The following is a 60,948-nucleotide window of genomic DNA, read 5'->3' as shown; positions in this document are numbered from 1 at the left end:
ATCTGGGTCCGCAGCTGTCCCGACCGTGAGAATCTTCGTCTCAGTGGTGATGAGTATCTCTGCTTTCTTATTCTCTCTCTCATCTTCTTTCTTTCTCTCTCATTGTCTTTTGATGCTCAAGTATGATGGGCATTTCGATTGCAGTGGAAGAAAGAGATGACCCATGATCGGAACATTCCAGCAGAGGCCATCGCCGTCGTACCAGACACTCCTATACGCAATTCGACTTACAGAGCTCCCTCCAAAACCGAGAACAACTACCCAACGCGCACAGATCCCACACCGGTAACAAGAAAGCAATTTGGAGGGTAATATCGTCCGGAACGTGGAGAGGAAGAAAAGAGCCCATCGGGCTTTGGGTCCTGCGAGTTGAGTTTAGTGAGGTGGTCTTCTACCAACCTTGGATTTGGAGGGCTTTGGTTTCCTTAACAACGAACTGAAGCAGAGAACCAGAAAACAATGGAACCGTTTTCTCGTCTTCCGCTGGAGATTTCAAAAGGAAGTTTGCTCTCTGAATCAGCTTGCAAATTATGGTGTTCGCATCTTTCACTTTCTCAAGCGTCAAAGTATCGCTCTTGGGGTTCGTATCGGCTTTGAATGAAGCATCTTCCCTGTAACTCGCGAGTTGGGATATTAGATTGGCTTCCAGTGAAATGACTTCTTGTGTTGCTACTTGTTCAAAAACAGATTGAAAGTTCCCAAGCCATGAAGTGAAACTTGGAGGCATGACATAGGAGTCGAGATTCACCACCTCTGATACAATTGATCATGCTGCCCGTATATTTAAGGGAAGAAATGAGAGAAATGGACCTCCCACCGCTCTCTGACCTGTGCCAAAATTGAGGAGAGAGAAACGGGGTTGCGGGGGAGAGAGAGAAAGAGAGAACTTTAGGGTTCTCTGGGGGCGTGATCTGGTGAGGTTGGGCTCAGATCTGGTGAATTAGGTGGTTCCCATCTCGCCATGGCTGAGAGACATGGGAGAAGAGGGAGCAGAGGGAGCAGAGGGAGTCGGCGACATGGTGATGCCGGTGCCGAACGTGCACAGCGCGGAGCTCGTGAACATCATCGATTTCTGTACCAAAAACCCAACCTCTGCATCGGAAAGTAGAGCACGATGAGGCGTGAAGGAAGGAGCTGAGGAAAATCAGCACTGATTTCGTTAGGGAGTTAACAACTGACCGCGTGATGGAGCTGATCCTGGCTGCCGACTTCTTGCACGTCGATCTATTGCTGGAAGTGCTGAACCAGACCGTGGCGGATCAAATCAAGAACAAGAACGTCGAGCATATGAGGAAGTTGTTCGGCGTCGAGAGTGATTACACGCCTGAGGAAGAACAGAAGCTTTGCGAGGAGTATGCTTGGGCTTTTGAAAGACATGTCGTTTTCTGATGGATTCACGAATGTGGGTTTGGAAAATGATTAGTGGTGTTTGGGTTTTGGGGAGATTTTGTTGTGATTTTTTTTTTCTTCTGGGTTTTGTCAAATTTTGCAGATCCACGGAGGAGGAGGTGAAAGATTGAGAGATCCGACATAACTTTTTGTGTCTTTTCCCACAGACGGCGCCAAATGTTGATGCACAAAATCAGCGAGGACTTTGGTACAACAGAAAGTGTCAGGTTTGTGACCTTCGCTTGGTTGCTTCGATCACTAGTGAAGATAAGTACGTAAATGAATAGGGACAGGGAAGCAAACACAAGATGTACATGGTTCACCCAGATCGGCTACGTCGACGGAGTAGAGGAGTTCTCATTAATTGTGAAGGGTTTACATAAATACATAGGTTCAAGCTCTCATTTTGTGAGTTTTAGTGAATAGTTTAGTACAAAATGACATTAGAGATTATTGTGGGAGAATGATCCCTATTTATAGAAGAAAGTTTCTAGTTTTGTTCTAACATTGACACGTGTCGTGTTGTGATTGGCTTCTGATGTTGACACGTGTCGCGCTGTGATTGGCTTCTGATGTCGACACGTGTCGCATTATGATTGGCCTCCTAGTTGAAGGGAAGCTCTTCTGGGTCATTGACGGTATAACGTTAACCAGTTATTTTCTAAATGGTCCGCTGTGAACTCAGAGCGAAATATGGGTATGGCGTCACAAACAACCCCCTCACCCACTAGCATAGAGGAAGAACCAATATTGGCTAAGGTTTGACAATTGTGAGGATCAGAACGAAATATGGGTATGGCGTCACAAACAACCCCCTCACTCACTAGCATGGAGGAAGAACCAATATTGGCTAAGGTTTGACAATTATGAGGATCATCCAACGTTTCTTTCATACCAGACTCTAACAAAGGCCATGAAGACCATGACATGGCAAGCTCAAACCTAGAGCTAGAGCTAGGGGAGCCCTCATCACTAAGACTTCCAGACTCCGACATCTACAACAAACAGAAACAAACTCTATCACTACATGAAGGATCAAAACATAAGGAAGCTCATAGGGCATGCAGAAAAGCTCAACCAGTTCCTTATGTTCTTAACAGAATACATGAACACTCAAACAATTCAACAAGAATGAAAACATCCGATCTAGTGGAGAAGACTACCAACCTGAAGATGGTGCAGCAAAGCAATGTCAGAATCCCTCTCAAGTAAAGAGCACTATGTCTTCAAAAATCACTACAAGATGAGCAAATGAAGTTAAGGTAAAGAATGGAAACTTATCCTTCTTATATATAGTTAAACATGGCTATTGATATTCAAAATTCAAATTCAAACCGTGAAAAAGCCCCACATGGAAAATCTTCAAACTTATAACACTAGGGAGTTTCAAATTTCAAATGTTTCAGTTCCCCCTTCAAAAAAAAAAAAAAATCCAAAAAAAAAACAAAACAAAAACAAAAAAGCCGAAAAAAAAAAAAATCCGAAGGGGGAACACAGTAGCTTCATCAATGGAGGAAAAATATCAATCTCAAAAGCTTCGCACTATCTTCATCAAGATAGTGTGAAGCAAAATCAATTTATGGTGCCAACAAAAGCTTCATCAATGGAGGACACATATCAATCTCAAAAGCTTCGCACTATCTTCATCAAGATAGTGTAAAGCAAAATCAATTTCTGGTGCCAACAAAAGCTTCATCAATTGAGGACAAATATCAATCTCAAAAGCTTCGCACTATCTTCATCAAGATAGTGTGAAACAAAATCAATTTATGGTGCCAACAAAAGCTTCACCTATAAAGCTTCAACACCAAAGCTTCACCTATAAAGCTTCAACACCAAAGCTTCACCTATAAAGCTTCAACCCCAAAGCTTCAACACCAAAGCTTCACCTATCAAGCTTCAACCCCAAAGCTTCACCTATAAAGCTTCAAACACAAAGCTTCACCTATAAAGCTTCAACACCAAAGCTTCACCTATCAAGCTTCAACCCCAATGCTTCATCTACAATACAAAATTTCAACACCAAAACATATAAAAGCTTCGCACACTCTTCATCAAGATAGTGCGAAGCTAATTCAAGTTTTGTATCCTAAAAATAGCTTCAACTAGTCACGCTATATACCCAAGCAAAAATCTATAGTCAATAACCTTACCTATTAAACTATTTCCCAAACACAAAACCTTGTGACAAATAAACAAATTTTGTTCACAAAACCAAGATTCCCTTGAACCTGTACAAAAACACGGGTCAACATAAACATTTGTTTTGTTCTACACCCACAACATCCCTGTCATAACCAAACAAGCAATTATGTATATGTTTCCAAACATATTATAATAAATCAAACAACAAGCCAAAATCCCAAGTTTAACTAGAAATCCAACCCAAGCAACCTCTTTCCCTCTCTTCCTCTTCCGCCTCCTTTCATCTATCAAATTTCTGCAACCTTTGCTCTTCTCCAGTGAAGCTGAATTTTGGACACCCTATAGTTCTTGAGCAGATGAACAACTTTCAAGAAGGAATCGTTTCTGTTTGAGCGACGGAAATTAAAAGTGTTGAGGCTCCAAACACGACAGTCGGATTCCCGCAAATTTAAAGACTGCTGTGATGTTTCGAAGATCTGGAAATATTTAACCGTTAGTTCATTCTGAATTTTTGATATGTCATGAAAGAGATGATAAGGAACAACTTCGATGAAGAAAGTATGTTGATCTGAACAAGAGAAAATGGAGTTTCGAAGCTTACAACAAGTCTGACAGGTTGACAGAAAAATGATGAACAGTCACTCATCATACCTGAATTTCTGGATTTGTACTGCTCTGATGGATCTCAAATTTGGATATTTTGTAGCTGACAAGGTGAGGAACAACTTCGATGAAGAAAGTATGTTGAGCTGAACAAGAAAAAATGGAGTTTAGAAGCTCACAACAAGTCTGACGGGTTAACCGAAAATTGATGAACAGTTACTCATCATACCTGAATTTCTGGAGTTGTACTACTCCGATGGATCTCAAATTTGGATATATTGTAGTTCACAAGATAAAGAACAACTTTCATGAAAACGACTTTGCTATCTGAGCTATAGAGAATGGTGTTCTATTGCATCCACTCAGGCTGATTAGTGGAAACGAAAAGCAATTCCATCAAAAAAAAGATGAAAAAGAGAGAAAAGCTACTAATTGCACCTGATCTTGTCTAGTCAATAGCATGCAACATCAAACACACAAAAGTTGGAAATATTTTTAGATAAGGCATATACGAATGTGTGACATCGAAACAAGGATTCGTTACTTTGACAAATTAGTAACAAGCGAGACACCTCATTCGGCAACTCTCTTCACCTGCAGACTTGGGGGACTCCCACCATATGCTACTGCACCTTGATACTCGGCAGTCTCACAACCACTCAGTGACTTGGATTTTTTAAGTCTCCAACCGAGAAGTTTTCCTCACTCGGGAAATTAAGGGAAGACTACCTCAAACTACATGCTTCACTCACAAAGCTTCAACAATACAAGTTTCAACAAAAGAAAAAATTCAAAGAACTTTCTGAAGAAGGCTTTGGTGTATTTAACACAATATGTTGAAATGAAGGAAAGCTTATTTATTAATATTTTCGATAAGCCACAAATATGTACATATACATGAGTCAAAATAAACAAACAAAAGGGAGCCTTCACAAAGGTTGCTTAGGGGAAGTCTCAGCAGTCGGTAGAGCCCCAGAAAGAGAAAGCACCGGAGGGTGGTTATCCGGAGCCTCAGTACTGGACAGAACCCCAAAAAGAGAAGGCATTGGAGGTTGATCATTTGGAGCTTCATTATGCGGTACAGCCCCAGAAGACGAAGGCAATAAATGCCTTTGGAACAAACCCACAAACCTTTTATGATCAAGTAAAGCCTGACCATCAGATTCCTGCATCTGGTCAAGTTTCCTCTTCATGTTTGTAGCATAGTCATGCGCGAGCCTGTGCAACTGTTTATTCTCATCTTTGAGCCCTCTAATCTCCTGTTTGAGACTTATCACTTCAACAGCCAATGATTCAACTTGGCGGGTTCTAGCAAATAGGCGTTGGGCCATATTAGACACAGAAGCTGCACACTGAACACTAAGAGCCAGAGAATCCTTAACAGCCAACTCATCAGACCGTTTGGAAAGTAGTCTGTTATCTCTGGGAGTGAGAAGGTTCCTGGCCACCACCGCAGCAGTCATATCATTCTTCATCACAGAATCCCCAACGGTAAGATGACCAGTAGAGGATATGAAGGATGGGCGCCATATGTTGTCTGGAGAAGGTGTGGTTGCCTCTTCTCCAAGGTTCAAGTCAAAACGACGGTCGGAGGGGCCAGACATTTTCAAAGGTGTTGAAGAGAGAAGAGGTCAGACAAATCAAGATCTTAGAAGTGCAAGAAGGGAGTTTCTACTGGTGGAGATTCAGGTGTGCTGTGGAACTTAATGCCAGCCTCTATAAAAATCTGCACTCGACGGAGCTTCAGAAATCGAAGAGTCGTTTGTTTTCTCAAAAGCTGGGCTGCTCAGAGACCACGAGGGCTGATCTCAAAAATCGAAGAGGCGCTTCCTTTCTCAAAAGCTGGGCTGCTCAGAGACCACGAGGGCCGATCTCAGAAATCGAAGAAGCACCTGCTTTTTCAGCCTCATCAGCACCTGTCACATGCACACTCAGCTTTGCGGAAATTACGGGCAATCTGTCGAATATTTCTGGTGAAGTAGAAAGCACGTGAATCTTACTGTTCAATCACCACTCTCCACACGCACCATCAACTCCTCGGGTACCACATATAACTTTGCCAAAGATCTCTGACAAAGTTTAGGCACGAGAATTTCGAAGTTCCAGCTACCCTACTATTACCCATAAGGGTAAAGGAACAGCACCACTGCTTGACAACTGGAAAGTCCCTATGTGTGTCGACCTCCGTGTTCTGCGGCAAGACAGGCTGGCAAGAACGTCCAACCTTTACTCACATTCGAGAAAAGACTCCCAACATAATTACTTTCTCAAAAACCAAAGCAGCACCGCTTTCCGAATCTCGAGAGCCAGATCCTCGACGGGATTGCTTGTTCGAAAACCGAAGAGGCACAACTTTCAGAACTTCGAGAGCCAGATTTCCTTAGATAAAGCTTGTCTGTAATCTTCACACGTAACATCAGCTTTCCAGATACCACATACCATTTTTTCAAAGTGCTCTGACAAAGTTAAAACACGTGAAGTTGGCAGCTCCCACTACATTGCTGTGACCAAGAACGGTAAAGGAATAACATTACTACTTGTTATTGGGAAATCCCTATATACATCGACCTCCCTCCTCAACGGACAGGCAAACCTGCAAAAATGCTCAACCCTTTCTCGCATTCGAAAAGGCACCCTCAACATAACCTCTCGAAATACTCAGCTTTATTTCCCCCCGATAATACCTCAGCAAATAAGTCACACCAAGAACAAGAGTATCTCATATCATCAGGGTCGAAAGCAAGAGTATCCCATATCAGGCTTTCTCCCTGTCCTTGTCTTCATCCTTGTCCACACCTGCAGGACAAAGAGAAAGAGAGCAGTCAGTCGGAACCTGAAATCAAACCTCCAATCTGGAACTGACTGCCTGAGACCTTTGCCTGGTTGCTTACTTAGCATTGCTCTCGAGAACTCATCCTCAATTGCTGTCAAGGTCATGAATTCCACCGGCACATACCTCATGACAGTTGATCAGATATTGGCTCTTTACACTGAAGCTACCAAGCGTGGATGAATCACTATGAAGGAATGTTCTGAATGACCATTTAAATGCAAAGGTTGCACACCACTTCTGCCATGCAAAAGATTGAAGCAGAAGGTTCAACGGTGAGCTGAAACAGATCACTACAGCACGACACCTTTCCATACCACATTCATTATTCCGTCAACAGCAAAAGTATCCCATATCATCAAGGTCGAACGTACTCTAGATTTGATGGACTTGTTTTGACCCTTAAATTCTTAAGTCGGCCTTATACTCTGAAGGGAACTAGAAAACCCTCCAGCACAGTTCAAGAATAAGCCTGTGGAAAGTTACTTCTTCAAAAGCAAAAGTATCTCATATCATCTCTTCTCCATTTGCTTCTCCTTATCCTGACAGCTGAATAAGAGACAAGGAGAAGGAGAACAATCAACCGGAAGCCGAAGTCGAACCTCCGATCCTGGGTTGCTTGCTTGGAAGTTTGACTGCTTGCCTTGTCTGTCACCTCTTTCGGCAGATCTCCTAGCTCGGCGACTTGGGGGACTCCTACTATAGGGTTTGTATCGCACTTGACCAAGCCCGAAACTACAAGTAAGCTTCAAGTGAAATTGATACATTACCTTGTGCATCTTTATCGGTTAAAGATACCACCCATGGATGGAGGAAAAGTACTTCTAGAGAAGATGCCACATCTACATATGAGACAGATAAGGCACGTGAAAATGATACCACACTTCAGTACTTAGAAGTTTCGTGATTACTCAATGGCTTGGATCTTGCAAGTCCCCAACCGATGAGCTTCCCTCACTCGGGAACTTAGGGGAGCACTGTTTGTACCATACTTGACCAATCCCGAAACTACTGAGCACTGGTCAACGTTATACCGTCAAGGACCCAGAAGAGCTTCCCTTCAACTAGGAAGCAAATCACAATGCGACACGTGTCGACATCAGAAGCCAATCACAGCGCGACACGTGTCAACATCAGAAGCCAATCACAACACGACACGTGTCAATGTTAGAACAAAACTAGAAACTTTCTTCTATAAATAGGGATCATTCTCCCACAATAATCTCTAATGTCATTTTGTACTAAACTATTCACTAGAACTCACAAAATGAGAGTTTGAACCTATGTATTTGTGTAAACCCTTCACAATTAATGAGAACTCCTCTACTCCGTGGACGTAGCCGATCTGGGTGAACCACGTAAATCTTGTGTTTGCTTCCCTGTCCCTATTCATTTACGTACTTATCTTCACTAGTGATCGAAGCAACCAAGCGAAGGTCACAAACCTGACACTTTCTGTTGTACCAAAGTCCTCGCTGATTTTGTGCATCAACACAATTGATTCAAATTTAATTTTTAAATTTCTACGAATTGTATGATTACAATTGTTATTAAGTGTTGTAATTTTGAAGCAGTAAGGACTGGTTTGAGATTGTGGTGTTTTTTAAAAAAAAAAAAAACTTAAAATAAAATTTGGAACATCAAATGTCTTTGGTAAAATAAAAAAAATACTTTAAAAAAAACTGCTGTTTTTTTTTTCAAAGCATAGTAATCAGTGTCATTTTAATGAAATTTTCAAATGGTAAGTATATCTCCACATATTATATTTCTCTTTTACAATCATCATATCACATTAAATTCTATATCTTTTTAGTCATTTAATATATTCATAACAATTTATATAATAGTTTACTAAACATTTATACACTTTTTTTTTGTTAAAAGCACTTTTACCCAAAAAAAAAAAGATTTACCAAACATTCATTTTACGACTATTTATTCTTAAATCATAACATAATCATTTAAGACACAGCAATACCAAACTAGGAGAGGATCCTTTCCAACCCAATCCCTCCGGATCCTCCTTCTTCCTCTGTTTTCTCTGCAGTTTTTCTTCTGCTTCCTCGTCTCCTTCAATTCTTCTTCTTCAATAATCATTTCTTCTTCTTCACCATTTTTGTTTGTTTTTAGGAAAACTTCATAACCATGAGTCGTTGATGACTATTATGACGTTGTCGATAACTAGCTTTGAGGAGATAACAAAAAGATTTTTCAATGTGACTGGTACACGGAATGATACACTACGTGTCACTACACAAATGATAGGATATGTGTGTTAAAAAGTTAATAACTTAAAAAATAAAATTTGTCATCACTTTTATTAAAACACGTGGTATGCCATTTGTGTTCTTGTTATAATTAAATTTTTTTTGAGACCACAACGCCAACTCCAGACTGACGCTGACTCCCAGGAAGCACAATGCCGACTCTGGAGAAAGCCACGACGCCGGCTCGACCCTTAATGAAGAAGGGTCTGGATCCAGTGAGATTGGGTCCGGCGAGGATCCAGTCAGATTGGGTCCCGAGAGGATCCTTTCCCTACCAAACTAGCCCTGAAAATGTCCCGTTTCTAAAAAAAAAATATCAAGCAACCAATTGACATATTTACCCCCAAAGCAATAATATCCAGTAAATAAATACAGGGCAGCGTGCTCCAAATTTAATTTAGTGAATCGATCACCCTTGCACAACCATCTAGAAGCGCCCTAACCCCAAACTTGTAATTTCACCAATAATTACGCACGTCCCACGCACACATCGTCCACGTGTCCCCCTACTTCCACCGATTTCTAGCGTACCGGCAGCGGAAATAGAACAAAGAAACACAAGGAAGCACAAACGGGATCCCAAGCGAACCTCCCAACCAATCGACCCTCATCACGCGGATCGCCAACGTGGCACCCATATTTTGAAATCCCGCCCAAACCCGGACTTCAATCCTTTCAATAAATCAAAATTTAATTGTCCGCCATTTTTATTTTTTATTTTTGCGCCACGGGCCTTCCCTTCTTGTCCCTTCACACAACCAAGGGCAAATTTTACACACGCACACCGCACCAAAACTAAGCAAACGACCCAAAGGCATATCTCTCTCATTATTCTCCATCTCTGTCTCTGCGTCGTCGCCTTATCCTCTCCCTTCACCAAAGGTAAACTCGCCCGCCGACTCGGACCGAGTCGCTTCGTTTTCCGCCGTTTTCGAACGATTCTCGTCGTTTTTCGCTGTGTCCGAGCGATTCTCGCTCTTTGGGAGGCGTTCTCGTCATTTTTCGCCGTTTCCGAACGGTTTTTATCGATTTTGTGCCGTTTCTGAACGATTCTCATCGTTTAATTGCGGTTTTCTGTTCAGGTTTAGCTGAATATGGGGAAATCAAGAGCTGCTGCTCCCAAAAAAGCCGATGCAAAGTGAGCTTCCGGTTTTGTTTTCCGTTTTGCTGTGAATTTTCTTCGATTTTATAGATTTAATCCGAGATCTCGATATGAAACGGCTATTCCGAATTTATGTATATATATTTTTTAAATTTTGATAGGTTGAAGACCAAAAGCGCTGGCGCGAGCAAGAAGGCAGCGAAGGATCCGAACAAGCCTAAGAGGCCTGCAAGCGCCTTCTTCGTTTTCATGTACGGTCAACGCACTCTCTCTCTCTCTCTCTCTCTCTCCTTTTTGTTCAGATCGAACGATTTTATTGTCGTTTATTTTGTAATTATATTTTTGTATGAATTTTATACAGGGAGGATTTCAGAGTGAAATACAAGAAGGATCATCCTAATAACAAATCCGTCGCCGCTGTAAGTGAATCTCATATTCTCAGATCTGCGCTCTTATTTTCGTTTTTTTTTTTTGGATATTTTTTGTTTAACTTTGCAAAATTAAATTATATTTATTCTTAGTTTCCATATATTTGAATAGGTCGGTAAAGCTGGTGGTGATAAATGGAAATCGCTTTCAGAGGCTGTGAGTATTTAGCCCAATCAATTTTGTTAATCGATTTGTTAATTAAATGGATATTCTGAAAACTTTTTACTAATTTGTTGGTTAATTTAATTAAATTATTCAGGAGAAAGCTCCCTACGTTGCCAAGGCAGAGAAAAGGAAGACCGAGTACACCAAGACCATGAATGCGTATAACAAGCGCATAGTGAGTGCTCTCTGTTCGATTTACAGTTTTTTCGGTTTAATTGGTTTGAGTGGTGTTGTGAGAATTGTTGCTTCATTGCGATATTAGGCTGAGGGAGGCAATGGAGCGGAGGACGAAGAGTCTGATAAGTCCAAGTCCGAGGTGCAAAACGAAGACGAAGATGATGACGAGAGCGGAGAGGTTTTTTTCTAATTGGCTCTTGCTATTGTGTTAATCACGTTTTCCCTGCTTAGTTCTGTGATTAGTGTGATTGAACCATGTTGGTTTTGTTTAATTGTAGGAAGAAGATGATGATGAGTAAAGAAGGAAAGCCGGAAATCGAATGAAGGAGAGGAGCAATTCGTGGTTAGGGTTATTGGTTAGAACATATCGAATGACCTGCATTTTCTGATTAAAGCTTTGTGTCTGATGATAAGATAGCTACATTTTTAGGATTAGGGAAGGAAAGGGAAAAACACAAGGGGTTATGTTTCGGGACTCATCCACCTGATTCCCCATATCGTTTCTGTACTTAATGATCGTTTTTATGTTCAAATTACTTCTGTTTTGCTCTAATTAGTATCCCTTTTATTATATGCTTGGGATTGATTTGCTTTGTGCATTTTCTTATGGTTGTGGCATTTGACTTTGTATAATATGGATGTCACGGTGTCGGTATTCCAAATGAGTCGCAATGTGCGTTGTGATGTATGATAACTTTTTTTACAAGAGTTTGTGATTCGCTTGGAATACCGGCAACTAGTCTTGGAGTGAGGATGTGGTTTGTCTGCATTTCGGTTTAAGATTTTGCGTCATTGTTCTCTATTCGCCATCTTGTTTTATGTGATTGTGGTTGTTTGGCTTCAATCTGCGTCTCTCTCTCTCTTTTGACTTTCTACTGGTTCCTTTGGATTGCTTTGGGGATTCTTCGTTGGTTGTCGACACCGATTGGATGACAAACCTGTCAGTGTATTTTTAGCATGGCATGAATGTCTACTCTTCCAGTATGCTCGTGTATTTTAGAGCTTGTTTGAAAAGTGCTTTTAAATTACTGAAAGTGTTTTTTTTTTTTTTTAAATTTTTGGATTTCGAAAGTATTTGAAATGTCTTATGCTAAAAGCACTTGTTATGTGGTTTATGATAGAAGTATTTTTGGTGTTTTTTCTAGAATTAACTTTCATTTTTATCAAGTTTAGTTTTCAAAATTTTTATTTAGAAGCATGTTTCAATCGTTTAAAAGCAACTTTTACACGAGCACTTATATATGAGACTCGAGATTCTTAAATTCTAGGTTAAGGAGTCAATATCTAACGGCCAAATTTCTCAAGTGCATCGGGGGATAGTATAATTTTCGTTTTTGAAGGTTGAACTAGATTTTGTTTCATTTTTGGGACCTGGTGTTGAATACTGCCGGTGCTTTTGATTTGGCGGACTTGCTTCAGTATTTGTGATGTTATCAGATGTATTCAATAAAGCATAGGAGCGTGCTATTTATCTATATTTTTTTACTTCTCACTCTTAATTTGTGGCTGTTTGATCAAATGAATCAAATAAGATCAATGAATAAAAGATAACTCTCCTTATTATTCAACTAGTTAATTGAAGCCTCCAAATCACTTTTAACCTACAACGACAAGAATTTTGTCTCCATTGCGGGTTTCTACTACCCCTCTCTCCATATCGGAAGATTTTTTGGGCAGCACGTGCAAAGCGATGAAATACAAGGGCTTGTTCGAATTGCTTTTGGAAGAGCTAAAAGCATATTTCGTATTCTGTAAGGTATTCCCACTAATAAGTGATACAACAAGTATTAAGGGCGTATTCTAGACTGATTATAAAAGGGCCTAATTGCTTATTCGAGAAATGTATTACTAGGGAGACTAAATTAAACAAAATTTGTAAACTAAATGATGTGTCATCAATAAGAATGTGTATGTTTATTAATGCTTATGTAATAACTCAATCATTAACTTTCATGTCATTTAATTTACAAAATTTTATCTATAAATTTAGTCTCCTTAGCATTACTTGTTGGATAAGTACATATAAAAAATTCTTTCTTAGTTTTGTGTTTTGTTTCAAGCTATCACTATACTAAATCCAGGGGGTGACGTTGTAATTAGGAATGTAGTGGGTTGAAGATTAGTGCTTATCTATAGACAAAAAGGAGCGACAAAGGAAAAAAAAAAGCGAATGGGGAAATCACTTTCCATTGTACATTATCTAAAATTACATTAATGAAATTCTATTTGTCAATCAAAGAAGGGTAAAAAGATATAGTTGTCTTTTATCATAACAAAAAAGTTAAGGATAGTAACGTAATTTCACACGATAAAATTTTTCTGTTTTTTTAAGCCTTACCTACATATAATTTTGTCGTTTCTAGTTAGAAAAAAATGAAGAAACAACCTCTCTTCCTTTCTCCTCGCTTCTACGTTCTCTTTCACTTTCTTCCCCTCTCCTTCAATTTTAACAACAAAAGTAAAAAAATTTCACAGAATTTGTGTGTGGGTATATATACTATATTGTATTAGAACATGCTCCACTTGTCGCGAGGCTCGTGTGAGGCCACTGGATACAGTGTGAGGGGTACAAATTGGGGTCGGGTGAACCCGGCACTTTCCGAATCTTGAACCGTAGGGATACGTGGTTGGGTCCGAACATGGAAGAATTCTCCCTACTTACTTGTCACCTTTTTTTTCCGTACCAAGTGCAACGGGGTTCAGTTTAACCAAGTTTTTGCTTCTCTGCAACCCAACAGCCCACTTACAAATATCTCCAACTTTTCCATCCGTCAAAACCCTAATTAGAAAAATAATCCAAAAAGCCCAAAATATCAAACCACCACATTTACTTATTTACCCCCGCTTCAATAATATCCCACGCCAATACAGCTGTTGCGTACTACGCGTTTTATTCTATCGATTCGATCGCTCTCAACCACCAGACCCCAACCCACAAAACCAAACCCCAAATCCGTCATTTCGCCCCTACCCCTATCTCGTGCATCCCCACGTGCCCTCCTCGCTAGCGAAGAAGCACACAAGGAAGCACATAAGGGAGAGCCCAGCAGCAAATGAAGGCGTAGCGCACGGATAGCTGACGCGGCAAAACATTTTCGTAATCCCGCCGAAACCCAAAACTTCAATTTTTTGGGTTAGTCGAAATTCGGTTTTGCCCCTTCTTAATTCCTTCTTATCCCCCCCCCTTCGGCCCTTTCGCCAATTTCACATCCACGCACCGCAACAACAAAAACAAGGGCGTAGTTTACTCTCTCTCTCCGCGTCTTCGTCTTGTTCTCGAAAACCCTAGGTAACCTTGCGCCTCCGCCGCTCTGACTCGGTCCGAATCGAGCAGTTTTTGACCGTTTCCGAACGATTCTCGCCGGTTCCCACCGATTTTTGACCTTTTTTGTGTGGTTGCAGGTTCGCCATGGGTAAAGCCAGGGCTGCTGCCCCCAAACGCGATACGAAGTGAGTTTTGTGCTCTATTATGCTATGATTGCTCTCCGATTGCATCGGTTCGATCGGAGAACTGTGATTTGTTCTCCCGTGTTTTGATTTCTGCTGTGCTTTGTGTGTTTGAATTTTTGCTGATTTTTTTTTTGAAATTTGAATTTTGAAAGGTTGAAGAGCAAGAGTGCCGGAGCGAGCAAGAAGCCGGCGAAGAAAGCCGGAAAGGATCCGAACAAGCCGAAGAGGCCTGCGAGTGCCTTCTTCGTTTTCATGTACGGTCAACTCTCTTTCTCTCTCTTCAGTTCCAGTTCTAGATCTGACCTTTTCTGCATCTTTTTATTTTTCAGATATTTTTTCTTTCCCGAATTTAAGTTTGCTTTCGTCGTTTTACAGGGAGGACTTCAGAGAGAAGTACAAGAAGGAGCATCCAAACAACAAGTCGGTTGCTGCCGTAAGTCAAAATCTCATCCTCTCAGATCTACCAACTTGTTCGTCGATTTTAGCCTCTGATTAGTTGTTTTGATTAATTAATTAATTAGGTTAAATCAAACATTAATGCAAATTGATCTTGATTTTGTTCAATTGTAATCAAACAGGTCGGTAAAGCTGGTGGCGATAAATGGAAATCGTTGTCAGATGCCGTGAGTGTTCAATTATCGTTTTAATTTCGTTGATTAGTGAATAATGTGAGATTATTTGCTGAATTTTGATGCTCTGTGCTTGAATTAATCAGGAGAAAGCTCCCTATCAAGCCAAGGCAGACAAGAGGAAGGTAGAATATAACAAGAACATTCAGGCATACAACAAGCAATTAGTAAGCACTCTTGCTCCGGCTTTCATGTGATTCGTTTAGTTATCGGGTTGAGGATATTTGTGAGACTTTGTTGGTTTATTTACGTGAATTAGGCTGATGGAAATAATGAAGCTGATGAAGAAGAGTCTGACAAGTCCAAGTCTGAGGTAAATGACGATGATGAAGACGAGGACGAGAGCGGCGAGGTCAGTTGTGATTAATCGAGCTCACATTGTGAATGTTTCCGTTGTTTTGCATGTTCAGTTAGTTGAATTGGTTACTTAATTGTTTGTTTTGGTTGTGTTGTAGGAGGAAGACGATGATGAGTAGAGAGTAGGGGAATCGAAATGGAAGGGGAGAGGCAATGTCTGTAGGGTTGCTTAGAGGATAATTGAAAGGTCTGCCTGCACTTTGTCTTCACCATGGATAAGTTGCTGGCTCTCTACTTTTGTTTTTAGGGATTAGATTTAGGAAAAACACAAACGAAAATCGGATTAAGTTTGAAGATTGTCTGCTCCCCTCGATTCCCATATCGTTGTCTTTGTACTTAATGATCCTCCTTATGTTCAATGAATTTCAGTTTGCTTTCGTAACATAATGCTTTCGTTAGTTTCTTATTATGCAAGTTAGTGTGTGACTTATTTTCAATTAAGCATTTAATCATTGCTTAGTCCACATTTGAGGTTTTGGTTTATGATGGTAATAGTGTTCAATGTCGTTGTATGTGACTCGATGATATTGGTGTTCGACAATACTCTGGTGCTAGTGTTCGACTTTACCCTAGGGATGGTGATTGATTTTACCTCTGGACGTTGGACGTTGGACGTTGGAATAATTTGTGTTGAGAGATTTTCCCAGGATTATTGTTTGGGATACAAGTCTTAAGATGAGAATTTGTGAGGTTATTGTGGCATTTTTAAATTTTAAATTTGGGATACAAGTCTTAAGACGAGAATTTAAGATACAAGTCTTAAAACCATCTTTAAAGGAAATATCAAATTTAAATTTGAAAGTTTACGTAGTATTTTGGCATTTTTTTAACTTTTACTCTTTAACTGATATGTCAAATTTTAAATATAAAATAATAATCGGTAAATTACATAGTAATTCCTCAGGATTGAGGTTTATTACAATCTCATACCACATCTTTAAAACATTTCATTTTCATACTTCAAGTATTATTTTATTTCAATTTCATTATTTCGTTACATTTTTCATTCATTAATCTGTTAGGTGATGGTGTGACTGTCAACGTGGCACGCCACATGGCAAAAATAATAATTTTTTAATTAAAAACCTAAACCCTTAAAAAAAAAAACCTATTGCATATCCCTGTAACCCCTTACCCCAAAAACGAAAACCCAGATCGTCCCTCAGATCCCTGTAACCCCATATCCCCCAAAACCCATATCCCTGGTGCTCACCCTAACCCCCCCTCTACCGCGCGATGTAGGTCAACCCCCCCCCCCCCCCCCCCCCCCCCCCCCCCCGGTGATGCAGGTCACCCAGACCCTGATCCCATCCATTTCTCTCATCTGCAACCCCACCACCCACCCTTTTCTTCTCTCTACACACCCCCCACTCTCCTCTAAACACCCTCCACTCCTTAAATTCATACCCGTTCCACGAACCCCGGCGATGGCGAGACGAGATCTAGGTTTTGTTTTTTTTTTTTTTTTTGGGTTGCAGGTAGGGGGTCGGGAGAAGAAGAACCCCGGCGATGGCGAGACGAGATCTAGGTTTTGTTTTTTTTTTTTTTTTTGGGTTGCAGGTAGGGGGTCGGGAGAAGAAGATGAAGATGAGGGAGAAGATAGGGGAAGAGGGGGGTTGGAAAGACAAACTGAAGGGTTTTTTTTTTTTCTTTCTGGGTTGCGGGGAGAAGAGAGGAGGATAAGGGGAATAAGGTTTTAATTTTTTTTTTTTTAAAAAAAAATTTATTTTTTATAATATTTAGAATATTTAGTTTTAAAAAAAATTAAAAAATTATTTTTTTGCCACGTGACACACATTTGGCAACCACGTCAGCACTTAACGGATCAATGAATGAAAAATGTAACGGATGTATGAAATTGAAATAAAATAGTACTTAGGGTATGAAAGTGAAATGTTTTAAAGATGTTGTATGAGATTGTAATAGATCTCAAACCTGAGGGGTTACTATGTAATTTACCAATAATAATTCTTATATATTTTCTTTGCATTGAGAATGAAAAGAAACAAAAGGATGATGCTTTAAACCAATAAAAAATTAATAAAAAGCATTTAATAATTCATTAACAAAATTTGAAGGTGCTGTCAAATTTAGCAGAAAGAGGGAAGAAAACATTAATGTTGTCTTTTGTTACTGTTATTGTTGATTTGAACATTTTGACATTTCCTTTGAAGATGCTCTAAGTTCCTGTCCACATTGAAAAGTAGTAGGTAAGAAAATGCTTGGTGGAAATTGCTTTTGGAAGAAAGTTTCTTCAACTTTACCAGATAAGGTAGGAAGAAAAATGAGGACTGATATAACAATAGAGAGTCCATTGTCCATACCATACTGCATATTCCAATCCTTTGAGAGAGGCTTTTTTTTATCTGGCTTTAGTTCTCGTATGGCAGGTCAACTTGTCTCTTCTTCTTCCTTCACTAGTAATCCTTCATGGAAATACGATGTCTTTTTGAGCTTTAGAGGAGAGGATACACGCACCAATTTTACCGATCATTTATACAAGGGTTTGGTCGATAAAGGAATCCACACCTTCATTGATCACCAGCTTTCAAGAGGAGAATAAATATCTCCGGCTCTTCTCAAAGCAATTGAAGAGTCAAGAATTTCTCTCGTCATATTCTCTAAAAGCTATGCATCCTCAAGGTGTTGCTTGGACGAGCTCGTGAAGATCCTTCAATGTAGAGAATCAAAGAAACAAATAGTTTTGCCAGTTTTTTACAAGGTGGATCCGTCCCATGTAGGAAATCAAAAGAGTAGTTTCGGTGACGCATTTACAGACCACGAGAGCAAATTCAAAGACAAGAAGAAGGTCTTGATGTGGAGGAGAGCTCTTAGAGAAGTAGCAAATTTGTCAGGATATCCACTCCTAAAGGGAGAGTACGTATATTTCTTCCCCTTACAGTGTTTTATTTATATAGTTAATTCTCTATAATAATGTCAATTTTGTGTTTCATTTTTACTGTTTAGATTTCTAGCAAGCGACACATGCTGGACTTTAGTAATCACTAGTGCAATTTGAAACCCTTTTTCATTTGGATAGAAATATAGAAAAAAAGGTCACTGATTAAATGTGTTATTTGTTTTGAACTGCTAGATCTGAAGCTACATTTATCAGCAACATTGTCGAGGATATCTTAGTCAAAGTACGTGGTGACACATGTTTGAATGTGGCCAAACACCCAGTTGGAATACAATCGTGCGTACAAGAGGTGAAAGAGCTTTTAGGTGTTGGTGGAAATGATCGTTGTGTGGTTGGGATTTGGGGGATATCTGGAATAGGCAAGACAACAATTGCAAAAGCTGTTTATAATGCGATTGCTCATAAGTTTGAAGGTAGATGTTTCTTGGCAGATGTTAGAGAAACATCAACATCACGTCAAGGCGTAATCCAACTACAAAACACTCTTCTTTCTAAGGTTCTATGCGGTACAGAGTTGAAAGTTGTCGATGTTCATGAAGGAATCAGCCTTATAAAGAAACTGTTGAGGGGAAAGAAGATTCTCTTAATTCTTGATGATGTGGATCGATTGGAGCAGTTAAACAACTTGGTTGAAGTTGATAAGTTCGGTGAGGGTAGCAGAGTGATCATAACCTCAAAAAATAGAGGATTGCTGGAATCTTATGGAGTTGAGTTGATATATGAGGTCCAAAAGCTAATGGATGACAAGGCTCTTGAGCTTTTAAGTTTGAACGCCTTCGGAATAAATGAACCTCCAGATGATTATTTAATACTTGCACGTCGTGCAATAGCTTATGCTCAAGGCCTTCCATTAGCTCTTAATTTGATAGGTTCTCATATGCGTAAGAAAAGTATAGATCGCTGGAAAGCTATATTGGATAGTTATGATTCTTACGTAGGAGAACCTTATACAGATATTCAAAGAATACTTCAAAAAAGTTATGATGCCTGGGATAATGTTGTACAACAAGTTTTCCTAGACATTGCATGTTTCTTTAAGGGTAAACATAAAGACTACGTGTTACAGATATTAAAAAGTTCGAAGCTCAATGTACCTCAAGATTGTATTGAAGTACTCGTTGAGAATGCCATCATAACTATTGAAGATAATATGATTTTGATGCATGACTTGCTAGAAAAAATGGGTAAGCGCATAGTTTACGAAGAATCTCCCACTGAACCAGGGAAGCGTAGCAGGTTGTGGTTTCATGAAGATGTGTATCATGTTCTAACTGAAAATCAAGTAAGTACAATATATTTTCTTACATTTAATTTGGCATGATATAGAAAAAAAAAAGGATTTTAAAACAGCCTTTGTGAATTCTTTGTTATATGACTTGTTTGCTAACATTATTTCTTTTTTCCATCTTAGGGAACAAAGAAAATTATAGGCATTGTGGTGGAGCTGCCCGAACCAGATGTGATAACCTTAAATGCAGAAAGCTTCTTGCGGATGGTAAATCTTGAAATTTTTATAAATCGTAATGCACGCTTTTTTGGGCGCATTGATTATTTGCCCAACGATTTGAGGTGGATTGAATTGGGTGGACAATCCAATTTTCATCGAAGGCATATAGTTGTGTTCAATTTACCACCCAATTATCATCCGAGATATCTTGCTACGTTTGACGTGGCATATAGTGGCATCAGATCATTGAAGGGATTTAAGGTACATACTTTAAATTATTTAAACCATTATTTATTTGAACATATATTTTTTATTTCCCCCAAATAAAAAAAAAAAAAACTGAAGTGTTTCATTATATCTTTCTAAAGCATGTAAACTTTTGTTTTGGTTGTGGTTTCACAGAATTTGGCAAAGCTTACAAATATGAATTTAAGTGGTTGCGAATTCTTAGAAAAAATCCCCGACTTATCCGGAAGTCCAAATCTAAAGCACTTGGTTCTAAGTGATTGTAAAAGTTTGGTTGAGGTTGATGATTCTGTTGGATTCCTTGATAAACTTGTTGAATTGAATCTTTATGGGTGCTCTAAGCTTACGAGGTTTGTAACAAGACTTGGATCGAGATTCCTTAAAACGCTTTCTCTTCGTAGTTGCGCAAGGCTCGAGAGTTTCCCAGAAATAGAAGAGCGCATGATGGAATCTCTAACGGATTTGGATATAGGAGAAAGTGGCATAAGAGAATTGCCTTCATCAATTGCATATCTTACTGGGCTTGCCTATTTGTTTGCAGATAAATGTGAGAACCTTATAGGTACATCATTACATCATCTTTCTGGGTTGCAATCTCTCTCTGCGGTTTCTTTCCGTCAATGCCCAAAACTGGTGACATATGGGAAGAACAAGAGGAAGTTTGATGAAGTTTCATCCAGCAGTACCGAGTCTCAACTGCTTTCAACTGACTTAGAGACTTCACAGGACAACTGTAGCACATGGCTTGATCTCTCGAGAAACAATTTTGTTAGTCTTCCGGATTGCATTAGCAAATTTGTCAACTTGGAAACACTTTATTTGACTGGTTGCAAGAGGCTTCGGGAAATTCCACAACTCCTCCCACCAAACCTAAAGTTTTTATATCTCAATGAGTGCACATCATTGGAGAAAACTCCAAAACTACCCCCGATGCTTAACTATCTGGACTTGACTAATTGCTATACACTAATTGGCGATGAGGTGGCAAAGCTGGAAAACAATTTGTTGAATGAGGTTCCTCTCTCTTCTTAATTTCTCTTGAAATGAAAATTAACTTTGCAGGTTAACTATATATATACCTACCATTGCAGGAATCTCTTTGGTGCCCTGGATTGGAAGTTATTTATCCCGGCAATGAAGTTCCAAAGTGGTTCAGCTATGCCTCTAATCATCCCACAACCGTTGAACATCTACCAGAGGATGATGAAATAGAAGAATTTGTTGGAGGCAGTGAATTTTGTTTTGAGATTCCTCTAAATTTACAAGGGGAGACGTTATTAGGATTGGCTGTATCTGTGGTTCTTGATGCACCGGGTACTAATCTTTTTAATTCTTATATTCTCATCAACAGATCTCCATGGTTCGGACCATATTTTTCACGTTACAAGCACATCGAGGCAGCTCATGTGTTGCTCAAGGTACTGGATTTAGACGAGAATGCGCAGCGGAGAGATATTTGCCAAGTTATATTTCGTTTCAGCGAAGGCGCACACATTAAAAGCCGCGGGGTGCACCTCCTACGCGCAACCAAGATGAACGGCTTGCCCAACGAGCACTCTTGGGAAGAGGCCTCCTTCTCGGAGGGCTCAGATATCTTCTATGATGCATATGATCACCAAGAGCAATGACTTTCCTTGTCTTCGGAGCCAGAGGATGATCATTCTAAGCGGACGAATATTGATGTCAAGTGGAGGAGCCAAAATTTTCAAATAATGAAGCTATAATTACAAAAAAAAAAGAAAAGAAAATTCATTGGACCATTTCGTCGAACACATGTTGGGCACTTCCCAATTCCTGCTGACATTTGCCAAAACCTTACGCCAAAGTATGTCGACAACTACTGTGATCAATAGAGGCTTGTGTTAGTGTAAAATAGACAATTACTAGTAAAATGACTAAGTTTGTAATGTTTAAGACTAGTGAATGTTTCGATTATAGATTATAATTATTTTAGTCTAAGTATATGTCCCAAACCTAAACACAACATTGCAAAATAATTATTAAAATGCAGTAGATAAACAAACCCAAAACCTAAGTTCGATCATTCATTCATCGAACGTCGGAAAATAAATCAGAGGAAAACATAGTGCAGAAAATTGCTTCAATGTGGTTCTTGGTATTTACATTTAGAAGTATGCCTTGGTTATCAGATTATCAAATCATCGTACGAAGAACTGACTAATATACTTTTCAAGACGAACAAAAGGGTCTCAAAATTTCATTACATTAACATGAAAACCGAAACAAAACAGTTGGAGATCGAAGAAAGCAACAAGTAATACTTTTACAAAACCAGGCTTTGGGATACTTCATTCTTCATTTTTATATTATATATTTTGTCTACAGGCGCGCATGCGAGGCTTTTTTTAATTTGTTTTACCCATGTGAACAGAGGACTAACTGTAATAAAAGCCAGAGAAGCAACGACGCTTTGATATGTGTAGTATGTATGTTGTTGCATTGGATGCCGTAAGCCAGCAATTGAAAACACTCAACAAGTGGAAGTTAAGAATCCATACTCGATTCTTCGAGAGGTTTTCACCTGGATTTCTCCAATGAGCAATCAACTTGTCTCTTCTTCTTCCTTCAGCAGTACTCCTTCGTGGAAATACGATGTCCTTTTGAGCTTTAAAGGAGAGGACATACGAACCAATTTTACAGATCATTTATACAAAGATTTGGACGATAAGGGAATCAACACCTTCATTGATCGCCAACTTACAAGAGGAGAAGAAATATCACTGACACTCCTCCAAAACAATTGAAGAGTGAAGAATTTCTCTTGTCGTATTTTCTCAAACCTATGCATCTTCAAGATGGGGCTTGGACGAGCTCGTCAAGATTCTTCAATGTAGAGAATCAAAGCAACAAATAGTTTTGCCAGTTTTTTACAAGGTGGATCCGTCCCATGTTCGAAATCAAACGAGTAGTTTTGGTGACGCGTTTACAAAGCTTGAGGGCAAATTCAAGGACAACAAGGAGAAGGTGCTCATGTGGAGGAGAGCTCTCAGAGCAGTAGCAAATTTGTCAGGACATCCTGTTAAGGAGGAGAAATATTTTATTGTGACCGGAATATGGATGGTACATCACGTGTTTTTATATAAGTGGTGAGAAATTTTATTTTTTAAGTTATAAACTTTTTAACACATATCATACTATTTGTATACTGACACATGGTGTACCACTCCGTGTTCAGATCGCACTGAAAAATCTCTTGTCAAGGAGGAAGAGTACGTACATTTAGTTTTGTGTATTTATATTGTTAATTTCCTAAAATAATGTCATCAATTTAGTTTTGTGTTTCATTTTTAATTTTTAGATCTTTAGCAAGCGACACATACTTGACTTTAGTAATTACTAGCGCATTTTGGATAGAAACATAGAAAAATGTTCAATTACACTTTTTGTTAATATCGTGTATTATTTCTCTCTGTGTTGTTTTTACATCTCTGAAATATAGCAACAAAAAAAAGTTCACTGATAAAATGTGTTATTTGTTTTGAACTGCTAGCTATGAAGCTACAATAATGAGCAACACTGTTAACGAGATCTTAGTCCGAGTACTTGATGGCACATATTTGAATGTGGCCAAACACCCAGTTGGAATCTTGCGTACAAGAGGTGAAAGAGCTTTTAGGTGTCGATGGAAATTGTGGATTCAAATTTCTGCTATCTTCTCATTTGACGAAAATGCACATGTAAAATAATAACACCTAAGATTAAGATCAAAAGCCTCATGTGTCCACGATGAATAGGGGGCTTTGGCCGAAGAATTTCCGATATCAAAGTTAGAATTCTAAAAAGAATGTTTTTAAGAGTTTGTGGGTAGCAAATGACTTAGCATTTTAATGGGATAAAAAGAGTATTTATAGTAGGGTGGCCGGCCCTTAGGGTGGAGAATGGCCGGCCATATATGGTGGTATTTGAAGAATAATTGCAAGTAACATGACAATTATTCTTAAATTAAATAGGAAGTTTTGGGAGTTACATTTTAAATAAAAATCAATAAGAAATTGATGAGGAGTGGTGAGAAGGAATTGAATAAATATCATATTGATCACCTTTGACTCTTCCTTGATTGAGCTGTTATTGATCGTTGCATGCGCGTGATGGTAAGTTTGAAGTGGGAGATTTTTTATATTTAATTTTAAACATTTAAAGGGTGTGTTAGGTATGAGGTTTGTGTTAAAAACAACAAAATTTGTATTGTATGTAATTATCAAATTGCCCATATCTTTTTCTTTTGTTTAATTTTGATGAGAGAGAATAATAATTTTCTGAAGTTTTGGTTGGCAAACAAGATTCTATTAATTGGTAGTTTAGATTAGTTCATGGGTTAAAATTACCGACCACTTAATACTACGGTCTAGTAATATTCTTCTTCACTTGTAAGTAAGAGGTCTTATATTAGATTCTCTTCAAAAGTGAATTTGAACCATATTATTATTAGCTTATTGTGAGGCTAAGCCCACCTCATTCCCATTATCATAGACAATATCAATTGTTCAAAAAAATTAAAATTACCGAGCAGGAGGTTAATTTTTTTGGGCTCATATGGGCTGGTCGGGCCTTATTCTCCAAACATACCCAGCCCAAAGCAGTGACGATATCAAATTATCAACAGCGTACCCTCTCTTGCACAACGACTTGTCGGTCCTGTTAGTCATGTTGGCTGATCGAGCGGGGGTGAAAACGAACGACAGTGGAAGAGGGAGGAGGAGGAGAAGCGAAAGATGGCCTTCCCGGCAAGTGCTTGCTGGTGACTGGACCTCCGGTAAGCTATGCAACTTCCAGTCACTCTTAACTTTTGATTTCACATTTCTACTTATTCCATGCTTTTCTCAAAACTACTTTTGGTTGATGCTGCTGCAGCTGACTTAGATTTTGATGCGTGACTTGCTAGAAAAAATGGATCTTGACAGTTTCAATCTGACCTTTCAAATACAGTCGCATCTCATACATTGAAGTATTATAGAAAAACCCTAATTTAGATTGCAAACAACTAGGCTTTGAGAAACTTCATTCTTCAGTTTTATATTATATATTTTGTTTACCAATGTGAATGGAAGACTAACTCTAATATAAGGCAGAGAAGCAACGACGCTTTCATTGTTATATATATATATATATTATGTTGTTGCATTGCATGCCGTATGCCTGCAATTAAAATATTCAATAATTGAAAATGAAGTTGCCAAGAAAAGCATGAGGGCTGATATAACAAGAGAGGGCCCAATGTCCATACCATACCGCACATTGCAATTCTCCTATGGCCGATCAACTTGCCTCTTCTACTTCCTTGCCTCCTTCATGGAGATATGATGTGTTTTTGAGTTTTAGAGGAGAGGACACACACACGAATTTTACAGATCATTTATACAAAGCTTTGGTCGATAAGGGAATCAACACCTTCATTGATCGCCAACGTACACGAGGAGAAGAAATATCACTAGCGCTCCTCCAAGCAATTGAAGGGTCAAGAATTTCTCTTGTCATATTCTCTAAAAACTATGCATCTTCAAGGTGGTGCTTAGATGAGCTCATCAAGATTCGTCAATGTAAAAAATCAAAGCAACAAATAGTTTTGCCAGTTTTTTACAAGGTGGATCCGTCCCATGTACAAAATCAAACGAGTAGTTTCGGTGTCGGGTTTACAAAACTTCTGGGCAAATTCAAGGACAACAAGAAGAAGGTGCTCATGTGGAGGAGAGCTCTTAGAGAAGTAGCAAATTTGTCAGGACATCTGGTCAAGGAGGAAGGGTACGTACATTTCTTCCCCTTACCGTATATTTATATAGTTAATTTCCTACAATAATGTCATCATTTTAGTTTTGTATTTCATTTTTACTCTTTAGATCTTTAGCAAGCAACACATACTTGACTTTAGTAATTACTAGTGCATTTTGGATAGAAACAGAGAAAAATTTTCAAGTACACTTTTTGTTAATATAGTGTAATATTTATATTTCTCTATTTGTTTTTACTGTTGGATAGCGGCCAAATTAGTGGCCAAGTGGACTACAAGCCAACTCTCCTTTCGGCTATTAAAGAAAGAAAAGTTTGGTGGACATCATTATGAGTAAAGACACAATGATGATGTTTGTTGAAAAGAAAAAGGAAGGTCATGATGATGTTTGTAAAGGAATGATTATTCCTTTACTTTGGATTTTTTTATAGGCAAATGGAATTGGGTTTATTCGGCTCCTTCCTTTGCAACTTGAAAAAAGAGCTTTTCTTTTGGTATTTTCTAAGGCAGCAGCAGCTGCTATATGTTTGAGGAGAAGCCGAGAGAAGAAAAGAGGGGGGAGCGGCAGATGAGAGAAACCAGGGAGAGCATTCGGCTCTCCCATTTGAATATGACCTGCTCCCATTTGTAATAATCCCATTTTGTTAGTAATCACTCAATCAAAGATGTTGGTGCTACTTGTGTAGCTTTTGGAAGAGAAGGATTTTGATATGTGTTTCTTCTTCTCCATTTGTTTCTTAGTTTGAGTGAGAGCTATTGGTTGTATGTGGGATTTGGGTTTGAGAGTTAAAACTCTATTTGTAATCTCCTTTTGATATTAGTGGAATTTCCTCGCCATCTCGGAACTGGGTTAGCTTGAGTTGGTTCCAACGGGTTTGGTGCTATCTTAGCACAACATTTACATCTCTGAAATATAGTAAAAAAAAAAAGTTCACTGATTAAATGTGCTTTTTGTTTTGAACTGCTAGCTATGAAGCTACAATAATCAGTAACATTGTTAAAGAGATCTCAGTCCGAGTACTTGATGGCACCTATTTGAATGTGGCCAAACACCCTGTTGGAATACAATCTTGCGTACAAGAGGTGAAAGAGCTTTTAGGGGTCGATGGAAATGGTGGCTGTGTGGTTGGGATTTGGGGGACATCTGGAATAGGCAAGACAACAATTGCAAAAGCTGTTTATAATGCAATTGCTCATAATTTTGAAGGTAGTTGTTTCCTGGCAGATGTTTGAGAAACATCAATGCAACATGGAGGCCTAATCCAACTACAAAACACTCTTCTAAGTGAGATTAATCGTGGTTCAAAGTCGAAAGTTGTCAATACTCATCAAGGAAAGAGCCTTATAGAGAATTTGTTGAGGCGAAAGAAGATTCTCTTAATTCTTGATGATGTGGATGAATTGGAGCAATTAAACAACTTGGCTGAAGTCGAATGGATTGGTGAGGGTAGTAGAGTGATCATAACCACAAAAGATAGAGGATTGCTGGAATCTTATGGAGTTAAGTTCATCTACAAGGTCCGAAAGTTAAATGACGACGAAGCTCTGGAGCTTTTAAGTTTGAATGCCTTTGGAAGAAATGAACCTCCAGACAATTATTTCGAACTCGTACAACGTGTAGTAGCCTATGCTCAAGGCCGTCCTTCAGCTCTTAATTGTATAGGTTCTCATCTGCGTAAGAAAAGTATAAATCGTTGGCAAGTTATATTGGATATTTGCGATTCTTGCAAAGGAGAACCTTACAATGATATTCAAACAGTACTTCAAAAAAGTCGTGATGACTGGGATGATGTCATGTAACAAGTTAGTTTTGATATGTCATACAGTGACATCAGACAATTGAAGGAATTTAAGGTACATACTTTAAATTATTTTGAACCATTATATATTTACACATATTTTATATCAAAAAAAAAAAAAAAAACTCAAGTGTTTCATTATATTCTTTTAAAGCATGTGATTTATTTTGTTTTGATTTTGGTTTTACAGAATTTGGCAAAGTTTACATCTATGAATTTCAGAGGTTGCAAATTCTTAGAAAAAATCCCCGACTTATCCGGAAGCCCAAATCTAAAGCACTTGGTACTAAGTGAGTGTAAAAGTTTGGTTGAGGTTGATGATTTTGTTGGATTCCTTGATAAACTTGTTTACTTGAATCTTAATGGGTGCTCTAAGCTTACGAGGTTTGCAACAAGACTTGGGTTGAGATCCCTTGAATGGCTTTATCTCAAAGGTTGCACAAGGCTCGAGAGATTCCCAAAAATAGAAGAGGGCAAGATGGAATCTCTAACGGACTTGGATATACAACAAAGTGGCATAAGAGAATTGCCTTCATCAATTGCGTATCTTATTGGGCTTCAAAGATTGAAAGCAAATGAATGTGTGAACCTTACAGGTACATCATTACATCATATATATGGGTTGCAAGATCTGATTCAGGTTTACTTTGGTGAATGCCCAAAACTCGTGACATTTGGGAAGAATAAGGTGAAGTTTGATGAAGTTTCATCTTGCAATACCCAATCTCTGATTCAGATACTTCAGATGACAACTCTATCACATTAGCCCTTCCCAACCTATTTGATCTTGATTTGGGAGGATGCAATTTATCTGAAAGTGATTTCCTTGTGCCTCTTGGTTGCTGGTTCGCATTAGCAAGCCTTGATCTGTCAAGAAACAATTTTGTTAGTCTTCCGGATTGCATTAGCAAATTTGTCAACTTAATGAAACTAAGATTGAGTGGTTGCAGGAGGCTTCAAAAAATTCCACAAGTCCTTCCACCAAGCTTATGTGGCTTATATCTGGATGATTGCACATCATTGGAAAAAATTCCAAAATTGCCCCCGATGCTTGAGCGTTTGGAGTTGACTAATTGCATTAAACTAAGTGGCGATGAAGTGGCAAAGTTGAAAAACAATTGGTTGAATGAGGTTGCTTTCTCTTCTTCTTAATTTCTCTTGAAATGAAAATTAATTTTGTTAATACTTGAGAGAGCATTTAGATCACGACTGTTAGTAATTAGTTATCTATAAAAAAAGGTCGTACCTAGTGCATAAGGCTTCCGCTTTACGCAGGGTCTGGGAGAGGTGAATGTCGGCTAGCCTTACCCCCATTTATGGAGAGGATGCTCCCGCCTTACCCCCATTTATAGTAATTAGGTATCTATACGTTATTTAATTTGCAGGAATCTCTTCAGCTCGCTGACTTGCAAGTTATTCTGCCAGGCAATAAAGTTCAAAAGTGGCCCAGCTATACCCCTTGACCATCTTACAACCACTGAACATCTATCAGAAATGAATTTGGTTTTGAAAGTCCTCTACATTCCCAAGGGGATACGTTATATTGTTAGCTCTATCTGTTGTTCTTGGAGCAGGAACTAATTATTTTGATAATCTTTATATTCTCATCAAGGGAGTACAAAAACTTGTACCTTATTTATGGGATGAGATGAAAATTGAGGCAACTCGTGTGGCTCAAGTTAGTGGATTTAGACGATCACGAGCAGCAGGGTGATATTTGTCAAGTTATAGTTCCTTTCCCCAACTCTGCACGCATTAAAAGTTGATGGGTGCACCGCCTATTGCGGAACCAAGACGAACGACTTCCCTTGTCTTTGGGATCAATGAGTAGTCTTGGGAAGAAGCCTTGGCCAGTTGGATCCTCAGATATCGTCGATGATGATAGGATCTGCAACAACAATGGCTTTCCTGATCTTTGGAGCCAGCGGATGATCATCTGAAACACAGGCATATTGATCTCAATGTTCCTATTGATATTGAGGTGGGGCAAGAGCAACCGTCCACTTCAATCGATCAACAGTGATCTCCGATTTGTTAGGAATTTGGGTACATTCATTTGCACTTTCCTGTTCTTTTAAAGTTAAGCTTAACTTCTTATTCTACTGTCTTGCGTTTGTCCTTCTATTTTCTTGATATGTTGGTGCAACCTTTTTTATAAACGGCTTTTCTGTTGAATAACTTGTCTGTTAAAACCAAGTGTTTATCGAATGAGATCTTTGCAAACTGGGAGGAGATTCACATAACATTTATCAAAAACAAGCCGACTATATATAAGCCTTACATAACTGAAAGATAAATATGCAACCCACGTTAAACACTAAACCTAAACGTGGTATATGACTAAGTTTGAAAGAAACCAACTTCTACTGATCCCTAAATTCTAGGGCTTATTTAGCCATGCAGTTAAAACTGCTTACATGAACAATCCTAAGTTTACGTAGTGGATATAACCACTACTTTCAATTAATAATCTAACATCCTCTCTTAAACTGATTGCTAAGCAATCAGTTTATACCTGGTTCCAGACACACTCCCATAAGCTCACGCATCTTCAGAAAGGCATCAGTCTTCAAAGGCTTGGTTAATATGCCTGCTATTTGTTCTTGAGTGTTGCAATGAACCAGCTGCACAATTTTATCCTTAGTCAGATCACGAAGAAAGTGGAAACGTACATCTATGAGTTTGCTTCGACCATGCATTGCAGGATTCCTAGAGAGCTTTATTGCTGAGCTATTGTCACAGAAAATCATTGTAGAATCTTGCTGAGCTTGACCTAACTCCTTCATTATCCTTCTCAACCTGATTGCCTGACAAGCACATGAAGTTGCTGCTATGAATTCGGCTGAAGTTGCTGCTATGAATTCGGCTTCAGTTGTTGACAACGTAACCACAGGTTGCTTCTTGGAAGACCAACACACAGCTCCTGAACTTAACATGAACAAATACCTCGATGTGCTCTTTCTATCATCTAAGTCACCTGCATAATCACTATCTGAGTAGCCTCTGAGCTCAACATGTCCTCCCTTTTTGTAAAGAATTCCAAGTCTGATCGTGCCTTTTAAATACCTCAACACCCTTTTTGCCGCTGCCAAATGCATTTCTGTTGGACACTCCATAAATCTGCTAATTAGGCTTACCACGAACATAGTGTCAGGCTGAGTGGCTGTGAGATACATGAGGCTCCCCACGATCTGTTTGTAGAAAGTGTTGTCAACCTTCTCACCAGTCACATCCTTCGTTAGCTTGGTATCTGGAACAATAAGATTGTGCGTTGGATTGCAGTTTTCCATTTTAAATCTTTCCAACACTTCCTGAGCATATTTTTTTTGGCAGATAAATATTCCATCTACTTGCTGCAATACTTCAATTCCAAGGAAGTACCTCATCTTACCAAGATCGGTCATTTCAAACTCATTCATCATCGACTGTTTAAACTTAGTGAACATTGTCCTTGTTCTGCTATCAAATATATACATTTGATATATTTATATTTATGGTCAAAACTTTGTATCATATATTTCTAGTTTTAGTTTGTACCCATTTTTAATTTGCAATCCTTTTTTTAAATTGTACCAATTTTCTTTTCAGTTTTAATTTGTACTCATATATTAATTTCTTTGCCCATATTTTTAAACTTTTATTTGTACTCATAATTTTTTTAACCTTTTATTTGTACTCATAGTTTGTTTATAATGTGCCCATTTTTCTTTAAAAATGTACCACTTTGTTATATGCAAAATATACCAATTTTTTTGTTTTGTAAGTACGATTATTTTTATTTAAAATGTACCCATTTTATTTTTATATAAAATGTACCCATTTAATTTATATAAAATGTACCAATGTTTTGTATGTCAAATGTACCCACATTTTTATATAAATGTGCCGAACTTTTACATGTAAAATGTCCCTTATATAAATGTACTCATATTTTATAAAAATAAAAATAAATCTAGAATGCATCCATAAACATTTTTTTTTCGCTGAAACCCATAAGAAAATTTCAATAATTAAATTGGTAATGAAAATGAAAGCAAAATAACGGTTTGAGTCTTTATTGGTATCATTGCATTTCTTTTATTATTATGTTATTTATGTGGCAGAAGAGTGACTTCAATATAAAACATAAAATGCATAAGGTTTGAATATATAACAGTTAGGGGTCAGTGACCGCAACTAAACTATCCCTTAATTTTTTTTATTGTTCATTGTTACTGTCCCTAATTAAATTTTCTTAGGCCATATCCAATAAAGATGGTTAAAGGTCCAAAAGCCAAAAAATGGTCTTATTTGTCTAAAAATCTTTCTTTAGTGGATGATTGGGTTATAATTATATTGAATTCACTAGGCCATTATTTAGCCAAAAGGGCATCAGGCTGGCCAAATGTAGCCTCCTCTTAGTCCTTTTTTTGGGGGTCAAACTCTTCAGCTGCAATAATTGATTTAAATTTAATGGTCAAGTTTGAAAATATTCAACGGTAGTTTAATTAAATTAACCAATAAATTTAAAATATAAACTTTTTTTAATACATATGATATTATCTACACTAAGGAGTGGAAGAGTGGACTAAGTCTCAAAGTAGGCTAGTCATAATACCATGGCAAATATCGAACATAAAACCTCTCACTTACAAGTTTGAATTAAAAATAATAAATTGTTGAGGGGGCTAGGCTATGTTTAGCCGCTTCAGTTGGAGATGGTACATGAGTATGGTCTAATACTGTTCATTTAAAAATTATTTCTTGCATGACTATAATTCTGAATGAGACTATTTTTAGCCTTTTCAGTTGGAGATGATCTTATAATAACGTTAGCTAAACAGATAGTTTAGAAATACTCTAAATTAATATTGTAGAAAACTTCATTTTAGTCTTTAAAAGAAATCAATTTTTCACTAAAATCTTGTGTAAGATTTAAAATAACTTCAGTCCCTTAACTCAACGTACATGTTATCATACATTTAATCACCTCATCCATTAAGATATTTTATTTCTCCTTTTCTTCCTAATTTAATGTATTAATTATATTTAATCCTTTTTTTTTCAATTCATAATATATTTTGTTATAGAAATTTTGATAAACTATTATTTTTTTGTATAATATATTGTGATTTTTAATAAAATATGCTTCTATCGAAAGTGCTTCTGCTAAAATGCTTAGGAACATGAGTACTTAACGCAAGCATTCTCAAACGAGGATCGAGTAACACTTGCGCTTGAGATTTAATTGTAAGGTTTTTCCGCTGAAATATTTTCTTAACCAACAGAAGATAAACTATTAGTGGAAAATCATTAATCTTTTTTGTTTATACCATATTTAGGGCCTCGTATTTAGATCTCGTACAAATACTCGGAGGACTTAAATGTAATTATGTGATAAAGGAAGGGGCAAATATGTAATAAGTGAGGAGTCATTATTCTATAAAAGAACCTCTCACCCTCACAATTGGGGGAGGCCAATTCCTAGGCCCTTTCACCCCCTCTCAACGCTCTCACTCTCAGAGCTCTCTCTCCCTCAAATAAATACAATCAGTGTGGACGTAGCCCAAACCTTGGGGTGAACCACGATACATCTTCTGTTATTTACATTACTTGCAGATTCACGGTCGGATTTACGTTGTTCCAAGACCTCCGGTTTTGTGCATCAACATTTGGTGCCGTCTGTGGGAATCGATACGAAAAACTATGTCGGTTCTTTTTCATTTTTTCACCTCCACCGTGAATCTGCAAAATCTGCAAAAATCCAGCAACCCAAAGCTTTTCCAGAAAACCTTCGCACCAACTCCAACCACCTCTCTCTCCTCTCTCACGGAAACCAAAACAAAAAAGAACTAGTCTCATCTCCATCGTCTCAATCTGCTCTCTTTATCTCTCTCTCTCTCCTCTCTCTTTCTATACATTCTCACCAACCTACTCCAAATTCCAAAACCATAACCAAAATCTGACTCAGAAATGGAGGGTTCTTTCCGAGGCAACCTCTGGGGTAGTGTGGTGGAGCTGACCAAAGGGGCACAGCAAAAAGGTAGTGATCCTCAGCTCTGGGTCATACAGTTGTCCTCTAACTTGAACTCCATGGGAGTTTCTTTGCCCTCGGTGGAGCTCGCCAACGTGTTGGTTTCTTATATTTGCTGGGAAAACAACGTGCCCATCACGTGGAAGTTTCTGGAGAAGGCTCTGATGTTGAAGATTGTGCCCCCCATGCTTGTTCTTGCTCTGCTTTCATAAAGAGAGGAATGAGAGTTAGCAGCAGCAACAGACTTCAAATCCAAAAGATGGGGACTTTGCAGAAATTCAAGCGCCTCACCACGCAGTACGGCATGGCCTAGAGCCCGACTCGAAGCCGCGCGGTCGAGCCCCTCGATCCTGCTCCCCCACCGTAAACCCACCTTGCTCATGCTTCTCACTCGGAGCAGCAGTCGCCGCCGTGACCCGACCGGTTTCGATGCCGCTACCGGAAGAGCTTCCGGTTTAGAGGAACAGTTTGAAGGACTTGTTTGTGTCGTCGCCGCCATTTGAGTTGAACGACGGGAGGAAGGCGGATAGTGAGAGAGATAAGCGAGCAGAGTTCGGTAGTTTGGTGACGGTGGGTAAAGAAATTGGTGGATTTGGACCAGGCTCACCTAGGGCGGCCTGGACTGGTTTCCGTTACAAGTTGTTACTGAGAAGGGCTTGGCGCCCCTGTGCTCGTCACTATTTCTGAGTAGATTACAACAACAAAGCCTTAGTCCACGTTGGCGATTTCGATGTCGTGGGGGAGACATTGAATCAGATCTGTTGTGTTCTTTGGGTTCGTGCAGAAATTGCTAACATGGAGAAGAGAGTAAGAGCTGCAGCTGCTATTGGAAATCCAGCTGTAGGTTCTAATGCCAATTATGGGAATCCTAAAAATTGCAGGGAATGGGAAACAAAAGCAGAAAGAAAAACGAAAGCAAAAGCAAAAGCAAATCAGAAAACGAAAGCAAAAGCAAGTGAGTGTGCCTGGAGGTGGAGAGATCAGGGTAAAGGAACAGAAAAGAAAAAGAAAAAAGATCATGTCGTTGGGAGAATATTTCAGAAAGCAGCAAAAGAGAAAGCAAAAGCAAGAAATAAACACCCCACCAGAATGATGTGATTTACTTTTCTTGTTTTTGTATGATGTGATTTATTTTTCTTATCTTTCAGAGATATCTGTATAAACCCCATCAGAGGGTAAAAAAAAAAAAACGGCAAAGCCCAAAATAAATGGGCTGGCATGTTGTGGAGGGCAAAGGCCCATAAGCCCAAAATAGCACCAACCAGGTGATCAAAAGTATGCCCAGCACTACAAAAAATTATTCGACAACCTGCCGCTATTACCACCAACCAGGTGATGAATGTACAACCCGTACTCCAATATCATTTGGCAACTAGCCATTCATGCCACCAACCAGGTGATGAAATGTACAACCCATACTCTAAATATCATTTGGCAACTAGCCATTCAAGCCACCAACCAGGTGATGAAATGTACAACCCGTATTCTCCTTCATGCCACCAACCAGGTGATCAAAAGTACGCCCAGTACTCCAAATTATACATGAGCATTACTCATGTCATTCATACATATACATTCATGAGCATCACTCATGACAATCATACATAAACATTCATGACCATCATTCATGTCAACATTCATGAGCATCACTCATATTAACATTCATGAGCATCACTCATGACAACATCCATGAGCATCACTCATGTCAATCAACATAAACATTCATGAGCATCACTCATGTCAATCAGCTTCAAAAGCTTCATTTACAAAGCTCTAGCTTCAAAAACTTTATTTACAAAAGCTCCAGCTTCGAAAGCTTCATTTACAGAGCTCTAGCTTCAAAGCTTCACTTGCAAAGCTTCACCTACAAAGCTTCAGTGCAGGGTATACAAATGCCGCATCCGAACAACCGCCACTTCAGCCCATACATGGATTCAATTTGAAGTCTCCAGCCAACATACTCTATTGACCGAAAACTTGGGGGACTACATTATGTACCATATATTGGGCCTCAACTGGGCCTCATGGAAAATACTTGGGGGATGTAGCCCATTATTTATGTACTGAGGAGCGAGCCCTTATTCTATAAAAAGGACTCCCCCACTTTCATTAGAGAGCACCCATTATTCATGTACTGATGAGCGAGCCCTTATTCTATAAAAGGGATTCTCTCACCTTCATTAGAGAGCAACGCTGCCAACTGAGCAATCGCCTCGCCGCAAGCATCACTCCCAGCCCATCACTTATGTATTGAGGAGCGAGCCCTTATCCTATAAAAGGGACTCTCTCACCTTCATTAGAGAGCAACGCCGCTAGTTGAGCAATCGCCTCGTCGCGAGCATCACTCTAGCCCATCATTCATGTACTGAGGAGCGATCCCTTATTTTGTAAAAGGGACTCCCTCACCTTCGTTAGAGAGCATCGCTGCCAGCTGAGCAACCGCCTCACCGTGAGCATCACTCCTAACCCATCAGTTATGTATTGAGGAGCGAGCCCTTATTCTATAAAATGGACTCCCTCAACCTTATTAGAGAGCATCAATTCTAGCCCATCATTCATGTATTAAGGAGTGAGTCCTTATTCTATAAAAGGGACTCCCTCACATTCGTTAGAGAGCATCGCCGCAAGCTGAGCAACCCCCTCGCCGCGAGCATCACTCATAACCCATCATTTATGTATTAAGGAGTGAGCTCTTATTCTATAAAAGGGACTCCCTCACCATAATTAGAGAGCATCAACTCTAGCCCATCATTCATGTATTGAGGAATGAGCCCTTATTCTATAAAAGAGACTCCCTCACCTTCAACGCCACAAGCCGAGCCAACCAAGGCAACATAAGCCACGAGCCAAGCAGCCTCGTAGCATGTGATACTTCTAGTTGAACATCATTTCAGATTGAGCACCGCCTTATATCGAGCATCAAGTTCAAGACAACATCTAGTTACTTCGGCCCACACATAGACTGAATTTCAAGTCTCCAGCCAAAAGACTCTCTTGACTGAAGACTTGGGGGACTACTGTTTATACCATATTTAGGGCCTCATATTTAGATCTCGTACAAATACTCGGGGGACTTAAATGTAATTATGTGATAAAGGAAGAGGCAAATATGTAATAAGTGAGGAGTCCTTATTTTATAAAAGAACCCCTCACTCTCACAATTGGGGGACACCAATTCCTAAGCCCTCTCACCCCCTCTCAACGCTCTCACTCTCAGAGCTCACTCTCCCTCAAATAAATACAATCAGTGTGGACGTAGCCCAAACCTTGGGGTGAACCACGATAAATCTTGTGTTATTTACATTACTTGCAGATTCACGGTCGGATTTATGTTGTTCCAAGACTTCGATTTTGTGCATCAACATTTTTAATTATGACTTTGTGCAAATAATAAGATGAAGAAAATATTTAACCACGCAAAATCAGTATAAGCTATGAAGTATGAAGTATTTAGTTCCATTTGTGGCCGACTTTAAAGGTGATTTTCTGGCGAAATTGTGGCATAATTTTAAAGTGCTGGATGCTTCAAGAAGATTTTTAATGAAATGTGGTTCTATCGAAAGTGCTTAGGAACACAAGCGTTTACACAAGCAACTTCAAATGGGGTTTGAGTGAACACTTGTGCTTGAAATTTGGCTGTGAGGTATTTGAGCTAGCTACTTTTTTTTTAATGTTAATTGCATCGAGGGTTACAAAATAACTAATTTTTTTCTTAGAGACACACACAAAGAAGCTTGTATAATAGAGGGCAAGGTCGGTGTCACATCCCGGCCCGGGATGGATCACTTCCCGGGCCCGCTCCACCACCGTAGCACGATATTGTCCGCTTTGGGCTTACCATTCCCTCACGGTTTTGTTTTTGGGAACTCACGAGCAACTTCCCAGTGGGTCACCCATCATGGGAGTGCTCTGGCCTCCTTCTCGCTTAACTTCGGAGTTCCTACGGAACCCGAAGCCAGTGAGCTCCCAAAAAGCCTCGTGCTAGGTAGGGATGAGAATATAAATTTAAGGATCACTCCCCTGGGCGATGTGGGATGTCACAGTCGGCCCTGAGGATAGCTGAATAGGCGTACGCCTAGGGCTATCAATTTTTTTTAAGTCTATATATATATATTTATTTATTTATTGTAACATCCCACATTGTCCAGGGGAGTGGATCCTGTAAGTCTTATATGTATATTCCCATCTCTACCTAGTACGAGGCCTTTTGGAAGCTCACTGGCTTCGGGTTCCATGATCCATCGGAACTCCGAAGTTAAGCGAGTTCGGGCTAGAGCATTCCCAGGATGGGTGACCCATTGAGAAGTTCTTGTGTGAGTTCCCAAAAACAAAACCATGAGGGTGTGGTCGGGGCCTAAAGCGGACAATATCGTGTTACGGTGGAGTCGAGCTTGGGATTGTTGGAAATGTGCCCTAAAGCCAATCATGTAATGATACTTTACGAACATTTCACATGTTAAACTAATCTAGTTTTACATATAAAGGGCATACATTATTGTTTGAGCCGTCTCATATAAATGTTATATGCTTAAACGATAAAGTCCAAGGAATATGTGATTGGGAGAATGTAATCTAATGAAGTTAGATTCATGAGACCATTCTTTCGTAGACAGTCCGTTAAGATCAGTACGTACTATGTCTTCTCTCAGGGAGAGTGATTAGTCTCGAGTCATTGGTGTGTGTGACATCAAGACAAGTACGTAGGTGCTCAATAGAGAATGAGTTCATTGAACGTGATCAACGAAGAGTTCTTATATTCCATGTCACATGAGAACTCATGGTTGGGATAATGCAAAGTAGTCCTTTGACCTGAGGCATCACAGTTGTCTTGTGGTTAAGTCCTTGATCTTTGATTATGTCAAAGTCACCCCCTCGGGGTGTCCACGACATCGTTGGGGTTAAGCCACTTAGCTATGGAGACAAGTGAATGCGCAACAAGGGATCTCTAACCTTCAAACAGTTGAGGGAGAATACTCTATGATATGATTTGGAATCTCTGGCCAGAGTATGAATGAGATTAGGGAATGCGTTCCAAATCACATTCAAGGAAATCATATAAGCAAACGATTCACATTGGATAGTAGACATGAGTAAATAAACTATCATACCAAACAATGTGGTCAAGAGTATTAGATTAGAGAAAGACCGTATTGCATTTGTAATCCCAAACTGAATAGGTTCTCTATCCTCTTCTGATTAGCTTGGGTAACCATGATATGCTGCTAGGTGTCACTCATGGTTTGTGGAAGCCCTAAACTTGTGTAATCACTAAAGGGAGAATTGAAAATAGTTTCAATTCACAATCGATGTAAAATGGTTTTAATCGCCCACTACCTCGCTAAAAGGAACCTAATGGATCGCACACCATAAAAGGTGGAGATTGAAGATTAAACGGAAATGAGTAAGAATGATTAAATGGTTTAATCATTTAATTATGGCAAGGATTAATTAATATGTTAATTAATCAAACGAATAAGTTCGTTAAAGACTTCGGGATAGTTTTGGACCTTAAGGCCCAATGGGCTTCGAACGTCAAGCCCATTAACTTAAGTTGTATGACAATTTAATGAATGAAGATTCATTAAAGCCCAAAAGCCCAAAATCCCCTAAATGGCCGGCCATGATGAAATGAATTAGGGTTTTGGTTGTTTAGGTCACTTAAAGAAGTGACTATATAAATGATTTTATAGCCAAATATTCATTAAGTGATTAAGGGTTTATTTTGGGGGAAAATTGGTGAGAATTGTCTCTCCATTTTCTCTCTAAAGAGGCCAACACCTTGGAGGGTACATCTAGCAATCCTACTACTCCAAGGTCACTCATTTCTTCTACAATCAAACCTTGGTGAAGAGACTTAGAGGTTCCCTATTTTGGGAACTTGGAGAAACCTATTTTTCCATCCAAATCCATGGATCTAAGAAGCAAGGAATGAAGGCCCTATCTCTTTGGGTGATTAGCCTTTGCTTATGCAAAGAGGAATCTACAAAGGTAATAATTTCAACTCACTTTGTTTTGTAGTTGATTATTGGTTCACCAATCTACTAGGCTTTGAATTTCATGGTAATGTTTTGTTTTTGAGTGCATGCAAGCATGATTCCGCATTTAATTGTTAATTGCATGCTATATGATGTTGCTCAAATGAACATGTTTTTCAAAATAAATCCTTCAAGTGGTATCAGAGCCTAGGTCTAGTAGTTGGTGAATCCTTTTGGGTTTTGTAGTTCATAAGTTTATGATTTAAAAGTTGTAATTGTTACAAGCTTTATTCTTGCTTCTTTGAATGTAAATTTTGTTTGAAAATTTGCCATCTCAAATGTTGTAGATGTAGTTCATATGAGGATGAATATTGGAGCTAAAATTTGGTGCCATGATTTTAGGGATTTTCGGCCAAATCCAAAGGGTGATTTTTTGGGTTCATGTTTGTCTTGTTAAAATGGTTTTAAGGTGACTTTTGGAACCCCTAAGTACCCTAGGATGTTAGCCTCATTTTGAATGATAAAAATTTGAGTTTTATTGCATGAAAACATTCATGGAGCTTTTATGGCTTTTCATGGATGTTCTTCATATGTTCTTGATGTTCTTGCCAAGAACACAAAGGTTTGTGTTTTGATTCAAAGTTTTGACTTATTTCATAAAGTTTATGATATATGTTTTTCAAATGATTTATCATGTATTTAAAGTGTTAAATATTTGTATAAATGATGATGGAAACATCAATCATCAAAACATATATTAATTTTATGAAAGTATTTAAAGTGTTAAATATTTGTATAAATGATGATGGAAACATCAATCATCAAAACATATATTATTTTTATGAAAGGTGAAAGCACTACTTGATTGTTTTTGACAAAACTAATAAATCAAAACACCCACCACTCATTTTTATCCCTAAAAACCGGCCACCCTAATAAAATAGGGTAATTTTGGGGCTTTTATGCAATTACATAAAGTTTTGATACTTTTGTGTATTTGTACTTTGACCCGAAAGTTTACGTTTTGACGTTAAGGCCTAAAAACGCTTAAGGACAAATTGTTTTGCTCCTTTAATGAAGTTTTAGAATTTATTTAAATTTTGGGTTCTAGTTGTATTTACATGAAGTAGTGACTTTTGTGTTTTTACAAAGTGACCCCAAAAGTTTATGTTTTCGTAATATGGCCCAAAAAGTTGTGGTTATTGCATGATGGCCCAAATAGGATGAGAACAAAATTGTTTTGTCTCTTTAAATGAGAATTGGATTTTCATTTTGTTTAGCTCCACTTAAATCAATTTTATGGATACAAAAACCAAATGAAAATGTTGCATTCAATTAATTAGTTAAAGCGTTAATTAATTAAAGGATGATTATGAACCTAAGCCTAATATAATTGAGCTATGTGAAAGGCGTTTCAAATTTGTTTGAACCATGGGAATGTGTAGATTAGATTTTGGTTGTAATTTGATTTGATCAAATGTTGTAAAAGGGCATAAGTCCTTCTTTACTTTAAGGTAATTTGTTTTATGCAAATGTTGTAATGAGCATAAGCTCATCCTTTACTTTGAAGTATTTCTTTCTTGCTTTATATGATATGCATGAAAATGAAGTAATTGGGTCCAACGCCCCTAAGACAACACGCCTTAATGTGATTAAACGCGTAACTAAAATCAATCTCCATCCCTAGACCGAGATTCAACACAAGGCTCGTGTTGAATCTAAACAAAGGTTCATAGTCATCCTAAGGCCCTAAGGCAACTATATAGTCAATTAAATAAATGCAAACCTTATGTTAGTAGTAACATATACTCTTGCTTTAAAAACCGTTTTAAAAGCATAGTGGGAGTATTATGTACAACTAAAACAATCATATGGACCAATAGTTGTAATAGGACCAAAATTGTTTTAATAGAGATTAAAATGTATATTGATATGTGATGAGATCTAAAACCCTCAACTAACCCAATATTAAGTTGAAAGCGTGAGAGTGCTTTGAACACTCTTTCGTGGCCTTCCACCGTGGTAGGCTCCAATCGTTTATGACTTGTACACCGCCTTCACCCTATAATGGGGAAGTACAAAGTGCATGCTTATACTCAGGAGGAGTCTATACGCATATGATGAGGTGAGTGTAGGCAATGAGTTTAGCCAACATGATATAATTCTGAGGCTATGCTTGAACCCCTACATGAACTAAGCATGGTGGGAATGACTTAACTAAGTGCAATGGAGCCAACATGATATAATTCTGAGGCAATCATTCTCTAGAGGCCAAATAAGATGGGTACTTGCATTAGTTGCAAATGAGTAAGCGTACTCTCTCATTATCATTAACGCTAGCCAACATGATATAATTCTGAGGTGGGCTTGGTAATAGTGAGCCTCCCATAACCTACTAAGAGTTTCATCCAAAACTCTCGAATTCCAATGAGGGATATGGAATTTGCCAAAAATAGTGGGTGATGCTATTTGATTTAAAGACCCGAATCAAATGGCTTAAAATCAATCAATTTATATTCGTTATGTATTTGTTTACCAATATATTTGCAAACGCTATCCAACACTTGACAAAACCGAATGTTTTAGTTTCCGGACTTGGTACTACAAAACCATAGATTGTCTTTAATGGCTTGTAAAAGTACCTAAGTAGTCTCATCCTCACAATCTTCCTATTGATAATGTATCATTAGAAGAATATGTTAGAAAAGGTCTATCATAGAGAGGACAACACTTTTAATGTCATAATTCTTCAAATTGTTGTATGAAGAAATAAGAGTTGCTTTGAACAACCCTTAGTCAATACAAACACTTAGTGCTTATTTCTTTGTTAATTGAACAAAGAACTTGAGAAGTAAGCACAAGGGCATGGACACTTTATGTGCCATGATTCTTCACTTACAAATTGTTGTATGAAGAAATGAGAGTTGCCTTGTACAACTCTTGAAAGTTTGTAATTATGTTTAGAACATAATGGTTGGTTGACAAAAATAGTCCATTAACATGGACTTATGATGATTTTGAATCATTGAGTGTTGAAGTGTTAAACCACTTAACGAGACGGAAACTAGGCAAGGACTTCACCTTTGTTTCCCTATCCTAATGGTTCACTAAGTTTATGGTAAACTATGTAGTGAACAATAACCACATACTCTCCAAATTGTTTGATGTGTATAACACAATTGAAAAAGGTTTCAAGAGAGATAGTGGGAGTTTAGGGACCATGACTAATGTAGTTAAAGGTGAAAGTCAAATAAAGAAGATAAATAACTCCAAGGGAACAAACTTTCTTTATGAAAGGATGGACATTGGAAGGGGTATTTGCAAGAAATGTCTTGCAAGTGTCAAGGACACACCTTTCGAAGGTGTTGTAAATTGTTCTTGAATAGTTCAAAACAGTTGGTTCTTCTACTTGAATGTATGATTCCGTATTAGTAACTATGTCTTACAAATCGTTGTAAAAGTGTGACTAATAAGAAGTAGAAGATATATGAGAGAAGAAAAGGTGCTTCACATACGGAACGTGAATAAGATATAGATCTCTGCGAAAGCAGATAGTACTTACTTCCTCATATGAACTACCAAAGAAATTGGATTATAGTAATCTAATTGATTGTCTCTATAGTAGAGATGATATGGTAGTGTTAACTGTTTAGAATATAATGATGCTTAAAACCCAAAAGGTTGCAAGGTAGTGACTAATCCCAACTAAATTGTGATACCTCTAAAACATAAGTTACGAGTTGGTGAAACAAGGATGCTTTGGATCGTAAGATCCGGATCCAATACCTTCTTGTTAAAATTGTATAGAGGCGAAATGTTCGAATCTTTATTCTTTTGGAAAGAAGAAAGAATCACAAAGTTGTTGAGGTTAATTCACTTAGATGTTAGTGGCACTTGTCCACAACATAATACTACTCATGTTATATGACATTCACCGAAGATCACTCTCGGTTGGACTATAGTTTATTTTGAATAAACACAAGTCCGAATACTTTGCAAAAGGTTTCAAAGAATTCAAGAAATGTAAATAGATGAGTAAGATATCTAAAGTATTTACCTCCTTAGATTTGATCCAAGGAAAGGTAACACTTTAGATGAGTTTCCTTGAAAGATATCAAGGAAAATAGCATCATAAGATAATGTATTTCTCCATTAGGAGAAGAACGAACTCGAATAAGATTTAGTTCGTTAGATGTTATCTATTACCCATATATAGGATATATACTTCTAAAACAATATGATTGCCAATTAGAAGATCTTCCAAAATTTTCATAACTCCATAAGATGTAGTTGGAAAGAAAGACAAATCTTAAGCATGTTAAGATTTGGGGTTGTGTGCTAATAAGCAATATTTGTTTGATAACAATCTTGTGGGATATCCTTAAATTAACTTTTGGATATCACTTCTATAAACCAACTAACAAATGTTGTTTTGTTGGGTAGTTCATTGTAATCATACAATGTGATTTGCCTAAAAGCAAATGAACGAGAGATAGAACTCAAAGAATGGGTTCTTTGAGAGACAAGATAGTAATCAACAAATATAACAACCTAGTTCCTATACCACAAGCTCCAAGGTAGTCGATAAGAATGAAAATCCTTATGACTACATTGAGTACATATACGATATATACTCAAGGAAATGGTAAAGTACCATTTGACTCGAAATAATGAAACCTTCATAGCTAATTGGTAGCTTAAGGTAACTACAATCAAAGAGAATGGTTGACTTTGAAGAAACCATCTTTGAGATAGGCTTGGTTTCAATTAATTCGAAGATTGCTAGCTACAACTAAAATGGTGATTCAATGTTTTGACATAATATGGGTTTCTGAAACCATTATTAAGATAATCTTGATAATATATGTCCAAAACTATAAATCACAAGACATGTAAGTTGTAGAGATCCATCCATCATGGATCTTAGCAAGTTAGTGGGAGCTATTTGCATTTTATGAGGAAAAAGGATCAAATCGTTTGATTTCTCATCAAGATGTAAATGAATCTTTTGTTTACGAGTTTTACAAAAGATTAGTGGGAGTTAATCATGTTCCTAAAATTTAAGTATATATGATATATTAATTTTGGAAATGAAAAGAATACTTCTTCGTTAAAGTTATGACTTTAATACATTATATGAAGATAGAATGTATATGGGAGATATAGTCTATATACATGGGATGGAAATCTATAATGATATATTTCATGATATAATTGGATTATATCAATCCCTAATAATAGACAATGGATGCTAGGAAGTTTCTCATATGATGATAAACTTCAATAAGAAGGACGATTCTAGTAAGACTAGCAAGTTGCCATTCTCAAAGGGAACGTACCCTTTGACTCCCATAGAAATAATGCGTAAATTGAATCCTTTATGCATAAGCAGAAAGGTGATTTATGTATTTCATATTGTATGAAAAACATTGATATAAGTTGTACCTAGAACGGTACAAGACGATATCAGTGCAAGCCCAGGATCAGAACCGTGGCAACTGTCAAGTGAGTCCTTAAGTATTTAAGAAATACTAAAGGATAGATTCCTCAAAGAATGAGGAAGAATTAGAGTAACGTAATGGAAGCGTAAATGTATTAGATTATGAATCTAATCCATCATTGGATGTTTCTTCATTATGAATGAAGAGATAAACAAATATCTCTTTATTATGACTAAAGAGATATTTGGATGGAAACATTAAAGTAATGACTTTAGTGTGTTCCATTATGAATGCAAGATATATTGCCATATAGAAGTTTACAACAATGTTGTTTGGATGGGAAAGTTCATTTATGAACTCTCTATTCGATTCCAACCAGAAAGTGTATGACACTAATGGGGCGATAGCTCAAGCCTGGGAATCAAGGTCTCATCAAGATCCGAACACAAATGAGAGACTGAACCACATGATTGAGAATCATGTATAATGGTGACGTCGTTATTCTCAAGGTTGCTTCTGTGGATAACACATATAGATATCCACTGCCTAGGCCTACTATTCAGCATTTATGAAATGACTACAGAAGAGGTATAATCAAGATGACCAAGCTGATTGGCTCTAGTGCAAGTGGGAGATTGTTGGAAATGTGCCCTAAAGCCAATCATGTGATGATACTTTACGAACATTTCACATGTTAAACTAATCTAGTTTTACATATAAAGGGCATACATTATTGTTTGAGCCGTCTCATATAAATGTTATATGCTTAAACGATAAAGTCCAAGGAATATGTGATTGGGAGAATGTAATCTAATGAAGTTAGATTCATGAGACCATTCTTTCGTAGACACATCCTAAACGTTCCTGATCATAGGATTGCCAATTGGGTGTTGACAGTCCGTTAAGATCAGTACGTACTATGTCTTCTCTCAGGGAGAGTGATTAGTCTCGAGTCATTGGTGTGTGTGACATCAAGACAAGTACGTAGGTGCTCAATAGAGAATGAGTTCACTGAACGTGATCAACGAAGAGTTCTTATATTCCATGTCACATGAGAACTCATGGTTGGGATAATGCAAAGTAGTCATTTGACCTGAGGCATCACAGTTGTCTTGTGGTTAAGTCCTTGATCTTTGATTATGTCAAAGTCACCCCCTCGGGGTGTCCACGACATCGTTGGGGTTAAGCCACTTAGCTATGGAGACAAGTGAATGCGCAACAAGGGATCTCTAACCTTCAAACAGTTGAGGGAGAATACTCTATGATATGATTTGGAATCTCTGGCCAGAGTATGAATGAGATTAGGGAATGCGTTCCAAATCACATTCAAGGAAATCATATAAGCAAACGATTCACATTGGATAGTAGACATGAGTAAATAAACTATCATACCAAACAATGTGGTCAAGAGTATTAGATTAGAGAAAGACCGTATTGCATTTGTAATCCCAAACTGAATAGGTTCTCTATCCTCTTCTGATTAGCTTGGGTAACCATGATATGCTGCTAGGTGTCACTCATGGTTTGTGGAAGCCCTAAACTTGTGTAATCACTAAAGGGAGAATTGAAAATAGTTTCAATTCACAATCGATGTAAAATGGTTTTAATCGCCCACTACCTCGCTAAAAGGAACCTAATGGATCGCACACCATAAAAGGTGGAGATTGAAGATTAAACGGAAGTGAGTAAGAATGATTAAATGGTTTAATCATTTAATTATGGCAAGGATTAATTAATATGTTAATTAATCAAACGAATAAGTTCGTTAAAGACTTCGGGATAGTTTTGGACCTTAAGGCCCAATGGGCTTCGAACGTCAAGCCCATTAACTTAAGTTGTATGACAATTTAATGAATGAAGATTCATTAAAGCCCAAAAGCCCAAAATCCCCTAAATGGCCGGCCATGATGAAATGAATTAGGGTTTTGGTTGTTTAGGTCACTTAAAGAAGTGACTATATAAATGATTTTATAGCCAAATATTCATTAAGTGATTAAGGGTTTATTTTGGGGGAAAATTGGTGAGAATTGTCTCTCCATTTTCTCTCTAAAGAGGCCAACACCTTGGAGGGTACATCTAGCAATCCTACTACTCCAAGGTCACTCATTTCTTCTACAATCAAACCTTGGTGAAGAGACTTAGAGGTTCCCTATTTTGGGAACTTGGAGAAACCTATTTTCCATCCAAATCCATGGATCTAAGAAGCAAGGAATGAAGGCCCTATCTCTTTGGGTGATTAGCCTTTGCTTATGCAAAGAGGAATCTACAAAGGTAATAATTTCAACTCACTTTGTTTTGTAGTTGATTATTGGTTCACCAATCTACTAGGCTTTGAATTTCATGGTAATGTTTTGTTTTTGAGTGCATGCAAGCATGATTCCGCCTTTAATTGTTAATTGCATGCTATATGATGTTGCTCAAATGAACATGTTTTTCAAAATAAATCATTCAGGGATGTGGTGAGGGCCCGGGCTGGGATGTGTCAATTTGGTATCAGAGCCAATCTCTGGCCGGAAGTGTGCCGACGAGGATGTCGGGGCCCTAAGGGGGGTGGATTGTAACATCCCACATCGCCCAGGGGAGTGGATCCTGTAAGCCTTATATGTATATTCTCATCTCTACCTAGTACGAGGCTTTTTGGGAGTTCAATGGCTTCGAATTCCATCGGAACTCCAAAGTTAAGCGACCTCGGGCGAGAGCATTCCTAGGATGGGTGACCCACTGGGAAGTTCTCGTGTGAGTTCCCAGAAATAAAATAGTGAGGGCATGATCGGGGCCCAAAGAGGATAATATCGTGCTACGGTGGAGTCAAGCCTAGGATGTGGTGGGGGCCCGGGCTGGGATATGATAATTTGGTATCAGAGCCAATCCTTGGCCGGAAGTGTGTCGACGATGACGTCGGGCCCCTAAGGGGGGTGGATTGTAACATCCCACATTGCCCAAGGGAGTGGATCCTGTAAGCTTTATATGTATATTCTCATCTCTACCTAGTACGAAGCCTTTTGGGAGCTCAATGACTTCGGGTTTCATCGGAACTCCAAAGTTAAGCGAGTTCGGGCGAAAGCATTCCCAGGATGGGTGACCCACTGGGAAGTTATTGTGTGAGTTCCCAGAAACAAAACCGTGAGGGCGTGGTCGGGGCCCAAAGTGGACAATATCGTGCTACAGTGGAGTCAAGCCCGGGATGTGATATATATATATATATATATAATTTCACAATTAATAAAATATCAAAAATAAAATTATACGCAATAATATAATTTTCCAATTTTTTTTCTTCACATTTTCTTCTTTTCCGTCACCCATATGTAACTCTAGTATTTCTCTATCCGTCACATGCAGTCCTTATAATCCAACCATTCGGTTGGAGATAGCTTAAGGTTGATATTAAATCAGCTGTTAATTGGTGACATGGCGCACACGTAGACAATGACTGGGTGCCACACATTTCAATTATGATATCATATTGAATCTTAGCTTGTAAGAAAACTCAAAGGTGTGAAAAATACGTTCCTTAAGGTTGATGTTAAATCAGCTCTGATACCATATTGAATCTTAGCTTGTAAGAAAACTTAGGTGTGAAAAATGTCCCTTAAGGTTGATGTTAAATTAGCTCTGATACCATATTGAATCTTAGCTTGTATGAAAACTCAGAGGTGTGAAAAATGCTTCTTCTCATTTGATTGACCTACTGAACAATACACACATTTCAGTATATATAGATACAATTCAGTTGACAAAATTGACCCTAACATTTACAACTAATTACACATAGCAGTTGGCTAACAAATTCCAACTGTACAATTACTATTAGACTCTTTACCACGTGTCAATATTGGGCCACGTGGATACTAAAAAAAAGTAAAAATTAACAAAATTTAAAAAAAAATACAAAAAGAGTAAAAAATATGGGCCTCTCCTACCTCGCCCCTCGTTCCCATCCAACCGTCTCTCCCTTCTCTATTCATTAGGGGTGGGCGAACGGGGCATGGCAGATTCCAGAAATTATGGTAGTGGGACCTCGATCTGAACCATTGCTAATGTTGGATTGGATTGGATTTATCTCCACCGTTGAATTTTAGACTCACTCTTTTCCTTTGTCATCTCTTTCTCCTAGTCATTCATGCATCTGCACATCACCACCAATTCACCGACTCAACTCCGTCTTCATTTCCTTCTTTTTGGCGACTTGTGAGTTGCGACCACCATCAATGCGAAGCCATGTGAAGGCGAGGAGTGGTGGTCGCCACTCTCTTCGTCGGAAAAACAAGACTGGAGCACTAGTTTTGCCCCTCCTCTCGCTGGAAAACCCACCGGTTCTGCTGCTGCTCTTTGTCTTCGGTTTGTCTGGTTCTGGGCTGCAGCTGAGTTGGAAAAAAAAAACGGCGCCGTTTCGATAAGTTGGAAAAAAAAATTATATGAGGGGACTGTGTGTTCCCCCATTCCATTCAGTCTCTCAGTTTTCCCCTTTTCAACCTCCAATCAGAGCAGCAAAAGGGCAGCCGCTGCTCCTCAATTCGAAGCACAAAACAGAACGAAAATTCCCAATCAGCACCCACCCACCGTTTGGCCATTTGCTGTCATGCCAGTCGCTAGCCACTACAGGGCAGCCATTCTCCGGCTGTCAGCTTCCAACCTTCAAAGCCACTCTTTAGGTAAATTTTTTAATTCCTAAATTTATAATCCCTAACCCTAATTAATTATTTAAAACGAATTTTGTTTAATTCATATAGAATCATATGGTAATGCACTCAATGCACTAATATGGTTATTGGTTATTGATATGATTCTATGATTATTGATATGAAATTATGAAATTATGTTTTAGGGTAAAAATTAAAATTTGAATTCTTGATTATTGATTAATTAATTGAATTATTACATAATTTATTATGTATACAATTATTCATATGATTAGTTGAATTGAATTTTTATTTATCGAATAATTTGTATGCTTATTGGAAGTATGCAAGCAAAGACTACAATCCTTGAGGGATGATGACTTTGGGGACTTGGTTCATGATGTAGAAATGTTTTGTGAGGAGCATGATATTATCGTTCCTAACATGGAGGATTTGCATTTCGTACTTGAAAAATCAAGGCGTAAAGTTCCAAAAATCACAAACTTCCATTACTATCGTGTGGATCTCTATTTTCAAGTCCTTGATATGTAACTAAAGGAATTGAATGACTTTATCTAAAAGGTCAGAAATAGAAGAGGGCAAGATGGAATCTCTAATGGATTTGGATATACGACAAAGTGGCATAAGAGAATTGCCTTCATCAATTGCATATCTTAGTGGGCTTCAAAGATTGAAAGCAAATGAATGTGAGAACATTTCAGGTACATCATTACATCATATATACGGGTTGCAAGATCTGATTCAGGTTTATTTTGGCGAATGCCCAAAACTCGTGACCTTATGCAAGATCTAAAATGTACCCATTATTATTTTTATATAAAATGTACGCATTTATTTATATAAAACGTGCCCATTTTTTGTATGTCAAATGTACCCAAATTTTTTATATAAATGTACCAAACTTTTATATGTAAAATGTCCCTTATATAAATGAACTCATATTTTATAAAAATAAAAATAAATCTAGAATGCACCCATAAACAATTTTTTTTTTTGTTGTTGAAACCCATAAGCAAATTTCAATAATTAAATTGGTAGTGAAAATGAAAGCAAAATAACGGTTTGCGTCTTTATTGGGATCATTGTATCTCTTTTAATACTATGTCATTTATGTGGTAGAAGAGGGACTTCAATCTAAAACCTAAAATGCATAAGGTTTGAGTATATAACAGTTAGGGGTCAGGGATCGTAACTAAACTAGTCCTTAATTTTTTATTGTTCATTGTTACTGGTCCTTAGTTAAATTTTCTGAGGCCATATCCAATAGAGATGACTAAAGGTCCAAAAACCAAAAAATGATCTTATTTGTTTAAAAATCTATCTTCAGTGGATTACTGGGTTATAATTATATGGAATTCACTGGGCCATTATTTTTAGCCAAAAAGGCATAAAGTTGGCCAAATATAGCCTCCTCTAAGTCCTTTTTTTGGGGGTCAAACTCTTCTGGTGCAATGATTGATTTAAATTTAATGGTCAAGTTTGAAAATATCCAACAGTAGTTTAATTAAATTAACCAATAAATTTAAACTATAAACTTTTTTTTAATATATATAATATTATCTACACTAAGGAGTGGGGAGTAGACTAAGTCTCACAGTAGGCTAGTCATAATCAAGGTATTAAATATCGGTAATATCGGAAATATCGATAGTTCGAAAACACGGAAATATCGATGAAAATATCGGGATAATATCGATATCGATAAAAATTACATGGAAACCACGGAAATTGTAAGAAAAACTTGGAAATTTTTATTGAAACTTTGCAGGATGTTTATTTAGTCAATTATCTATTAGTTTATCACAAAAAATTAGAAAGAAATGCATTGCATGATGGATTTAACATTATCAAGTTGATTATATAGCGAGCTGGCAAACATTGTGAGTGTAGAAAATATGTAGTAATTAATGAAAGAAGTTTAAACACACCATAATCATTTATATATAATGAATTAGTATAATATTTTACACTTTATACATTGCATGATATTAACAATTTAATGCTCATTTGTACAACTAAATATATGCAACTCGACAAGATTTAGACATGAGTGAGTGAGAAACAAAAAAAAGAGGGGCACTTAAGATCTAAGAGAGGAATTTTAGGAGAATTTAGACATAGTCATGAAGAAATGAATCACAAAAAGATAGATATGCGAGATTAGAAATGCAACACGTGAGGGATTTGCAAATGACTGCTTAAAATGAGTCATTAACAAATTTCTTTTACATATCTTTGTAATGTTCATGTGATACATTTCTAATTCCTCTTATTTAACTTTGTGCGACAGATTTCTTCTTCATTTGCCTAAAATGCATGCCTTGTAGTTTGGGAGTCTCTCACCCAAACATACATGTAGTATTGGGTGTGGTAACTATTTGTAATAACTTTTTATAGTGGAAACTCAACTTCCTTTAATATGCAAGCATATATGCTCTAGATCCATGAAGAAAACTAAGGTTTCAACCCCAAAATTAATTGGCAATAAGAGTTATGACACAACTCCTAATAAACTTTGTGATGAATTTCTTAATTAACTCTCCGATTTGGAACTTTTCTTACACACTAATAGAAAATAGCTTTGGTGCTCTTAGTCCCAAGAATCGAGAACGGGAATCATAGATCTGCTGTGAACGCTCCTTGATCACTTTCAATAATTACCAAAAACTTTCGTTTGAGCTGAATGATAAACTTTCTAGGGGTGTACCTCAGTGGAATCACAGTTTCATTAAATAGGGGTGTTAAGAGAAAATGTCCTTGATGGATATAACCAAGCCAGGGCCGACTTGACAAGCAAAGCATATCCCACATCGGCCGTGCAATTGAACTCAGCAAGCCAACAAGTCTATAAAAGCTAGTTCATCCCACATCGGCCATGCAATAGAAGTGAGCAAGCAAACATGTCTATAAAAACCACATTCCAAAGCTGACGAATGCATTGTTTTGTCGGTCTTTTGGCTAAGATCAGATGTGGGGTCTGTTCTTGTTAGTTTAATATTTTGAGTATTTTAAGTATTTTTGAAGTTTTTCGAGATATTATCGGTAATTTTGTGATATTATCGGTAATTACGCGATATTATCGGTATTATCGATAATATCGCGATATTTTGACGAAAACTTCATGGATACCTATAAAAATATCGGTAAAGCAAAAAACCAATAATATCGTCGAGATTATCGATATTTAAAACCATGGTCATAATAATATAGTTCGAATTTGCCTTTGGCGAGAATCGAACTAAAAACCTCACTTACAAGTTTAAATTAAAAATAATAAATTGTTGAGGGGGCTATGTTTAGCCGCTTTTCAGTTGGAGATGGTATATGAGTATGATATAATACTGTTCATTTAAAAATTATTTCTTGCATGACTATAATTCTGAATGAGACTATTTTTAACCTTTTCTGTTGGAGATGACCTTATAATAACGTTTAGCTAAACACACAGTTTATAAATACTCCAAAATTAATATTGTAGAAAACTTCATTGTAGTCTTTAAAAGAAATCAATTTTCGACTAAAATATTGTGTAAGATTTAAAATAATTTTAGTCCCTTAACTCAACGTACATGCTATCATACATTTAATCATCTCATAATAAGATATTTTATTTCTCCTTTTCTTCCTAATTTTAATCCTAATTTTTATTTCACTTCAGAATATATTTTGTGATAGAAATTTAGATAAACTATTGTTTTTTTGTATAATATATTGTGATTTTTAATAAAATGTGCTTTTATCAAAAGTGCTTTTATCAAAAGTGCTTCTGCTAAAATGCTTAGGAACATGAGTACTTACGCAAGCATTCTCAAACGAGGATCGAGTAACACTTGCGCTTGAGATTTAATTGTGAGGTTTTTCTGCTTAAATATTTTCTTAACCAACAAAAGAGAAACTATTAGAGGAAAATCATTAATCTTTTTAATTATGACTTTGTGCAAATAATAAGATGAAGAAAATATTTAACCAAAAAAATCAGTATAACCTATGAAGTATTTGATTCCATTTGTGGCCGACTTTAAAGGTGATTTTGTGGCGAAATTATGGCATAATTTTAAAATGCTGGATGCTTCAAGAAGATTTTTAATGAAATGTGGTTCTATCGAAAGTGCTTAGGAACACATGTGTTTACACAAGCAACTTCGAACGGGGTTTGAGTGAACACTTGCGCTTGAAATATGGCTGTGGGGGTATTCGAGCTAACTACTTTTTTTTTAATGTTAATTGCATAGAGGGTTACAAAACAACTAATTTTTTCTTAGAGACACACACAAAGAACCTTGTATAATAGAGGGCAAGGCCGGCCCTGAGGATAGATGAATAGGCGCCCTACTAGGCTATCATTTTTTTTAGTAGTTTATATATATATATATATATAATTTCACAATTAATAAAATATCAAAAATAAAATTACATACTATAATTTTCCAATTTTTTTTCTTCACATTTTCTTCTTTTCCGTCACCCATATGTAACTCTAGTATTTATGTATCCGTTAGATGCAGTCCTTATAATCCAACCAGTCATTCATTTACTAAATGTAATAAGTAACTTTGCAACAATAAAAAGAGATTGGAATTTGGTGTACTATGACACATCCCGATCTGAATTTTAGTTGGCACCGAAATTGAGGTGTGTTGGCCATCACTCGGATGGGTGACGAAGGCATGACTGGAGCATTCTCATCATCTAATTCACGTTCTCTCTCATCCCCCAGTTACTATGAGCTGAGCTTACGACCTTAAATTCTCAATTTCCTCATTATCTTCTTTTTTTTCTTCTTCTGTGAGGAAGGAGGAGTGAAATTACAGTCTACAATGCCCGGGTACTCGTTATTGAACGCCTAGCTCTTGAAGATGACCTCTATTTTCGGTTTGCATTTGTGGGTAGTTTTGGGAATTTGCGTGGGAGTCGCCATTGTCCTCTTTCTCAACTCAAATTGATACCATGAAGAAAATTGAAGTTCCACCATAAAATCAATTGGCAATATGAGGGGTAGCCCAACTTACTTATAAGCCCTTGCAAAGTTTCTCATTTTTTCCAATGTGCGACTCTTTTACCTTCACATTTTCACACGCCTCCTCATGTGTGGCGAATTTTTAAGCCAAACATGTGGATAATACAAATTGAGTGATGTGGAACACATGTGGACAACACGAATTCTCTCTGATAAACCGGCTCAAACACTCGCCGATCATGTACGTAAGCCTTTCTTTCTCTCCTCTCCAAATTCTTAATTTCAATTTCCTAAATTTTCCAAGAAACCAAGCAGAGAATTATGGTTTATAGAGAGAATTCATGGCGTGTCATGACATACATTATGCTGACAACTCGCGACGCTTGTCATGTTGTGGCCAACAACAATGTTTTGGCATGCCACGATGCGAGTTTACCGTGTCAAGACAAGCCCTGACAAGCCATGTCAAGTGCGCAAAATGTTGGCAAAATGCATGCCATGACATGTCATCACATGTGAACAACGATGTTTTGAGATATAAACAGCTTCTCCAATAAAAACACATGCATTATCTGAGCTGAATATTTATGAAGGTTATTACCGGCAAGAACGCTTCATATATTTCAAAGATTTATTTTTTTAAATTATCCCGAACAGTTTCAAATAATGAAGTCATAGTTGCGACAAAAAACAAAAAAAACAAACAAAACGAATGCCCACAACTTCATCGAACAATTTTGTCGAGCACCTGGTGGCACTTGTTGATTCCTGCCAACATTTTCCAGAAGATTACGCCAACGTATCTTGACAACTACTATGATCAATAGAGGCTTGTGTTAGTGTAAAATTGGTAGTTCCTCCTCAAATGCCTAAGTTTGTAATGTCTTAGACTAGTGTATGTTTTGATTGTAATTATTTTAGAATAAGTTTATGTCCCAAACCTAAGCACAACATTGCAAAATAATTATTAAAATGCAGTAGATAAACATTGCCAAAAACAACGTTTTGATCATTCATTCATCGAACAACGAAAATTATATCAGAGGAAAGCATAGCGTAGAAACTTGCCTCAGTGTGGTTCTTGGTATTTACATTTAGAAGTATGCCTTGGTTATGCATAAACTGAACACAAACATCACCATTTATATCAGACTATCAAATCATCGTACGAAAGAACCGTCTGCTATACTTTTCAAGACGAACAAAAGGGTCGCTAAATTTCATTACATTGACATGGAAACTAAAACAAAACAGTTGGAAATCGAAGAAAGTAACACGTAATATTGGTACAAAACCTGTAAAAACTTGCTTGGAACTGCATTGACAGACTCAAGTAGAGCTTGGGTGTTATCTTTGCCAAATAATTTGATTCTGCCATCCCTGTAAGTGTGAAGAAATGATCATATATATATGTTCAAGTGAACGAAAATGAAGACAAAAGAACGAACGTCCTACACGGACAATTTTTGAAGGGGTGTGATATCCACACACCCCATTTTACTTCTCACACATCTTTTAATTTTCGGCTGTCGGATCGGATGAATTGAAGAAGATCAACGGACAGAATTATCAAGGGGCGTGTGAGAAGTAAAATGGGGTGTGTGGATTGTAGAAAAAGGTATGTAGGCTAAAAAGCATATTTGTTATTGATACGTGAATGATATTATATACAATTACATGCCTTGCATAGCAAGGAAAATTCCCTACAAATTAGGAATACAACTACAATTAGGACTACAATTACACAAGGACTCCAACCATATTCCTTATTTGTCTAACACTCCCCCTCAAGTTGGAGAGTGGATATCAAGAACTCCCAACTTGCGTAACATACTCGAAAACTTTTCTTTCCCAAGAGGTTTGGTAAACAAGTCTGCCAACTGTTGTGCCGTACCCACATGCTTGGTCTCTATTGTGCCATCTACAATCTTATCTCGTATAAAGTGACAATCCATCTCAATGTGACGAGTTCGTTCATGAAAAACAGGATTGGCAGCTATATGTAACGCTGCTTGATTATCACAAAATAAAACGGAAGGACCAACCAAGGGAATGTTCAAATCCTTCAACAAAAAACGAAGCCAAACTATCTCGCAACAAGCACCTGCCATAGCCCTATATTCTGCCTCTGCTGAAGAGAGCGAAACAGTTTTCTGCCGTTTCGTCTGCCATGGAATCAAAGAACCGCCCAAGAATACACAATACCCAGTAGTCGAACGGCGAGTGATAGGACAACCTGCCCAATCAGAATCACAAAACGCAGTTAACTTGGTCTGGTTGTCAGAACGAAATAATGAACCTTGACCTGGAGTAGCCTTCAAATAACGAACAATACGAAACGCAGCATCCATATGAGATATCCTTGGCTCGTGCATAAAACGGCTTAGAACATGCACATAATAGGTGATATCCGGCCGAGTTATAGTGAGATATATTAACCGACCTACTAATCGTCGATACCTTTCAAGATCCTTGAGAAGTTCTCCTTTATCAGATAATTTTGTGTCATCCATAGGAAAAGCAATGGGTCGTGCTCCCAAAAAACCATAGTCCTTGAGAATCTCTAATGCATACTTGCGTTGAGAAATATAAATCCCTTGTTTGGAACGAGAAACCTCAATACCCAAAAAATATTTTAAATCACCAAGGTCTTTTATCCGAAAATGATCACGGAGAAAAGACTTCAGAGAATTAATGGCACTAACATCATTGCCTGTAATCACAATATCATCCACATAAATGAGCAAAGCTGTGAAAGAAATACCAGACTTTTTAGTGAACAATGAATAGTCAGCTTTGGATTGTTGAAAACCAGCAGAAATGATGGCACTAGTGAATTTGGCAAACCATTGGCGAGAAGCCTGCTTAAGACCATAAAGTGACTTGTGAAGGCGACACACAAGATTCTCCCCCTGTCGCCGAAGACCAGGAGGAGGAGACATATAGATTTCTTCATGTAAGTCACCATGTAAGAAAGCATTATTAACATCAAGCTGATGAAGAGACCAAGACTGACTAGCAGCAAGAGCAAGAAGACAACGCACCGTAATCATCTTAGCAGTAGGAGAAAAAGTGTCATGATAATCAATACCTTCAGCGTGAGTGAAGCCTTTAGCAACCAAACGAGCTTTGTAGCGCTCAATAGAGCCGTCGGAGTTGTACTTGAGTTTGTACACCCATTTACAACCAATGGGAATTTTGCCAGGGGGAAAGGAAGTTAAAGTCCAAGTACCATTAGCATGTAAAGCTTGAAGCTCCTCAGTCATAGCACGTTGCCAATTGGGGTCAGTGGCAGCCTCGGCAAAGGAGGAAAGTTCCACAGTCCGACTGACAGAGTTTATATAGGAAAAATGCCTGGGAGAGTAACGGTGATAAGAAAGAAAATTACAAAGTGGATATCGCGTACCTTGTGTAGAACCGGGTTGCGAATTTGAAGATTGGTGGGATGGCAGAATCACCTGCGAGTAAACGTAGTCTTTTAAATAGGAAGGAGGTTTATGGGCACGGGAAGAGGTGCGGGGAATGGGAGGATTGGTAGGAAGTGGGGGGGGGGGGTAGGGATGTCCGTGGGTAAATGGGTGAAAGGTAAGGAAGTAGCGGTGGGGGAAGGAGGGGATGCCGAGAGGGCATGGGCAGGTGGAGGAACGGGTAAGGGGGCAGCAAGGGAATCTGTGGGAGGCGTGGAAGTGGATGAAGTGGTAGGAGGGTGAGGTGTCGGGGCAGGGAGGGGTGGGGTATATGAAAATTCCAGAGGGGGTGGGATGGGTAGCGTAGGCGAAGTGGATGGGATATGAGGGTTAGGAACGGCATAAGGGAAAGTATCTTCGTGAAAGACGACATCTCTACTAGTGAAAATACGGTGATGGTCGAGATCGTAAAGGGTATAGGCTTTTTGTCCATGAGGGTAACCAAGAAAAATGCAATGATGAGCCCGAGGGGAAAATTTGGTGGTGGGAGTGATAGAGGTGGCATAGGCCAGACAACCAAAGACGCGGAAGGGGTCATAAGATGGGGTTTTTGAAAAGAGAACCTCAAAGGGGGATTTATTATGGAGAATACGGGTTGGGAGACGATTGATGAGATAAGTAGCAGTAAGGACACATTCACCCCAAAATTTGAGAGGAAGATGGGATTGAAAACGAAGTGCGCGAGCGGTTTCAAGAAGATGACGATGTTTGCGTTCAACAACGCCATTTTGTTGGGGGGTATATGAAGGGAAATTTATGAGTTTCATGTGGGATTTCTAGATGACTATCATGCATATACAATTCAAAATTTATATACGTGAGCAACGGAAGCATGTTATCAAATAATATCAAAGCTATAGTCATGCAAATCCCCTTCAAGGTTCATAGGTTTATATATAATGCATCAAAACATTTTAAAGAATCAAGAACAAAGTCAAGGAATAGATCTATACCTCTTGATCTTGATTTTAGACCAAGGATGGACCACCTCCAATCTCTTTGCTCCTTGAAATCCTTGAGCCTAGCTTCCTTCCTTGCCCCCTCCACTTTGAAAGAATGAGTGCTCCTAGGTTCTCTTCAAGTTTCCAAAGTAGGAAACCTCTAAAGATACTCACCCACTAGTTTAATGAGAAGGATGAAGGAATAACCAAAAGGGTGAAAGATTGTTAGCTAAATCACCCCCTAGGTGGCCGGCCCTTTGTTGTGGTTTAGAGAGATATTCTTTTGCCTATTTGTTGTTCTAAACACACAAAAAACCCTAATGAAACATTTGCTATAAAGTTCCTTTTATAGCCAAAAGAAAACAAGTCAACATTTGACCTCTCTCTCTCTCTTCACAGCTAATATGGCCGGCCCTCTTTGTGTTGTTTGGGCTTTGGGCTTTCATTTATTTCAAGTCATCCAATGCTTGAATAAAAGCCCAATGGGTTTGGGCCCAATGGGCCCAATTAAACCCGAACGTTTCTTTAAGCCCAAAACGATCTTTATCGCTTTTATGATTTCTTTAGACTTTTCTAAATTAATCACAACACATAATTAATCCAATTAATTGTTTCCATCATCCATTAATTACTCACTACAATAGTGTATTGGTGAACAATCTTTTAGGTTCTAATTAGCAAGGCAGTGAGGTAATTGGCACTAATCCAATTAATTCAATCACTTAGTGAATTGAAACTTCATTTCAATTCACCATTCTTCTTTGATGACTACATTTAATCATCTAGAAGAACTCACAAGCTATGAGTGACATCTAACCATATGTCATAGCTACCCAAGCTAATGTAGAAGTTTATTCAGAGAACCTATTCAGTTAGAATTACAATGTAATTCGATCCTTCTCTAATACAATACTCTCAATCACATCATTAGGGTATGGATATATTATGTCAAACCCCTAATGTGATTATTCCTTCTTATATGATTCATTTGAGTCGTATAGGAACGCATTCCTTTTAATACACTCGATACTTCGGCCGAAGATTCTCGAATCATATCTTAGAGCATTCTTCCTCTCTTACCGAGGATTAGAGATTCCTTGTTGTGCATACACTTGCCTTCATGACTAAGTGGCTTAACCCCAATCATGCCGTGGACACCCTCGAATGGGGAGACTTTGACATAATCAAAGATTAAGTACTTAGCCACAAGACAACGACGATGCCTCAGGTCTAAGGACTACTTACATTATTCCAACCATTAGAGTTACTTGCTTGACATGTGAGTAGACCTCCATGCAAGTACTCTCGTTCGATTGTGTTCAGTGAACTCATTCCCCAAATGAGCACCTACATACTTGTCTTAGTGTCACAACACGAATGGGATGAGACTTTCCATCCTTCCATTTGAAGCAGACACAGTATGTACCAGTCTACGTATTGTCAGTATCCCTCCGACAATCCAATGACTAGGAACCTTTTGGACATTTGGTTACATGAAGAAGGTCTCTGTAATCTAACATCATTAGATTACTTCTTTAATCAATCTATTGTCCATGGATACACTATTTAGGACATATATCGTTCATTGAGATAGTCCTAATTCGTGTTTTTGCCTTTGATGTATAAGATTCATCCATACATCCATTCATTTGTCCTGAAAGATTTCTTCCAAAGATTGACTTTCAGGGCATATTTCCAACAATCTCCCACTTGCACTAAAGTCAATCACTAGTGTATCTTATACATCTTAGCTGAGAGAGCTTATGGTCGTAGGTTAACTTGGTTATGTATTAATTCCTTTTATTATTTA

At 38.0% G+C, this 60,948-nt stretch overlaps 3 protein-coding genes and 2 pseudogenes across 5 annotated transcripts; all 5 read left to right on the top strand.

Annotated features, from left to right (window-relative positions):
* The first annotated feature begins 9,633 nt into the window (after nt 1–9,633).
* LOC103426765 (high mobility group B protein 3-like) lies at nt 9,634–11,660 on the top strand. Its single transcript, XM_029089983.2, has 8 exons — nt 9,634–10,116; nt 10,317–10,372; nt 10,498–10,587; nt 10,698–10,755; nt 10,877–10,921; nt 11,025–11,105; nt 11,193–11,285; nt 11,386–11,660. Exons 2-8 carry the CDS (start codon nt 10,329–10,331, stop codon nt 11,404–11,406), a joined length of 432 nt encoding a protein of 143 aa, XP_028945816.1. The 5' UTR covers nt 9,634–10,116; nt 10,317–10,328; the 3' UTR covers nt 11,407–11,660.
* Nucleotides 11,661–13,999: 2,339 nt separating this feature from the next.
* On the top strand, nt 14,000–15,930 carry LOC103426764 (high mobility group B protein 3-like). Its single transcript, XM_008364843.4, has 8 exons — nt 14,000–14,396; nt 14,510–14,557; nt 14,710–14,811; nt 14,933–14,990; nt 15,136–15,180; nt 15,273–15,353; nt 15,446–15,538; nt 15,642–15,930. The coding sequence occupies exons 2-8, from the start codon at nt 14,517–14,519 to the stop codon at nt 15,660–15,662; spliced, it is 441 nt and encodes a 146-aa protein (XP_008363065.2). The 5' UTR covers nt 14,000–14,396; nt 14,510–14,516; the 3' UTR covers nt 15,663–15,930.
* A 1,938-nt stretch (nt 15,931–17,868) lies between these two features.
* On the top strand, nt 17,869–23,409 carry LOC103418220 (disease resistance protein RPV1-like). Of its 3 annotated transcripts, none has more exons than XR_011572980.1 (6): nt 17,869–18,420; nt 18,638–19,745; nt 19,875–20,171; nt 20,313–21,170; nt 21,248–21,981; nt 22,549–23,409. XR_011572980.1 is itself a non-coding variant. In XM_017327554.3 (5 exons), exons 1-5 carry the CDS (start codon nt 18,359–18,361, stop codon nt 21,782–21,784), a joined length of 2,862 nt encoding a protein of 953 aa, XP_017183043.3. In that variant the 5' UTR covers nt 17,869–18,358; the 3' UTR covers nt 21,785–22,115. The 3 variants fall into 3 exon arrangements, 1 of the variants encoding a protein (XP_017183043.3); XR_011572981.1 differs by having other exon boundaries at nt 22,503–23,409; XM_017327554.3 differs by lacking the exon at nt 22,549–23,409 and having other exon boundaries at nt 21,248–22,115.
* Nucleotides 22,712–23,863, top strand: LOC139190928 (toll/interleukin-1 receptor-like protein; annotated as a pseudogene).
* A 1,432-nt stretch (nt 23,864–25,295) lies between these two features.
* On the top strand, nt 25,296–28,113 carry LOC108170094 (disease resistance protein RPV1-like; annotated as a pseudogene).
* The last annotated feature ends 32,835 nt before the right edge of the window (nt 28,114–60,948 follow it).

This window comes from Malus domestica, chromosome 02 (genome assembly GCF_042453785.1).
Source record: "Malus domestica chromosome 02, GDT2T_hap1".
Classification (NCBI taxonomy): domain Eukaryota; kingdom Viridiplantae; phylum Streptophyta; class Magnoliopsida; order Rosales; family Rosaceae; genus Malus; species Malus domestica.
Note: the sequence above shows the minus strand (reverse complement) of the source record. Positions and strands in the feature narration are given on the sequence as shown.

Coding starts and splice junctions, on each gene's coding strand:
- LOC103426764 (XM_008364843.4), top strand. CDS start 14,517: ATGGGTAAAGCCAGGGCTGCTGCCCCCAAACGCGATACGAA. Junction 14,558..14,709: donor GCCCCCAAACGCGATACGAA/GTGAGTTTTGTG, acceptor GAATTTTGAAAG/GTTGAAGAGCAAGAGTGCCG. Junction 14,812..14,932: donor AGTGCCTTCTTCGTTTTCAT/GTACGGTCAACT, acceptor GTCGTTTTACAG/GGAGGACTTCAGAGAGAAGT.
- LOC103418220 (XM_017327554.3), top strand. CDS start 18,359: ATGTGGAGGAGAGCTCTTAGAGAAGTAGCAAATTTGTCAGGATATCCA. Junction 18,421..18,637: donor TATCCACTCCTAAAGGGAGA/GTACGTATATTT, acceptor TTGAACTGCTAG/ATCTGAAGCTACATTTATCA. Junction 19,746..19,874: donor ATGTTCTAACTGAAAATCAA/GTAAGTACAATA, acceptor TTTCCATCTTAG/GGAACAAAGAAAATTATAGG.
- LOC103426765 (XM_029089983.2), top strand. CDS start 10,329: ATGGGGAAATCAAGAGCTGCTGCTCCCAAAAAAGCCGATGCAAA. Junction 10,373..10,497: donor CCCAAAAAAGCCGATGCAAA/GTGAGCTTCCGG, acceptor AAATTTTGATAG/GTTGAAGACCAAAAGCGCTG. Junction 10,756..10,876: donor ATAACAAATCCGTCGCCGCT/GTAAGTGAATCT, acceptor ATATTTGAATAG/GTCGGTAAAGCTGGTGGTGA.